The sequence below is a fragment of the Protopterus annectens genome, chromosome 1.part0 (assembly GCF_019279795.1).
Source record: "Protopterus annectens isolate FY-2018-M chromosome 1.part0, PAN1.0, whole genome shotgun sequence".
Taxonomy (NCBI): domain Eukaryota; kingdom Metazoa; phylum Chordata; order Ceratodontiformes; family Protopteridae; genus Protopterus; species Protopterus annectens.
Window position 1 is genome coordinate 344,477,819 of NC_056725.1, and position 72,089 is coordinate 344,549,907.

Genomic DNA, 72,089 nt, shown 5'->3' on the forward strand with positions numbered 1-72,089 from the left:
CGAGCTACATGCTCTAGGGATCTAAACCTTGTCACCACATAATTTGCTTTTGCCTCTTTTTAAAAGTACTCAATTGTATTTATTCTGTAGCTTTTATTACTGCTTGGTAGTAGCATGATTAAATTGTAACAGTTACTCTAAGCCTATTGGTTTAAGCACTTGGGCTTCAGAGCAGTTGTTTTACATTAACAAGGTTTATGGTCTGCACTATTATGGCAGGACAGGTAGCTTACATCCTTCTAAATTGGGAATTGCTGACTGAAGGCTCAGTGTCTGTTAGTCTAAAAGTGTATTAGTTCTGGTTTAAGCACTTAGGCTTCAGGCTAGTTATTTTACATTAAGAAGGTTTGTGGTCTGCACTCTTGTGGGAGGAAAGGCTAGATTCTGCCCTTCTGACCTAGAATGTCTTGTTAAAGGTTTATTGTGCCTGCTTATTTGAACTGTTTCTTTCTGAAATTGTTTGCTGTAGCATAGACTAGATTCAGGTCTGCTGAATCTAGCTTTGTTTGTATAACTTGAGCACTAATCCAGGCCATATTTTTTTGGAGAAGGTTCTCCTGCACCCTAGTGGCAGGAGTATGCAGTTAAAACTTGTCTGATCGAAGACTGCTGGAACAGGACTCAGTTTTGAGCTTTTTATTAGTTAATTTGTTTAAATCAGTTTGCTCATTTGCTACTGTTCTATTAAAAAGATATACATATAAATTATTATGCATCACCGCTTAGCTAGGGTTAAACTATTCCCGGCACCATAAATTCTGCTATTCAAATTTTCCCTTAGAACTAGCCAGTTTTTTTACTTTTAGCACTCAAATCTGTTTCTTTGAGCTCAGCACTTGTTCAGAACTCATTGTAAGCACTAAATAAGCTACAAATTACTACAGCACTCAACTTTCCTCACTTGTCTAGAGGAAAACAGTTTTTAGTACTTAATAAATAAGCACCTATCCAGCTATGTCTAAAGGTCAGCTCCTGGTGTTTTCTCCTGTCTACCTGATGAATCTGGGCATCTTAGGGCAATTCAGCAATTGCCTTGTGTACACAGACAAACTTCTCCTCTTACAACCCAACACTATAACCTGTGAGAGATGCACTTATATAGCCAAACTGGAAGCAAAGCTTTCTTCACCCAAGAATGGACTTGATAGTCAAGAGGAGAAGGTAAACACTTGCACCACACCACACCACCCTCATCACATAGTCCCTCAAAACCTACACCACCAAAGCATTCACATAGAAACACAAAACACACACCTACATTCAAGGAGGCTCTCAATAAAAATCTGCTCAAGCAACAGAGACCTCCAAAGCAGAAATGCAAGCAACCTCCACCCCCAACAATACTCAAATGGCATGGCACATAGCCCACAAACTCAGTGTCCCACTCAACCACAGTCCATAAGGCATAACAATGTACCCAACATCCTAGTCAGAGGTGACTGTATAGTCAGCCACACTGATGTTCCACTCACCCGGCTAAACAAGGAGAAAGTTACTGTCAGCTGCCTGTTAGGTGCCAGGATCCACCACATAATGCACGCACTCAGTTCACTCCACAACAAGTACAAATATGACTCTGTCATTGTCCATGTTGGTGTGAATGATCTGAGAGGTGCCTACCTGGACTACAGGAAAAGAGACATGGAGGAGCTCTCTGATTTGTAGCCCAGGCAGGTATGACCCTAGCCCTGAGTAGCATCCTGCCATCACCCCGAATGATACCACAGTACATGGACAAAATGATTGACTTCAACAAATGGCTAAGCTTCTGGTGTCATTCTAAGAGGATCCAGTATCTGTCTGCCTGGGATGACATGATCGACAAACCATGATGCTTTGCCAGAAATGGCCTGCACCTATCGCCCTTGGGGATTCCGGATACTGACTAAGGCTCTTGCCGCCCCTATAGTGCCTTTATTAGGCAAGGTTCAAATGACAAATTCATCACCATAACAGGTACAAGCAAGCAAAATCTGAGGGTAATGATATTCAATGCTAGAAGTCCAAACCTCAAAATGCACTCACTCAAGGCAGTCCTTAAAATGGAGAGCATTGACATCTGTGCAGTGACAGAGACCTGGTTCAAGGCTCCAGAGAGCACCCCTGCATTACCAGGCTATAATTCATACCACACCTTTCAGCCACCTAACCTAGACCAAAACACTAAAGGTGGAGGTGTGTCCATATTCATTAAGGATATCCACACCTCCAGGCTAGTTGCTCAGTATAATGCATCCAAGATTATCCAAATGCGATTAACTCTAGGCAAGACCGCAATCCAAACTGTAGCTTGCTACAGATCTCCCACCATGCCCCAGGATTCCCAGTCCTCATTTCTTGATACACTGGAAAATATTAGGGTACAACCCAACACCCTAATAATGGGTGATTTCATCTATCCCACCATTAACTGGGAAAACTACTCATGTACCAACTCTTTTGCTCAATATTTTCTATAATTCATAAATTCCAGTGCCTTGGATAATCTTATCTACACCCCCACCAGGGGCAGCAATATCTTAGACCTGGTCATTACCAACATGGACGACCAGTGCTCCACACCAGAGGTCAATACCTCACTGGTCAGATCCGACCACAAGCTAATCACCCTAGTCATCCACATCTCGCCCCTACCCCTCATTAGGGAAACCACCATAAAAAATTTCTCCAAAGCCAACTTCATGCTTCTTAAGACAGAAGTGGCAAATTTCACAACACCCATGCAGATGGACAATAGAGGTACGACTGTTGAATCCTACAAAAATGCCTTTTTATAAGCGCTTACACGAGTGCATGGATCATGCTATCCCTAACAGAATCAAGATTCTATCCTCCAAACAAGGAAGCCAATCTGGTGGTCCCCTGCCATAAACAAACTCTACAAAAGAAGAAAGAAACAGGTGCAAACAAGAGTAAAATCCCATGATTGGAGGAACTCCCTGGTCAGCCTCAGTAAGAAGCTGAGATGCCACATAAAATCCTCCAAAGCTAGTTATGAAAACAAAATTGCCACTGATTCTAAAGACAACCACAAAGCATTATATAGCTATGTCAAGAATCTCAATGGCAACACTCAGATCTGCTCTTAGTTACAGCACAATTGCGCTAAATATACAGAACCAACTGATATTGCCAACATCCTAGCAGATAGGTTCAGTGCTAACTTTACCCCCCTCTCACCCTTAAAGGGCCCATCTCTATACTGCAAGAATGCAAAGTTCCTGTAATCATGGCTGCACAGGTAAAAAACACATTCTCCAAAGCCAAGAACACAGCATCCATGGGACCTGACAACATCCCAGGCTACTTTCTACATGAACTACAGAACGAACTGACACCCCACCTAAGTACCATGTTCAATCATAGCCTCACCTCAGGCTTTGTGCCTACTAAATGGTGCACAGCGATGGTTATCCCACTCCACAAAGTGGGAGCCACCACGGACTCTTGGAACTACCATGCCATTTGCCTGATGAGCCTGGTCTGCAAGGCCATGGAACCTATCATCATGGAACTTATAAACAAAGACATTCGTAATCTCCAAACTCTGGACCCCACCCAGTTCAGGTTAGTAAAAGGCAGATCATGTCTCCTAAACCCAATAGACTTCTTTGAAGCAGTCACCAAAGCCGTAGACGAGGGTAAGGTGGTTCACACAGCCTATCTAGCTCTTGCCAAGGCTTTTGACACCATCCCCCATGCTGGAATTATAGATAAACTCACTAAACTAAGAATAAATCCCTATGTCACAAGATGTGTTGCCAATTGACTCGCTGACAGAACCCACACTGTGAAAGTAGCAGACTCCAAATCCGACTTCAGACCAGTGACAAGTGGAGTACCACAGGGTTCAGTCCTGGGTCCTCTCCTGTTTGGTATCTACTTCTCTTCTCTTCTCTCTTCACAAAAGGTCTTTGGCTAATGAAGTTCACAGATGACTGCAAACTAGGAGCAATAATCAAAACCCCTAACGATGTGGACATTCTACAAAAAGGCCTCATGGAGACAGATGCCTGGTATCAAAGACATGGCCTCAAGCTCAATGCCAAAAAGTGCATTGTCATCCCCTTTGGTAAAAACTCTGTACCCATCAACTACCACATAGGCTGTAGTCTACTTAACACCGAAAGTATGATAAGAGACCTTGGGACACAGGTGGACAGTAGTCTCTCCCTTGATAATCACATCACCACAGTAGTCAGGAAATCCTTCTATGTGGCACACCTCATCACAAAAGGTTATTCATCTAGGAAAAAAGAGGTCATCGTTCCCCTCTACTCGTCCCTCATTAGACCCATTATAGAGTACAATGTCCCTTTTGGTATGTACCTCACAAGACATCTACAACAACTGGAAAGGCTGCAGAAATACCTCATAAAGAGGATTACTGGCCTCAAACAGATGCCCTACACAGACCGTCTCAAAAATCTCCAGCTTTACTCCATTGCATATCACCTACTCAGAGACGATCTCTGCCTAACATACAAAGCTATGTCAAACCTAGAGCTGTTGGACATGCCCAACTTAAAGAAATCCCAATCCCTCCGAGCTACATGCTAGGGATCTAAACCTTGTCACCACAATAAACAGAACATGCTGGAGGGATAGATTCCATTCCCAGAGACTTTCCATACTCCAGAACAAACTACCTATCTATATCAAACAAAGCTCCTCATTAGCACTCTTCAAGAAAAATCTTGATGATTGGATGAGAAATAGGAAATTCACCCCAGGGATCACCTCTGTGGCTCTGCTCTACAGAGACACAGGAAAATAATTTTCTTGGGTGGCGAAAGCCAGAGTACCTTTTTGGCTAGTTATATAGGCTGTAGGGCCAATAGCCTAGTACGTACCTATGAACCTATGAACCTAAGTGTTAAAAAAGCTTACTTTAGCAATATTACATAAAATAACCTCATGCGAGAGGTCAGAACTGCATAGAAAAATAAGCTGGAGAATGTCGACAGAAGCTGTGTCTTGACAGTTTCAGCTAAGAAATAAATAATTCCACCAAAGAAAAGACAAATAACAGTTATCACTATGGTAAGTAATACTGCTATTGCAATGCATGCAAAATAATGCCAGAATGTTACAAAATCATTTTAAGAATGTGCCATATAGAAGACCCAATTTTAGTTCATCAGAAAAAGTAGCTTTATTCAAGCAATGGTAACATCAGGAAATCAGCACCAGAAGTTTTAAGGCAAGCAGAGCCATGCAAAAGTAAGCACATTTTGATAAAAGACGATGTCACAATACTGCTGAATGCTCTAGTATTCAGTATAAGTAAATAAATAGCACTATACAGAGTAAATAATATCTCATTGATTTGAAGCAGAACTAAAAGTATCCATTCGGGCATACATTCTATGAACTATTAAAGAATAAAATTAAGAAAAAATCAGTTTATAAAATATTCTTTGGCATTAGATTCAATTAAGAAAAGCAGTTTACGCAAATTTTCTTCAATTGTGAGTTTATGCCAACTATTCTAAGATATATTTTTGTCTAATTGTGCTTAAAGTTTCTATCACTGAAACAATGCAGAGAAATCAGTTCAGTGATGTGGGTAACTGCTTATTATACTAATTATCACACTCATTAGGAATGGTTAAAAGAGCACATACATGGTGCTGAAAGGTAAATTCATCATGATGATAATTACATCTGCAGCACTATTTCTGAAGTATTTTACTGTTAAAAATTTGGAAATCAACCTGAATTTCTAGAAACAACTTAACTTGATTAATACTGTCTGTTTCTAACAGAACAAGTCATATTACAACTAAACCATTCCATAAGTTATGTAATTTCAAACTGTATGCATAACATAAGCATAACAAATGCAATCTAATAACAGAGACAATTTTCAAATGTATTTTATCTTATTAAATCTGTTAATTTGCTTATTTCATTTATTCTGTATTTCTTCAGCAACTGGTAGCAGAAAATTAGTGATATATATATATATATATATATATATATATATATATATATATATATATATATATATATATATATATATATATATATATATATTTGATAATTATGTCAACACAACACAATGTCTGTGGCAAATACATAAATCAGTAAAGGTTGACAAGGGAAATGCTGATAATTAAATGTGCATGTGTTAGGAAAATTGATGCCACATGCAACCAAAAAAAAAAAAAATAATTTTTTTGCAGAGGGGCAAACACCCCTCCACACCTACCCATACTCCCTGCTAATTATATATACTAACTCTAAGATCACACAATCCCAAGGGAAAGGGAAATTTTCCCCATCCAGGTATTTTATTTGTAGATCTATCACACCTGTTAACAAGCTGCATATGTTGACCACAATCCACGGGAAGGCAAGACAACACAGCAACAAAATAGCGTATACTCGTTTATATATTCGCTTTTTAACTAACACTTCTCAGAGAAAACACATATAGCAAAAACCTCTTCTTAAAATACTATACAAAAGTCATGTGATAATTTAACAAATTAAAAAATCAAAAAAATAAAAAAAATTTTAAAAAATTTCTTTAAAACTTTCTTTTTTAAAGAACAAAACAACACATATTATTTATTTTATATTATTATAATCTATCTAACAAAGTGAGAATAATAAATAAATCCTTTGTTTAGTTTTTAGTTTTTTTAGTTTACTTTAAGAAATTATCATTGGTAGTCCGTTACCGAGGCAGGCTCAGTATCAGATTTTAATTTTAAATGCCTTCTTTGCAGAAGATACTGCATATGTTGACCAAGTGTGATCGATCAATCAGCCGCCACCATCATCGTTGTAGTATGTTGACATAAATCAGCAGCAGATCCACACACACGCACACACGTGTGTGTGTGTGTGTGTGTGTGTGTGTGTGTGTGTGTGTGTGTGTGTGTGTGTGTGTGTGTGTGTATATATATATATATATATATATATATATTATTATATGTCGTATGACATATAGCTATCATAGCATACTGTGGCAGGTCTCATCCTAGAATTTGTCAAAATCGATATTATGTAAATAATTTTGCACTTAATATTGCAGTGAATTAAAATGATGGGTTTTCTTAATATTGCAATACAGGCAGTATTGTGTTCTTTGAGAAAAACAGGCATGTCTTTGATGGTAACAAGCAATTAATTGATTGGTATAAAATATGTAATAGGAAAACAATGGCCTTGGACGTCACAGAAGCTGACCACTCACTGAAGGGGAGTTTTGTGCCAGGAACAGCAGTTCTACAAAGAATATTCAGGAAGAGAAGCGACAACCTGAAGGAGCCTGACTTATTCTGCTGAAGAGTCCACCACTTATCTATTATGTCGCCTTGTGTTTTAACAAAAACTTGTTATTTTATGGACAGAAATGCCTCTGCTGCTTTTCTGACATCACACTTTACACTGAAAAATGTAGGAGGTGCTATTAAAACTGATAATACAAAAAAAAAAAGATATTGAGCTTCAAGCAGCATATCTTTATTAAATGCATGCTAATGCAATATCTGTTATTCTATTAACATTCTAAGCTTGTATGAGCTACATTTAAAAGTGTTCCTATTTGTGGGTCTTTGTTCCATCTCTGTTTGTGGCTTTGGAACAATTTCTTGCTTTAAGCATTTGAGAGGTATGATTAGAGGGGAGGGCAGGGACCGTAGCTTCCAACCATGTGGATTTTCTCAGATTGTCCAGATTTGCCTCAGTTTGGTTGACACATCTAAAGTTGGCTCCTCATAGAATGAATAATTTTCTGAATTCTTGCAGTGACTTCCTGTCTTTCAGTTTGCATGGTAATACAAGGCCTTTTATTCTTGCAGTTTGCTAAGTGATTATCAGAGCTGTTAGGATGAGGTGTTTGTAGTGGCTTCTGGTTTTATTTTGTGACATTTATTTGAATTGTTGGTTTTGTGTTTTTTTACAAGTCAGATTGGTCTTGTATCCTTACTGTTAGGGGTTTGCAGAGGAGAACCTGGTTTACTGAGGGTTTCAGTCGTGGGTGGTAGTATAACCGTGAATAACGGCCAGTCACTATGCATGCATAGTTGAGCTGGATACTGTTAGGGGGATTTGTGGTCATTGGGGGGATGGGGCATGGGTCAATCAAGTACATCAGCAGTTAAACATGGTGTAGGGGCAGAGACAGATTAAGACAACCAGCTAGAATAGGACAGGTTCCAACGAAGGGATCATGGATTTTCATAATGTCTGGATTTGTGCCTCGTGTTTTGGTCTGCTCATTATAAAGTGTGTCATTCTTTGGGGGGGGGGTCACAGGAATGCTCTGGGGAGTGAAGTCACTAGGTGGGGATATACAGTAGAGTTATAGACTTGGGTTTCTTCAGGAGATGCATGTTGATACAAACCATGTTATCCCGACTGAGTATTATGTTTGCAGGAGCAATGTTTGATATGTCCCTAATTTTTTGCCTTTGCCCCCATCCCCTCCCATTTTTCCAAGCTTCTGACCCTAAGAGGTTGAGAAGTATGGAAGAGATGACATCACAGTTTGGCCAGCCATCTCACTGTAATTTGTCTCACTGCTTGTTGTAGGTTTAAGTGGGAGGATGTTGTACCATTGCGTTTAGTCCATCGAGGTTGAGAATGGCATTGCTGCATTTTCTTTTCCCATATATTTTCATGGGAATGTTTTAGTTTATATAACTTTCAAGGTGGGGAATTTATGGGGGAAAATTAGGTAATCCGTTTTTGTCTGTAAAACTGTCTCCTAAATGAAGAACACCACTCATCATACCATGGAATAAATGGGAAAAGTAGGGAAAATTTACTAAAGGCATGATAACAATCATGACATCAGAAGCATAGGATGGTTAAATGTGGTAATTTTCCTTATAGAATAAGCCTTTAAGGTATAGTACAGTTCTGTTCTGTTTACCATTGCCATTTAGATTGCCGACGCTGGGTCACACTCAGTATGGAATTTCGTGGAACATGAACTTTTGGGACCTCTGATGAGGAACATTCCTCGGAATGAGGTACACCTTGGAGATGTGAAAGTTTGGGATGTAGTTTACTTTTTTGTTTTAAGTATCTTCAGTTTTATTGTTTTTACATATTGCACAGTTAGAGTTGCTTGCACAACAAAGCAGCATGGAGGAGAAGCTGCCCAGGCCGCACTGTAAGTATGTAGTATCATGTTACATTATATAAGAGTGAGTTCGTTGGGATGCCCTTGTACTGCTTGCCTGTGTAAATACTCTTCAGCAGGTTCCTATGCTATAAGTTAACCTGACCATGTAGTGCTGTAATTGATTTGGTAGGAAATCACGAGGCACTCAGTTATCCCTCATCTGTTGTATTGATATATTCAAGTGGGTAGCGTACTTTACCTTTAAATTACAGTTATAAAAACACATATAGTTTCAGTTATTGTTTGTGTCATAATGCCAGTTATGCTGCAGTATGTTCCCTCACTGGCTGGGGAAGGGCTGCTGAGCCATGTTGCTGTGGATATGGTATGTGAGGGAGTCTAGTTGTTGCTCATTTGATAAACAAGGCAGGTTCTTGGCAGCACTTAATGTTGTCATTAAGAAGTTTTGGTTTTGTGGCTGAAGATGGTTTAACATTTTCTTTTCTTTTGCAGATTGGGAAGTGCAGAGTTTGGGGATTGTTTATAGGGAGTTTTGGATACTCCACAGGTGGGGTGGATTCACAACAATGTGACATTGGGTCAGATTTTGTGGGCATGATAGTTGAGCTTGAGTTTTCCTGTGGCAAAGCTATGCAGATGGGTGTTTGGTGGTTTGTTACTTTGAGAGTTTAGCACTGTTCTTCACTGGATTTGGTACCAGCAGGTGGGCAATCAGAAAGAGGTACATTATTTGGACACCCTTTTTAAGGCTAGATGAAGGGTTTGATACAGTATCGCAAGATATGCGGGTATGTTGGATATGTGTGAGGAACAGTTTCCATTTTAAGCAGAAATCTGAAGGTCTAAGCAAGCTTTGCATTTCAAGGGTAGCTAGTGGAGGTAGACCATGGCTTGTTTTGATTTATCAGATGTGAAGATTATGTGGTAAATAAAAATAACCATGAAATTTCAGGACAAGGGCAGATTAAGGGTGGATTTAGCTCTGATTAGTATAGTTGCACAGGTGACATGGTTATGTGACTACTAAATCTTGGATGGTGGCTTATATGTTTGAAGGGGTCTATATCATATTATCATACAATGTAAATAGTGAATGCTATTTCATTGTACCGATAATATCGAAACAACAAAATATTGAACAAACAGAACAGCAAATTCTTTCCCAGGGAAAAAATTTGCTGCTCTGTAAAAAAAAAATAAACCTAAACACAAATTTAAGTGGGAGGCTTTGCCCCCCACATCCCCCTACTTAAATATACCAACTCCGAGATCGCACCATAGTGGAGGAAATGGCAAAGGCCCAAAGACAGCCCACCAAATTTTTTCCCTGGGAGAAAAGTCGATGTTCCGTGACTTTGCTATTTTGCCATTTTGACAGTATTGGAGTGACTAAATAGCATTCACTATTTAGTCCATTTGATAGCATCATATAGACCCGTTTGAAGGGTGGGGGTAGGTTTGATAGTGGGAAGGTTGACACTGGCCCTGGAAATTAAGTTTTGTGTTGAAGGGATTGGTATTGGGGAAATAGAGGTTAATTGGGCGACAATCTGGGGGTTATTGGCTTTATGGATATTTGAAGTCATCAAGAGAGTGGTTAGTTAGTTAGCAAATGGTTGGTCATTAGATGTTTTTCCTTATAATAGATAATGGGTATAATTAGATTACTTTTAAAATGATTTATTAGATAAAGAAATCTCATTTTGGTCATTATATCCTTTAGGTGGCAAAAGAATGTTGTGGTTAGGTAGGATGGCATGCAGTTGGGCCAGCTTTGCTTTGTATGTTGTTGGAATTTTGTGTTTGGGTAGTGTGTTTGGCAGGTAATGACCTGAGCATAATTACCAAGCTACTGTTGGCAATAGGATAAGTGAAGATATGTTTGATTTTACAGAGGTTATACAAGGATATGGGTATTACTTTAGCATTGGTGAGGGATCATTGGTTTATTTCAGCTGTTGGCAAATGGTTGTTTGGGTATTTATATGATACAACATTGGGGAGTGATGACAGAAATCCAGTTTCTTGATTCAGAGAGGATGGAGTACACCGAATGATGTTTGGCTTAACCCCTGTTAGGTTGTTGGAAGTTTTGGTAGGAGGGAGGGGGAAGAGCCTAGTCAGGCTGATGGGCAGAGAAGAGGCTTCCCCTCTTCTGTCCCTCCTCTGATGCTGCATGTTCATTTCAATGAGCTGGGAATGGAAAGTGAGCAGTTTGATGTGGTTGATAAGTTTAAGTTAGTGGTGGTAAGGATGCTGCTTATTTGGTTGTATGTTGAATTCAATAAGTGGTACACGAAGTGAGTGATGGGACACTGCTTCATAAGTAAAATAAGTGAGCGGAGGTAAGGACGCTGCTAACTTGTCAGGTTAAGTGAGGTTATGCTGCCCTAGTTAACAGCTATATGAATGTTTATCCCATCTTTAATATCAGCTATACGCTGTTTATTTTATGATTAATAAATAATGTTGGTTAATGAAATTATGTTTATGGAAGTTTAATAAAGGTCATCAAATGTCATTCTGTGTGATGTGTTTATTGAAAGGGACCAGGACAAACACTATGCACACAGTCTGATGTGCTTTCTAATGATAGAAAAAGGGCAAATAAAGTTCACTCCTGATATTTTGTATTTAGGAACCGAGTCAGAAATTATGATTATCATATATCACAAAATACTTCACTAGTTATCTGTTAAGGTTCATAGGTTCATAGGTGTGCACTAGGCTAATGGCCCTGGAGCTTTACAAGCCTAGCCCATAGGATTACCCTGGCATCGTGCCACCGGAACTTAGTTCCCAGTGCCTCTGTTGAGTAGATCCCTGGAGTGAATTTTCTATTTCAAATCCACTCATCAAGATTTCTCTTGACGAAGGCCAGTGAGGTGCTCTGTTTGACATGTATGGGAAGTCTATTCCATAGCATGGGCAGTCTCTGGGTTATGAACCTGTCCTTCCAGCATGTTCTGTTGATTGTGGTAATGAGGTTGAGGTCTCTGGAGCATGTGGTGTGGAGGGATTGGGATTTCTTTAGATGTAGCATTTCTAATAGAGCTGAGTCATACATGGCTTTGTATGTCAAGCACAGATCGCCTCTAAGTAGGTGATATGAGACAGAGAATAGTTGGAGTTTTTTGAGTCTGTCCATATAGGGCAAGTGTTTAAGACCTATGATCCTCTTTTTGAGGTACTTTTAAGGCCTCTCCAGTTGTCACAGGTGTCTAGTGAGGTACGTGCCAAATGGGGCATTGTACTCGATGATTGGCCTAATGAAGGAAGAGTAGAGGGAGACAATGACATCTTTCTTCCTGGATGCAAAACCCTTAGTAATGAGATGTGCCATTTTCTGACCACAGTGACAATGTGGTGGTCAAAAGAGAGGTTGCTATCAACCTGTGTTCCCAGAGCTCCTATAACGCCTTCTGTGTTCAGTGGACTATCATTGATGTGGTAATTCACGAGAACCAAGTTTTTCCCAAAGAGGATGACGACACATTTTTTGGCATTGAGCTTAAGGGCGTGGTTCTGATACCAGTCATTGGTCTCAGTGAGGCCTTTCTGTAGGATGTCAACATCACTTGGGAAGTTAATAATAGCTTCTAACTTCCAATCGTCTGTGAACTTTTTCAGCCAGAGTCTCTTGTGTTGGTCTGGACTTCAGAGAAGTAGATACCAAACAGGAGAGGACCCAGGACCGAACCCTGTGGGACTCCACTCGTGACTGGTCAACAGTCTGACTTGGAGTCAGCTACTTTCACACTGTGGGTTCTATATGTGAGCCAGTTTGCAACCAACCTAGAGATAAAGGGGGTTGATACCTAGCTTAGTGAATTTTTCTATGATTCCTGAGTGGGGAATGGTATCAAAGGCCTTGGCCAGATCAAAGTAGGCTGTATGAATCACTTTGTCTTCATCCACAGCTCTGGTGACTGACTCAAACAAGTCAACCAAGTTGAGCAGGCATGATTTACCTTTCACAAAACAAAACTATGTGGGATCCAGAGTTTGAAGATTCCCTATATCCTTGTTTATTAGGTCCATGATGATGCGTTCCATAGCATTGCATAACAGACTTATCAGGTTAATTGGGTGATAGTTCCCAGGGTCTGTAATCGCTCCTCCTTTGTGGAGAGGGATGACTGTAGCAGTGCCCCATTCAGTAGGGACAAAGCCTGAGGTGAGGCTGTGATTGAACAGGGCACACAGGTGAGGTGCCAGTTCAATCTGTAGTTCATGTAGAACACAGCCAGCATATTTTCAGGTCCCATAGAAGCTGTATTCTTGGCCTTGGAAAGTGCTATTTTAACCTGTGCAGTAGTATTACTGGGCGCCTAGCAAATCTACTGGTAATGTGATTGGTCCTTTGAGGGAGTGAAGGGTAAAGTTGGCACTGAATCTGTTCCCTAGTATACTGACAATATCTGTTGGCTCAATATAGGAGGTAACATTGTGCAGCAGCTCACAAAAAATCTGGGTATTGCCATGGAGATTCTTTACATAACTATAAAAGGTCTTGCGGTTGTCTTTACTATCTGCTGCAATTCTGTTATCATAGCTAGCTTTAGAGGATTTGATGACGGATCTCACCTTTTTGTTGAGGCTGATAAGGGAGTTTTTCCAGTCTTGGTACTTCACCTTATTCTGCATCAATTTCCTCCTTATGTTGTAGAGTTTGTTTATGGCAGGGGACCACCAGATTGGCTTTCTTTTTTTTGGAGGAGTCATCTTGGTTCTGTTGAGTATGGCGAGATCCATGCTTTTGTGTACGTGTACGTACAGTGCATCGGTGTATGATTCTGCGGTCATGCAGCTATTCTTCATTTGCATGGGTGCTGTGAAGTTAGCCATGTCTGTTTTTAGGAGCCCAAAGTTAGCTTTGGATACATTTTTCATGGTGGTTACCTCTGTCGGGGGGTGGGGGTGGGAGGGATGTGGATTTCTAAGGTGATTAGTTTGTGGTTGGATCTAACCAGGAAGAACTGACTATTGGTGTAGAGCAATGGTTGCACATGTTAGTGATGACCAGGTCAAGGATGTTGCTACCTCTAGTGGGGGTAAGAACGAACTGGTCCAGGGCATTGGAATTAATGAATTCCAGGAAACATTGGGCAAGTGTACATATATGAGTAGTTTTCCCAGTTAATGGATGGGTAGTTGAAGTCATCCAGTATGAGCTTGTTAGGTTGGACCCTGATATTAAGGCTCCAGAAACTCTTGAAAAATCACTAATCTAAATAAATAATTGTTTAATTGATTATCTGAGTGATAGATTAGCTGACTTACTGATATGTGCATTTTATTTATTTATTGCAATTGTTTGAACAAAACATTTTTTCTTCTTCTTTCAGTTAGGACAATTTATGACTTTCTTAGGCATATATTGTGTAATTCTGATTCAGAAGAACGGTACATTGGTTTATAGGTACTGTTTACCCCTGGAGGTGTATTTCAGTCAGTTACAAATAAAATACTTGTCTTAATAGTGCAACTGCCTCTATGAAGTAGGTTGATCTGAAGTTAGTAAACTAAGTATTCAAGCCACAAGTCCAGATTCACTAACACCTACAATGAGAGAACAGACAACACAAGCGTAACTCCCACCTTCTTCCTCCTAATTTTAGTTTACCTGCTGATTTTTTTGCAACCTTAAATATCAATGGGGGATTCATGGGGCTTACCAAAATGAGCAGACTATACTTAGTCTTACCTTTCTGAGTGAAAAGACAGCACAAAAACCTGGTAGGGATGTTCTTGAATACAGATCATGTACACTTAGTCTGCACTTAGTGTAGGTGTTCATGAATCTGGCCTGTCTAGAACCAGACATGTATTTAGAACATGAGATCACTAGGAAGTATATAGATATAATGAACTAATGAATGCTTGGTATCTAATTTTTAACAGTAACCTAAGCTCAGCAGTGATGAACCATACAAAAAGCATCACATAAGGAAGGTTTGAAAAATAAGTTGTCTGTAGTAATACTGAATAACTAATACAGTATTACACACTGTGTCTTGGCCCATTTTAAGCTCCCAATGCTCACAAAGAAAAAGGACAGACTAGGGGATGACTAGCAAAACTACAGGTCTTGACTTCATTATAATTTAGCATTGCAGAGGTGATCCGAGAGTAGCATTTGTCCTATTATGAAGGCAATATGGAGAAAAAAAATTCAGTACAGTGAAGCCAAGGTACTTAGAAAATGTTTATTTTCACATGGAGGATGTTGAAGATTTCAATGTGAAAGGCTAACAAATACTGATCCATTGCTAAAGACATGTGGGTACCTGAATGTGTGAAATATTAATTTTTGATAAAATATTAGAAAGAGCAAATGTACCCATTTTAAATCATCACAGTTTGACAATAACATGACAGGACCTGTTGAGTATAAGGTAAGTAGGATGAAAATTGAAAGAAAATAAAGTTGATGATTATGTAGACCATAACAAGATGCAGGCCCAGCTGTAGAAAATGTGCACCTGTCAAGAAATACCTAAGCATGCCTAAAAGTGAAAAACAGAGATTGCTCAATCATACCCAATCCATATTGGTTGATAAATTTGTAGGTATATACTATACTAACAATCACAAGGGCACTTATATGCCTAGCCGTTCAACCCAAATGTCACCCACAAATTTTATTTATATAGGTGGTGATTTACTGATTGTCTCTGCCTATCAAAGGCATAGGTGCCAGACCAGGGTTGAATTTTTCATTACCCATCCACTGGTTCAAATTGTACTTAAATAGGTTTAGGGAGTAACTCTGCCTGACATGGACTGGGAGCCTGTTCCAGAAAATGGAAATTCTCTTTGAAACATATCTGTCTCTCCAATATGTCATATTTATGTCACATGGAAAAATGCTGTTTTTTTTTTTTTTTTTTTTTGTGGATGTGCAAAAGGTTAATCAGAACTGCATCCAGGGCTGCCATGTATGCCAGAATTAGACCACCTCTCAGAAGTCTGTATTATACTGAGTAAAGAGGCAGGGCCTTGAGGCAATCATCATAAGACATTGTGTTTACTCCATGTATTCATTTTGTAAGGAATCTTTGTGGATGTTCCAATTACTGCATGTGCATATTCAAGGGGCATTATACTCTATGATAGGCCTAATGAGGCCACAGTACAGTACTGCAGTGACCTTTCTTGGCCTAGATGCCATACCTTACCTATGAACTGAGCAACATATCATACTGCCTTGGAAACATCTTGGCTGAGTTTTCAGACCACTGACTAGTGAATCAATTTTTAGGGGTGTTTTATTGATGATGTAGTTACCCAGAGTGGCTGACTTCCCAAAAGGTACAATAATATAATGCATTTATTGGCAATGAGTTTTAAACCATAGCTTTGGCACTAAACATTTGTCTTAGACCTTCCTGTCAGGTGTTTGCATCTTGGGGGATTCAGTGATTGCTCCCATTTTGTAATCACCTGTGAACTTGGTCAGCCAGAGACTTTTGACATTGCCTTGGACTTGTGAGAAGTAGATGCCAAAGAGGAGTGGGCCCAGCACTGAGCCCTGAGGGACTCCACTGGTGTCCGGCCTCTTTGTGGAGGTGGGCTCACTGATCCTAACCTCTTGGGTCCTATTCATGATTCAACTAGCTATCCATATGTTATAAATGGGGTTTATGCATAGTTCCATACGTTTGTTAACAATGCCCAAGTGGGGTATTGTATCAAATGCTTTAGCTAGATCAAGGTAGGTAGTATGCACCACTTTCCCATCATCCATTGCCTTAGTGACCTCTTCAAAGAAGTCCACCAGGTTCAGTAAGCATGTCCTTGCTTTGATAAAGCCAAATTGGGATGGATCCAGTGTCTGGAGGTCTCCTATGCCCTTGTTAATAATTTCCATGATAATTTTTTCCATGGCTTTGAAAATAAATCTAGTCAAACTAATGGGTCTGTATTTTCCAAGATCTACTGAAGATCCTGCCTTTTGAAAGGAGATGACTGTCACAGTCCTCCATTCTTGTGATTCTAAGCCCGTTTTAAGATTATAGTTAAATAGTGACTCCAGGGATCCTGATAATTCATATTTTAGACTGTTTAGGAAACATCCCAAGATCTTATTGGAGACCATTGAGGCAGATTTTTTGGCTTTAGTGAGCACAGCCAGGACATGCTGCCTAGCTATAACTGGAGGGGCTATGTTGGAGGGGCTATGTTTCAAGCTATTTCTTGGGGGATGGTTGGAGGTAAGGGGGATAACGTTTGAGCTAAATGTGTCCACTAACAAATTCATTATAATGCCAAGCTCAGTGAATGTGGCACCATTAGCCACCAATTCAGCACATTGCTATGTGCTATCCTCAAGGTGTCTGACACAGATTAACAAGGCATATAGTTATCTTTCACCTGGGAGGATATTTTACTCTCAAATGTGGTTTTGCTTGAACTAATTGGCCCTATCAGTCACCTATTTAGTTTGTTTAGACACTTGTTATCTTTAGAGGAATTACCCTTCCTGAGTTTTGCCATAAGTTCTTTCCTTTTAGTGTATACCCTGTTTAATTTGGGATGCCACCAGGGTGGCTTTTTTCTGTGGCAAGTTCTGTGATAACTTCTGGTACCTCTATGCAGCCATTGACATGGTTGTGCATAGGCTGCTGTGTTCTTGGGGTTTGGAGAGGCACTGAATTTTGACAAACCATCAATTACTAAAAAGAGGTTTGTCATGGAATAGTTCCTAACTTACTGGTTTTACTGGAATTATGGAGTTTATTTTGCTTCCCAAGTTGACAGCTTTATGGTTGGACTTTACCAGAGAAAATGGGACATGGGGAGGGGATTTGCAGCATTATCCCCTATATGTTACTACAGTGGCCAATATATTGGAGCCTCTAGTGGTCATACTTAATATATTGGAGCCTCTAGTGGCCATACTTAATGTTTGGTCAAGGGTGCTTGCATTTGCAAAATTCAGGAATCTCTGTATCTGTAGATTTGAGGCTGTGTAGGATTCTTAATCTATATAGGGCCAGTTAAAGTCTCCCATGAGTAGGGTGATGCGATGGATAGTCAGTGTTTCCAGTAGGTCCAAGTATGAATTGTGAGCTTTTTGGAACATGAGGAGTGGCCCATAGCTGGCTAGGATATAGTACAGGATTTTATCTATGTTGATCTGTGCATGGAGGAAATTCATTGTTTCATATCATTTGAACAATCTATAGGTATGCTTGTTATTAATGTATATTGAGACATCTTCACCTTTAGCATTTATCTGTACTGCTATTGGTCTGGAAGTGTGGAAAGTAATGAAATCTTGAACTGTTTGGGTATTCTCGGAAACTTTAAACAATGCCTTGGTAACTGCACAGTTACCTATATTCTTGAGTGTGAGGAGGGCTTGGAGGGATGTAGTTTTTTTATTTAGGTTACTGGGATTAAGCAGTGACACCTTGAGGTTCGTTCAAGTTGATTTAGCTATTTTGGTAGGTTTGTTAATTTGGCACTGCCTTAAAAAGGCACTATGGGGGTGAATAAAGTTTTAGTCAGTATTCTAAATATCATAAACCAAACCAAAACACCAAAATCTAAAGAAATAATAAATAAACCATGCTGTTCTGCCACCACTGCAGTTTATTATGGATCTGGTACCTCAGCTATTCACCTGCTCGGGTCTATAGTAGAACACCGAACTTTCAAAATTTCGAGTGTTCTAATATTGAACCCTATTAATTGAAAATTTAAAACATTGAACATACAGAACAGTGAATTTTTCCCTAGGGAAAAAAATTGCTGTTCCAAAACACATGCACAAAACACAAGCACACCAAACAAACAGCAATCCACACACATACACCTAAACTCTTGCACCTAACCCTACACTAAACTATACATACACCACTAACTATCCACTTACCTTAACCTAAACCCTAACCCTAAGGTCTGTCACTATTGCACAGTCACCTTACCCACTCCCTAACCCTAACTCACTTACCCTGCCCTAACCCTCACGTCCACACAATCGCACACTTACCTGAACCCGACCCGTAACTTTCCACCACAGCGCTGAAAATACCGAAGCAACAGAAATGGACAACCGAATTCTTTCCCTAGGAAAAAAATTGGTTTTCTGTTTCTTCGATATTTTCAGCAGGTCGATATTAGAACACTCAAAATTTTGAAAGTTCTGTGTTTTAATATAGACCCACCTTCTCAGTATAATTAACCAAAGCTATGAAGTTCCTTTTATAGATGTAGGACACAGTTAATACACAATAAATTATATAATTATTCCAATTGGATAACTATAATAATTAGTTATTTAACCAATCCATAAATATGAAACACTATAATGATTAAATACAAAATAATATAATAATGAAATACATTATTACTCACATTCTATATAAAATAAAATAATTTTTTATTATCGAATGATAAGACGCATAATAACATATCAAATACTTTAGCAATGTAAACACTTTCATTGACTACCTAATTTAAAAACCCAAATTAATTTCCACATTTAAACCTTTTGGAAATAATGTCTTATAATTTAATATCATTTTACTTTCTAATTCATTTAACTTATTAGCAAAAATTCCCCCTCTTGGAAGATAAGGCTGAGTTAACACACTAAAAAAAGAAACCAGTATCTGAACTTTGATGTACCCTGCCACAGGACTTTTCAAGTTACAATTTCTAATGTCCACCAAATGTTCCAAAATACGAATTTTTACTTTACGCTTACTCTAACCATATACCACCAATTATATACACTATCCCATAAGATTCACAATCAAATCTATCCTTAGAAATTAAGTTTCTCTCATTGTCTGGTCCCTGTAAGATTTTTTTTTTTTTTTTTTTTTTTGTTATTTTGGGACAAACCTTACAACATCCACAAGCAATTGAATCACTTCTATCAAAAGATACAATAGATTGTCTCTGACCAAAACTTAACAATTCTTTCAAGTTGTTATCTCTGCTATAAGAAAAAGTAATGTGTGTGGGGCATCCACCACCTCATCCTGACAAACCAAATGCCAAAGATCCTTAACAATATTCTCCAAAATTAAGGAGAAAGTTTGTGACAAAAAATATTTTTTCATTACAACTGTCCTTTTTCCTTATGCTCTCACCAACAAAAATGTTTACACACTCTTTCCTCAATCTTTTCATTCCCCTACCTTCCAAAAGTTTTTTAGCATTGCAGATTAATCCAACAAAGGTAGGAACCACTCCAGTTCACAGATGTTGTAGAAAGAAACAATCATTTATTGATATAACCACTGCAATTCAAGGTTAAGTGCTTTAGTTTATACATAGACTTCTTCAAGACCATGAAAACTCCTCTAAACACAGAATTTAACAGCTGAGAGAAGTAAAACCACACACCTAAGAACCGTCAATCAACCGGCAGGCTGAAAAAAGCCAAGGAAAGTTCTTAAGGGTGTACACACACCAAAAAATAAAACACTTCCACATTTAACCAAGTAAAAATGGCTAAAAATAAATCTAGAATGTCAAAATACTACACAAACCCATAACAGTGGTAAATATGGGCCTTTTCTTTTAAGTTCACTAGAAATGGCAATATAGTCATTCAATCCAGGTAGATTTGCTGTGTCTAAAACCAGCTGCCAATGCATCTCACGATGTAGAAGTCTGTTTTCCCAATCACCACCAAAGGTACCTGCTTCCACCAGTTCAAGCCCCAAAAAAGTGAACTTCATGAAATTGGAGCATGTACAAGCATGCCTAGTCAAAGCACTCTTCATGCCCCTTTTGGATTTACTATAATAGTGTTGACATATCCTTTTGTTGAGTGCATGTTTAGTCTTACCAGTATAAAAAGCATGGCATACATTTCATCAAGTAGACTAACCTCTCTGATCAGCAATTGAAATTACCACATATGTTCATACCCCTATTTTTTTCTATTATGTCACCTTTATAGCTCGTTTCAATATAAGTGGACTAATGGCAATATCCACATTTTGTTGTACTCCATGAGTGACTTTGTCTGGAAACAATTGGTTTCTCCAATAACCATTTTATGCTAGTCATGTTCTTAAAGGAGAATGAAGTCCTTTTGAGTCCAAGCAGTAATATAAAACCATATTGATGTGGCCAAAGGTATCCTTACTTTCATATGTCTTGTCTGTTGACTTAATATTATCAAGGCTATACCTAATAATAGGTGCGTATCTATTGTCTCTATCTTCCCACATATCTTTCTGAAGATTATCAAGAAGAGTTTCAGGATATCTTCTTTCCAAAAACATAGATGTGAGGATGTAAAACTGTGTTAAACAGTTGTTACTGTCAGATGTCAGATGAGAAATCTTGATAAGTCGGAATTTCACAATCCCCTTCTTTTGATGGAAAGGGTGACAGCTGGAGTACAACAAAGAAGAATTACAGAAAGTTGGCTTCCTGTAAATCTGTGTGTCCATACCATCATACTGGTCTTTCTTCATTTTGATGTCCAAGTAGTGGATCTGAGCTAGGTCAACAGGGTTCCTATCAGTTTGTTGAAACGTCAGCAGTTCGAACACCATATGTTCAAACTGTGAAGTTTGAAAACTGATTATTGCGAAGCCACAGAAAACTGAATTCTTTCCCAGGGAAAGAACTTGGTGGGCCATTTCTGTGGCTTTGCGATTTTCAGCACTGTAGTGGAAAGTTACAGGTCGGGTTCAAGTAAGTGTTCGATTGTGTGGATGTTAGGGCACAGGTTAGGTGAGTTAGGGTTAGGGCGTGGGTGAGGTGGGTGTGCGATAGTGACAGACTTTAGGGTTAGGGCGAGATAGGTGAGTTATGGTTAGGGCACAGATTAGGTGAGTGTGCAATAGTGACAGACCTTAGGGTTAGGGTTTGGGTTAAGGTAAGTGAATAGATAGTAGTGCATGTACAATTTAGTGTAGGGTTAGATGTAGGATTTTAAGTGTATGTGTGTGGATTGCTGTTTTTTTGATGTGCTTGTGTTGTGCATGTGTTTCTTGGAACAGCGATTTTTTTCCCTGGGAAAAAAATTGGTGTTCTAAGCCTTCGATGGTTTTGTACTTCGAGGTTAGAAGTTCGAACATATGGTGTTCGAACTTCTGCCATTTTGACGAAGTAATATAGACCCGGGTCAACATGGTGGGTAAATATTAAAAAAGTGGTACTACACTACAATGTATCCATAAAAGTACCCAATTGTGCCTCTGTACCTGACCACAGGCTCAGTAAATCATCCAAATAGCAAACAATACCCCACACATTTTTTTGAATAAAGGGAGCTTGAACAAAGTCATAAGTTCCTAGCTCAGCAAAATGATGTTTGCAAAGATGAGGGCATATGTGGACACCATAGCTACTCCTTTCAGCTGTTCGTAACATTCCCATCAAAGGTCAAAAAATTGTTTTTTAATACATCTTCTATAAAATCACAAATCCATGTGGTGTCTGATAGTGTAAGAGAACTGTATTGTGTCGCCATTTCACAGAACCATAATGGACCTTCCTCATGGGGCATCACAGTGCATAAACTCTGGATGTCACAAGTCACAAGAAGACATTCACTCCATGGTCCAATTTTCTGAACTTTAAATAAAAGTTCCCAGGAATCACAGACAATGTGTGTAAAACCTTGAACAAGGTGTTTCAACTTGTAGTCTATGAACTTAGCCATTGGCTCCATAACTGAACCACCAGCAGCAACAGTATTATGTAAGGGTGGATCAATACATTTCAGTGAATTTTTGCAATGCTGAAAATCATCAGATTTTTGGGGTTTTGCACTTAAAGATAATTGTACAGGCTTTGAGAAATGGTATTAACTAACAATAGTTCATCCAAGACCACCTTGATTGCCCTGTAAGCAATACTGATCTCATGGATAGAGACCATACAATACACCTGCTCATCATTCAATAATCTATAAATTCGACTTGTGTAGTCCATCCAGTTCATAATAACTAATCCCTTCAGGTTTCATGCACCTGATGTTCTTGTCATTAATGATACTGTTTAGAATATCCCTGTCAGCCTTGGAAAGATTATAACATTTCTTCCTGTTCTTTCTATTGAATAGTGCTCTAATTTATTTCTCACAAGACTTTTCAAAAATTTGTATGACAGGGTACAGTGGGGGCTTAGCCAAACTGCCCCTCCTAAACTCATTCACAGAGAAATCAGATTCACAAAACAGTACATAAATGTTGATTTTACGTGTAAAAAGTTTTAAATCAAGTATGGTATGGTATGGTGTCAACCACATTGGCCCAGGATGCTGGTATAAAATTAAATCCCTTAAGGAAAATCTTGTGGTGTTCAGGGCCTATGTTTAAGTCAGAAAAATCCATTGAGAGTACCTGGTTGTTATAATCCACCCTTACACAACATACTTCACACATTTGAAAAAATGTGTGAAATAGATGTAAGACAATTACATCAGAAAAAGCAAAGATACTCCTACAATTTATCCAAAGATGAGAGAGACAATCTCAATTTACTAACCTCAGCTGATGTTAGAATCATGAATCCAGATAAAGGAGGAGGGTTAGTTATAATGGATATGGTGGATTACAATAATAAATTAACTGTCCATCTTACATCAGACGTCTATGAGGAATCATCAATTAATGAATATAACAAAGCCAATCAATTTATCAAAAGCTTGTTGAATGAATTGTTTATAGAAGCGAGAATTGATATACATCTCTTTAACTACTTAATGATAGAAGCCCCAAAAGTACCAACAATATTCGGAGTGCCAAAAATCCACAAAAGCATCCAGAATCCACCATTTAGACCAATAGTGGATGGTAGAAATTCCTCCACATATGCTTGTGCCAAGTATGTGGATTTGATCCTTAAGAAATTTGTCACTAAGGATGAATGGATTATTAAGGATTCATGGAACTTTTGGAGAAGATTAACAATCTAGTTTATCAGCAAGAGAATAATTTCATCTCAACAGACGTGAAGGAACTTTATACCAGTATTCCTCACCAACAAGGTATTGAATGGGTATTAGAAAATATACGTAATAAAAATGCACAACCAGATGAAATAGCTCTTGTAGGAGAATTGCTGGACATAATTTTGTCGTATAACTTCATCTTATTTGATAAGCAATTCTATAAACAAACGAAAGGAGTTGCGATGGGATCCCCATGCAGATCAAGTTTTGCAAATCTAGTCATGTCCTATTGGGAGAAGAATTATATTTTAATAATATGTCTTTCAAGGACAAAATAATATTCTATGCTAGAGTCATAGATGACATTCTAATAATATTTCAAGGAGATGAAAATCAAGCAATAGACATGATAAATTTATTTAACATTAGTACCAATTTTTTGCGATTTACTCATACATTCAATGAAGAATCCATAGCTTATTTGGATGTGAAGTTGAGCAAGAACACATTAAATGAATGCTATGAAGCGAATATCTTTAGGAAACCAACTTACTCCAATAAATTCTTACATTTCTCCAGTGAACATCCTATACACCAGAAAAAATCGGTAGTAAAAGGACAACTCGTCAGGGCAGCACGTATGATTACAATGGATATAGAATTTGATAAAGAATGTTTGTTGTTAAAACAGATGTTTATTAATAGACAATATCCTTCTAGCTTTTTGGATCCCATATTAGAAGAAGTTAAAACAAAAAGACAAATGGGCCACTTTATTCCTATATTAAAGCGGAAATGTGTCATTACTCCAAATGAAGGAGTTCAAAATACCTTTGAAGGGCAAATAATGTTAAGAGGACGACCAAACAATGAAAATTACAGTGCAGCATGCATTCTAAGATTTTCTATGGACTTCAGTAGTATTAAGGAGATAATACTCAAAAACTGGAATATTCTTAATGACGATCATGCATTAATGTGTAAGTTAGGCCCGATGCCCAAAATTATATGTAGGAAGGGCCCTAATCTTAAAAACATTTTGCAGAAATATCAAAACAACAAACCAGCAGTAATGAATAGAGGGATGGGACAATGTGGAAATTGCCCTTACTGTTTGTATATGTCTTTAGGTATATCATCAGTCATTAACGGCTATAAAGTTTATATAAAGGGGAAATTTAATTGTAACTCTAAAGGAATAGTGTATTTAGCCTCTTGTCAATGTTGTCCCTGTTTCTACATTGGAAAGACGGAGCGGAGGCTAAGAGATAGGGTGTTTGAGCATTTAAGAAGTATTAATTTACAAAAAGAGGACAATGCTCTATCAAGACATGTTATGGAATACCCCAATCACAAATTTTGCTTTGAAGTTATTTATCAACTTAAGCAAGATATGAGAGGGGGTCCATTCAATTTACTTTTAGAGAAAAGTGAATTGTTATGGCAAATTAAATTGAATGCGTTCACCTACCCAGGTCTGAATGAAAAATGCTCAATTATGAGCTTGTTAAAATTAAGAAGATTAGAAAGATAATTAATTATATATAATAGTTTATTAATATCAATAAAAAACAGGATATAACATTTTTTATATATTTTTTATATATTTGTTTATATTTTTTATATTTGTTTATAATATTATATATAATATTAATACTTGAAGTGTTGCATAAAGTGAACAATTTTGTGATAGAATACTTATTTCATCCCATGCCAATTAAATTTAGATAGTTATTGACATGTAAGATATTCTAAATTATTAATATTCATCTACTTGGCAAGCAGGATTGATTTCTGGTTATAAGTATAATTATACATATGGAAAATTGCTAATTGAATACCAGGTAATATTCAATCCTAATGATTATTTCATGAGTTAGTTGATGAGTTTATGTATAAAGTATAAAAATGTATATATATAAAAAACACAAAAGAAATTTTCATTTTGAATTTATAATATGAATTGTTTATGATAGTTTTTTATTAGTGATTGCTTTGCCCAACTCGCTGCACATATCTAAGGTTTTATTAATATTATTACTTTTTAAAATGAATTATTTTTAAAATGAATTATTTCAAAATGAATTGTCAGGTTGTCATTTTATTCAGTAAGAACATGCTTGTAAAATGAATGACACTCATTTTTATTGCTATTTGTTTTTCATTTTACAATTAACGTTATAAACGTATATAGTAAAATAAATTAATACTTAACCCAGGAAATTTTAATTTAGAATACAATTAAAAATTAAAATAGACAATATAATTTATTTAAATAGGTTTTATGTTTAATGTAAAAGTTATGTCTGAAAGTAAGAACTGTGACTTTAAGGATTTTTTTACTGGTTTGAATTTTGGCAGGCACTGATTAACTGTTTCCTATATAAGCAAATGCATCAAAGTATGCTAATGTTTGCCAATTTCTGAAGAAGTTTAAACATTGGTTTAAACAAAAAACATTTGTAATATTTTAGCGTTTAAATTTAATAAAGCGCCGAGTTGCTTTTTGCCTAAGTGGAACATTTTTGTATTTTCAATAAGTCAGAAAAATCGTAAATATTGAAACCAAAGAAAGAAGTAATATTCACTGTACCTGTACATGGGTGTGAAGGAAAAAAGCTGCCATTTATGTTTATCATTTCTTGGCTGGGTGACCCCGGTTACTCTTGTTCCAATGACCCCTTGATCTTGTCAGGTAGGAATTCCCTTGTCCTTCATTAGTTGTGGTCTTTGACTTCCTGGTCAGTTATTTAATTCTGCCATGGAATAACCATTTTCTTTGAGTCTGCACTCCACCTCCAGCAAATCACCATCCTTAAAGTTTCTTCTCATGTATTAGCAACAATTCCCTTAAATTCTGCATAAGGTAGAGAGTCGGTCAAATAGGGAGGGTGCATGCAAAAAACTAGTTACTACTGTCTCTTTTCTTTAAGGTTTTAACTGTATGTTTAATTTCCCTTCAGCATAAAAAGTGACATCAAAGTAATTTATAGAATTCCTATTTAATTCATATGTAAATTTAAGACCATGGGAATTCCCATTTAATTCATTAAGGAACTCAAAAAATACACTATCATTACCTTTACAAATGAAGAACAAATCATCTGTGTACCTTTTCCATAGAACCACATGTACTGAAAAACATTTTGTCAGGTATAAAATTTTTTTTTTTCAAAATCTCCCATATATAAAACTGCATCGGTGTGGGCAAAAGAAGCCCCCCATTACTGTACCTTTGACCTGCAGAAAAACATCATTTTCAAAATAAAAATAATTGTGTGTCAAACAAAACTCAAGTAAAGAAATCAGAAAAAGGTACAGGGTCCCTCCCACAATAAAATTAAGAACTGCTTCCAAGCCCCACCTGTGTTGTGTATTAGCATACAAATAACTAACATCCACTTTACCCAATACCAATCCTCACACCAGAAAACTCCCTTTAAACTATCAAAAAGCTCTTGCATGTTATTAATATGTGCAGGCACCATTTGTAAAAACCTTTTTAGTTGAAAAATCAAAAAAAATACATTTTGCAAGTAAGAACCCACATGTGATGTAATAGTTCTACCGGGGGGGGGGGTGTCTAACAAATTCTTATGCACCTTGGGAATTGCATAAAAATTGGGTCAACTGGTTTAATACAATGTAGTTTTTTTATATCACTAGATACAAAAAAACAATCTTTCTCATCTTTCTAAAATTTGCAATAAAGCCATATTAAAAGAGGTTATATGGTTATTTACCCATCCCCCATATTCTATCTCATTATATAACACATCTTTTACCATTATATAGTATTTAGACCTGCTCATAATAACCCAATTGCCTCCCTTGTCTGCTTATTATTTGTCCCTTCACTGAGCTGTTGTAAGGCCAGCCATTCATCCTTATTAAGATTATAACACGTCTGAGCCCATAAAGAATTCCAAAATTCAAGTTCTACTTTCTTACTTACTATTTTTTCAAAAAGACAAATGGCAAGAAAAATTTTAGGTGGCATGGAATTATTAACACGAGAGAGAACTTGTATGTTTAATTTCCCATACCCTGTACAAAAAGCATTAAGACTGTCATCATTCCCATTTTTTATTTCATTTCATGCATCAGAAAAATCGGTTTACTATTAAAATGTTGAACGGCACTACGTCGACTCTACTATAGTCGAACACGGAAGTTCAAAAATAGTAATGTCGACGTCAAAAAAATAATCTAGGAATGATTTTAACATGGGTCGAGGTAGGTGTTCAGTATTATTCTGAACTACAAACATCTCCCCTACCTCGACCCATGTTAAAACACAGTCCTAGATTGTTTTTTTGATGTCGACATTACTATTTTCGAACGTCCGTGTTCGACTATAGTAGAGTCGACGTAGTGCCGTTCGACATTTTAATAATAAACCTAAAAATCTGTTTCATATACTGATCAGTTCAAAAGTGAATTGTCACCCACTTAAGTATCATAGTCATCAGTAACCCCATGTCTTCTTAACTTGTCACAAAAAACACTTTTAAATGCAGCTTTCTACAAAATTGTGCCAGTATTCTGAAGCCTAGAGGTGACAGGTATGGACCATCATTGGCAATGCATGTTAACCATGTCTTCCCAAAATGACAATCATTGGAGCCCTTAAAGTGACACCAGAAAGAGAGCCAGTTGTTAAAATCAATCATATTTTGCTCATATGATGGCATCATCTTTAGTGATGGTGACATGCTGCTCAATGCAAGGCTCATTCCAGCCTGAGAAACATAGTCTGAGAGCTCTATAATGTTTCGCTCCATATAGTCCACTGGGTATTGAAACACTATATAAATAAATACAAACAACTAAAAACATCAAAACACATCATGCAAAATAAGCTTTAAGTCTTAACAAATGGGAGATGGAAATTGTACCATTAATGCCTGGAGTACAACCTGCATTTTCCTCCAGTATTTAATCTCAGGGACCCTCCTGTCACTTTCAATATGCTGTTCAACTACAACAAATTTAAAAACATGGTCGGGGTAACTATTAATATGTTTAGCCAGAGCATTATTTTCATTATGGTTTTTTATATCATTCAGATGTACATAAACTCTGTCTTTTAACAACCTTTCTGTTTTTCCTACATAGAACCATGGACAGGTCTGTCATAATACATTATAAACAACCCCTTTTTAGGCAGTTGAATCTACCCGGGATATGAACCCTTCTCGCATTAATAATAAAGCTTTTACCAACAGCAATATGTTTGCAAATTTTACAATTATACCATTTAAATATGCTCTTTATTTGTATGGAGGCAGGCATTTTAACACTTTACTCTAAAAATGACTTTAACGAGGAACCTTTTCTAAAAACTGCACTCAGTCGTTCTTCCAATGCTTTGTTACCACCAGCATATTTATTCAGTACAGTCCAGTTCTTGTTAAGTATAGCTCGCTGTATGAAAATGTCATTATATTACAATGGGAAAAACAATTTGCACTTAATAGTAAATATAAGGATTACTGGCATTTATACACAAGGTACCTTAATGATCTGTGTTTAGTCTGGAAGAAAAAGCAGGCTGTTATAACAGAATTTATTCAATATTTGAATAACACAATGGATTTTTTTTTTTTTTTTGCATTTTTCATTTGAAATAGGGCCAGATTCTATTCACTATCTTGATATTTTGTTAGTTAAAGACTATGAAAAATGTAGTATAGCTCTAGCATTTACAGAAAGGCTACTTACACAAAGAATGTTCTTCATTACTCTACACCACATCCTCCACCAAAAGAAAGCAGTGGTGAAGGGGCAATTTAAATGGACGGCAAGAATGGTTACACTTTTTGAAGACTCTTTGGCTAAATGTGACAACATCAAGGATATGTTCTTGAGAAGACATTAATTGGGGGGCTTTGCTGATAATGTATTACAAGAAGTGATATAGAAAAGAAGAACCTTGGTTTTTGATCCCATTCTTTATGGGGGTAACCAGGAGGAGAATGTGGTCCGTGATTTCAGTATGAACACGGTTACACCTGTGAAGTCAACACATGCCACCAGTTTGATTGCTTCTTGTTCTAATGACAGTAGTACTATAAGAGCTATACTTAACAAGAACTGGGCTGTACTGAATGAATATGCTGGGGGTAACAAAAAGTTGGGAGGACTGAGTATAGTTTTTTTGAAAAGGTACCTCGTTAAAGGCTTTTTAGAGCAAAGTGTTAAAATGTCTGCTTCCATACAAATAAAGGGCATGTTTAAATGTCATAGTTGTAAAATTTGCAGACATATAGCTGTTGGTGAAAGCTTTATTATTAACAGGAGAAGAGTTCATATCTCAGGTAGATTCAATTGCCTAACAAAATGGGTTGTTGTATATTGCATTTTGCCAGAGCTGTCCATTTTTATATGTAGGATAAACAGACTAGATGCTAAAAGACAGAGTTTTTGATCATATGAATGATATAAAAAAGCATAATGAAAAAGGTGCTCTGGCTAAACATATAAATATTTACCCCCAACCACGTTTTTAAATTTGTTATAGTTGAATAGCATCTTGACTTCTCCACATTGGAGGAATTAATTACATAATGCGCGGAGTGTAGGGACCACCAGGCACCTAGAAGTCATGTAGGTTCTAGGTGGTCTGAAGTACATTTTACAGATGTTTTTAAGAACCTTTTCATCCAATAAAAGCCTAAATCAAAGTCAAAAATAAGGATAGAAGTTTAATCTTACTCTTCAGCTTTGATTTTTCATGCATCTTTTCAATATATATTGGCCAACCTAGTCTGCACTTCCACAACTTGAAAAAATATTTAAATTAAACCTATGGAGAGGATCTTTGAGTTATAGATGCTCTCAGTTGCATTTCCAAGGTTTTTTCCCAACCTTTTGATCAAATGATGGCCTGAACAAAAACTAGCAATTAAGGAAAAAATTCAATCTTATATACTCATACATATATATATATATATATATTATATACTCATTCATATACACACTATTTATTCATTCATTTATTTTGTTTCAAAGCAGAAGTAAGTTATATCTAAGGCTTAATATTTAAAGCTCTCAAAATAGCTGTTCACACTAAACTGGTTAGATAAATCATAAATGTGGATAGTACCTGCCTCCCTACCACCTCAAAAAAGTCACTTTGTGTATATCCCCTTGATGTTAGACTGGGATGAATCTGAATTCACAATTATCCACAGACATATATTTCAAGCTGGTGTCATAGATGTATACAGAGTGCATCCTTATTCCTATTCACAAAAGATAGCCATCATGTGTGTACCCCCTGATGTCAGAATGGGATGAATCTGAAGAAAATAAAACAAAAAACCCCCACAAAATATCATATTTCAATCTGTTGCAGTATGTCCTCACACACACACACACACACACACACACACACACACACACACACACACACACACACACACAATATACACTGAAGATCTGGCTTGGCAAGTTGAAAAGGGCAATCATTTTCACACATAGGGTGACACCACAATATGTATAATATTTATAGATATATATTTAGAAATCATTCCTTGCTATTCTCTTTCTTTAGCCATATCCAGTGTCTTCCTGTTTGCAAAACAACATTCAAATTTCATTGCTTATTTCACAACTATCCCTTATATCACTGATTTCAAAGAAAGATATAGAAGTCATAAGAACCTTATCGACACTGTGAATATTTTTCAACATTTTTGTAATCCCTACTCACATATCCAATGTTACATTTTAAAATATTCTTTTTATACATACTTTCTGCTTTTCCCTAAAGCCTTTGTTGTTTACATTCCACAAATATATGTGCTGTTGTTTTCTCTGAATTATAATTTTCTGTGTTATATTTCCTTTCCTCTATTTCCTCTATACACATATTCAATATCTGCATTGTCTGCCATTCCTTAGACTTTGATTTCAGCTTCCCAACTCCAATTTTTCTACTGATAAATTTTCTAATAATTAATTTGAGCTTCACTTTTTTCAAACATTCTTTTTGCATTTCCTTTCTAATAGCCTACTAAAAATTATCAAAATTCTTTTTCAAAGTTTTCCCTAATAGACGTTCCTTTTCTGCAATTGTAATTTTAAGATGCAATGCACTGTTAAAGATACCAAAAGATAATAGATCCACTATTTCTAGTCATTCATTACTATTTTCATTAAATACCACACCGTCTTGACTTGACTCACTCTGGATCACAACATCCATGTAAATATATTTGCACTATATACTTTTCTTGTAAATCTGATACATTACACATCCTTCCAAAATAAGTCAACATACCGACAAGAATTCCATTTGTAATATGCACTCTTAGCAAAAGATGCCTTAAAGGTACACCATTATTTTACTATATATTTGATTTATCTAATAATTCTTGCCATTCCATTTTATTGCTTCTTCTTTACCACATTCTATACTTAGTACCTTTACACTATACTTGTGAAATACATACCTTCAGTTTTGACCTGTTCAATAAAGCCTTTAGATTTTACCATATGCTGACCATCTAAAAAAACTCCAGCTATACTCCAGCTATACTCTGTGGCATATCTTCTACTCAGAGGTGATCTCTGCTTAACATACAAGGTCATGTCAAACTGTGAGCTGTTGGACATGCTTCACTTAAAGAAATCCCAATTCCTCAGAGCCACATGCTCCAGGGATCTAAACCTTGTTATCACAATGAACAAAACATGCTGGAGGGGTAGGTTTCTGACCCAAAGACTCACCATACTCTGGAATAGACTGCCCATACATGTCAAGCAGATTGCCTCCTTGGCCCTCTTCAAAAGGAACCTTGATGATTGGATGGGAGATAGGAAATTCACCCCAGGGATCATGTCAGTTGCCCTGCTAGACAGGGGTCCAGAGAAGTAAATATTGTGGGAAGAAATATCCAGGGAATTGTTATGGCTAGGCTTGTATAGGCTGTAGGGCCGATAGCCTAGTACCAACCTATGAACCTATGAACCTATGAACAAGATTAAACTGCAATCTAATTTTTCTTAAATTATTCAGTACTTCTATTATCTGTTGTATCTATCTTTTATTATTCTTTGTCAAAACAATGCTACCTACATAACCCCATTGATATACACAAAATAACATCCTTTCCTATTTCCCATCTTCCCTTCAGCATCTTTACATATTCCAACTACTGGATTTGTCATTAATTCAAAAATTAAAGTCCTCATAGGACAGCCGTACCCTAAATCCTTTTTCCTTTTTACTTTGTGCCCCAACCATCCATTAACCACTATTTGGTCACTTGAAAATTAATAAGCATTTTCAGCACATTAACAACCACATTTTCTATTCTACTAAATGTTTATACTTTTCAAGCTTGTTCATCCATAACATTTGCATAATCATTTGAGATGTAGCAACGTACTACTTGGCTTTCTTTTTTTTATTTTTCTATACTTATGTACAATCCTTTTAATAATTAATAGCACTTCATTAATTTATTTCATTTTCATACTAAAAAATATTGCCACTCACCATGTTGCGTATAACTTACCAAACCTTTCCTGAATAACCTTTGCAAATAATTTATATGTGCTGCACTAAGCATTTTTTTCCAGTCGGTAATGTTTTACTTCTTCTATTGTTCCTGTACAAATTTTGTTAAACTTTTACAAATCTCTTCATCTTAATGCCTTTCTGTAAGCATTTATCCATACCTTTAATAAGTATCTTATTATATCTTTTAGCCATTAAAAAAAAAAAAAAAAAAAAAATATATATATATATATATATATATATATATATATATATATATATATTGTATGTATAAAAAATGTAACATAGGATCATAAAATCAAAGTAAGTTACTAGGTTATTGGCCCTGAGGCCCTTACAAGCCTAGCGAAGAATTTAGCCCATGTTCCAACAAGTCAGCACCCCATGACTCTGTCCAGCAGGGACATAGGTGGAATCCCTGGGGTGTATTTTCTGTTCCCTATCCAGTTATCCAGGTTGGCCTTAAAAAGGTTTAATGAGGTACTCAGCTTTATGTAGAGAGTGAGTCTATTCCACAAAAGGGGGAGTCTCTGGGACACAAACCTGTCCCGTGAACAAATTCTATTTATGTCATAGACCAGGATGAGGTCTCACGTGTGGGTTACTATGTCTACCTTTCTGTCCTGGTACAGAATTAACATTCGCCAACTTTAACATATAATATCATTCTATAACATTTTGATTAGTCTTTCCTCAGTTTTTAATTGCAAAAATTGAATTCACTAGTTTTTGTCCACACATGCATTTCTTTAACATATTATTCTGCTGCCTTCATAATACTGCCTTGACCTCTCACCTGCTTTCCAAATTATTTGTTATAGATGCAATAATAATTTATTTTATTTCTTTTCTAAAAAAATATTTATTTCTTCTTTTCTTCCTCTCAGATCATTATTTATTTGCATTTTTAATATATTTCTTTTTTCTATTCTTCTCAAATATTATTTTTGTTAAGACATCATTCTTACCCAAAATTATACAATGACCCCCCCATCAATATTCCAAAATGTGCACACTGATTGGTCAGCGTGCCCGTTGTAAATCAGACTTATATAATGGAAAAAGGTTCGCTCGCCCAGATTTTCTCCATTAGTATGTCTCTTTTTTTTGTTTTAGACAGCAATGGAGAATGGAAGAGCTCCGTTGCTGTACTCTCACTATGTTAAACGGATTTAACATAGTGAGACAGCTTTAAAAAAAGCAACGGAGAAAGGAAGATCTCCATTGCTCTTTTTAAGGCTATCTCACTATGTTAAACTCTTTTAACATAGCGAGACACTTTTAAAAAGCAACGGAGATCTTCCTTTCTCTGTTGCTTCCACACACAGCTCTGATGTACTGTGTAAGCATACGCATGTGCAGTACATCAGAACTGCTGCAGAAGGGCAGTACGGAGGCATTATACAATGCTATTATTTAAGAAAAGTAAGTATTTTTTTCTTAAATAATGGCATTGTTTAATAGCAATAACCCAATTCTGAGTGTGGGTAATGCTGGATTTACCCACAGTTGTCTTTGTTTCGCCACTCGGGCTTCGCCCTCGTGACCAAACCACACCAACTGTGGGCAAATCCAGCATTACCCACACCCAGGCATGGGCTATTGCTTAAATATATCATATTAATTTTTTAACTAATTATATTATTTTATTTTTATTTAGACTTTCTTTCTTCCATATTTTAATATTCTTTTTTTTGCATTTTATTTGAATGTCAGCAGCTACTGTGTCCATGAGTGATGTAACATTTTCATGCTTCCTCCATCAGATCAAAGAACAGCAGGAATCAATCTGTTTTGTAAGCCAAAAATAAATGAATAAATAAAACAGAATGCACAGCAAAGTAGGGATTCACATGACCACGAAGAATTATGATGCAATGGCTGAAAAACGCAGAAAATGGAGTATTCAAATGACCATATAAACATATGTAAATGAAGAAGTGACATCAAATGAGTGCATAATGACATGTAAATTAGGATGGTAAAACAAGTCATGATTCATAGTTTTAATCATGAAACAGTAAACATAGTTACATCTGAGTATAGGCACGGAACAAGGCTAAACATTGTGGTGTTGCAAGCAATTACAATGGCAACAGCAGCAGCAGTAACACATTTTGTGAATCAGCATTTACTAAGCTGAAATGGTGGTCTCACAGATAATTAGTGACTGCTTAAACAATACAAAATGGGAGCAGCATAGGATTGCTTCCCACCAGCTGACAGAAAACAGGACATGGATCAGCTGTATGCAGTGAGAAAGATTATACATGCATTGATTCACATTTACAGTCCGGACTCTTATAACAGGAATGTGTGGACTTCCTCTACCCATGGAAAGCAAACAATATGTAACACCTAGTTTACCTGCTACAGGGAACTTTTGCATTAAAACATAAAGGACCATGAGCATATCACAGGTAAAACATATAGAAGAGCACATCTGGTTTTATAATATATCAAAGGAGAGAGTGAGCCATCAAAATGGGTATGTTCTACTACATTTTCTGGTTAGACTGACTGAATCACTTTCATCAAGGTTTCATCTTCTTCACCCCCTACACACACAAACACACACACACACACACACACACACACACACACACACACACACACACACACACACACACACACACACACACTATTTTTGCTGTTTTTTCTGTAAGTTGGTAAGCAACATAGATCTAACCTTTGGCCTTTAAATAATTAATTTCTTTATTTAACATTTGTTTACCAGAAAAGTACAACTTGGAACAAGTCAATTTTCAGTGGAGGCCCAGGGAGAAACACTCCAGATGCATGTCTTTGTAATGTGGGAGGAAACTGGAGTACCCAGAGGAAACCCACACAAATGGAGATAGAACATGCAGACTCCGCACAGAAGGCACCCCAGCTGAGAATTGAAGCAGAGAACCTCTTGCTGTGAAGTGGCAACTAAGAAAAAAGTTAAACATCCTATATTGGGGACTATAGTTGGAATCCCTAAGGTACACAAAAATATAAAGGATCCCCCCTTTCGGCCTATAATATCTGGGAATAAATCTAACACTTTCCCCTTCGGTAAAGTTATAGACGCATGGCTAAAACCCATATATAAAAGGGTATCCCATATAGTCATTGATTCTTGGGACTTTCTAGGGAGACTTACTCCAGATTTATGGAGGAAAAATGCAACATTTGTAACCATAGATGGTTGATTTATTTTCTTGTATCCCCAAGGAAGATGGAATGAAACATTTCACTCAGAGTATAGAAAAATATATGGCTGCACCCTGGGAGAAGGTGTCATTGATCATGGAATTTATGGATGTAGTATTAAATTACAACTATATTCTCTTTGAAGGAGAGTATTATAGACAATGTAAGAGGGTAGCAATGGGGGAAGCATGTGTCCCCATTTTTGCAAATTTAGTATTACTTGATTGAGAAATGGAGTACATTTCTAACAGTAGGTGGTACCCATATGTAGGGTGTTACGTAAGATTCCTGGACGATATATTTCTTTTATGGACCGGAACACTGAAAAATTGAATACATTTTTAGAGTATTTAAACTCTAGTAGCGAGTATTTGAAATTCATTTATCAGTTTAATAAAAAAGGAATTTCATATTTAGACACGTATATATCTGTAGAAAATGGTAGGTTCAAGTCCAGAATATTTAAGAAGGACACTTTCAGTAATTCATATTTAGAATATTCTAGCTGCCATTTGTATAGTCAGAAATGGAGTATAATTAAGGGACAGTACATTAGAGCAGCCAGAATGACTTCTGAATATGATGATATGGTACAGGAATTAGACAACATTAGTAATATGTTCAGGAAAAGAAAATACCCCATTGGCATGATAGAAGGGATTAAAAGAAAATATGAAAGAAGGATGGGGGAAAAATATAAACCTTTGTTAGGTATAGGGTTGGATAGAATAGGTGAAAATGAAAGTATTGGAATGGAAAAAGAAATAGGAAACAAAGGTAATGCAAACACCTATCAGAGAGCTTGTATTTTTAAATATGGGGAACATGCTACTAATATGCAAAAAATAATTGAAAGGAATTGGAACATAATGAAAGCTGATGAGGCAATATATAAAGTCATAGGGGAACATCCAGTGTTTGTATACAAAACTGGAAAAAACTTGAAAAGTAAATTTGAAAATAAAAGTATTAATAGAATTAGTAGAGAAAAGGATGGGGTACCCGGAAGTGTGGACAGTGCAATCAATGTAGCTATAATGGAAAGTACTACCCTCACATTGGAAGACATAAATAAAACAGTTTTAAGATTCAGGAATGGTAATTGCAGGACCCAAGATGTGATTTGCCTAGCTAAGTGTACAAAATGCCCATGTTATTACGTGGGCAAAACAGAAAGATGTTTAAGAAATAGGATATACGATCATTTTTATTGCATAAAAAAGAAAGAAATGAAAAATGCATTATATAGACACTTAGCTGCAAGTGAAATGTGTGACACCTTCAAATTTGCAATACTGGAGCAAATAAAAGTTAATCCCAGGGGTGAATATTAGTAATAAAATAGGGGAAAAATAAATTAAATGGCAGATTTTGCTTAATGCTTCAGTACACCCAGGACTAAATGACAACATTTCCATTAAGCCTGTTTTAGAAAGTAAAACTGACTACTATTGGGGATAATAGAATAAAATGTTTTTATTAATGGACATATTTTTAAAATAAATTATTTTAAAATGCTTTTTAGGTGTGTAATAAATACAAATGGAATGGTTACATAAAGGAATGTGGATTGTGTTGATACTGTGCACTTTAAATTAGGGAGTATAACTAATTGGAAAATTAATCAAAGGAATTCATTGGTCAGAAATGAGTTTAAAACCCAGCTTGTCCGTTATGGGGATGTTCTGATGAAGTCTATTGAATTAGATGAAAGCGCTTAACATTTTGTTATTTTTAAAATATTGTGGTTAATAAAATTCATTTTTGGATTATTTAGTTGCCTCAGTGGATTCTAGCACACAGTACAGCGGACACTTTTTGTGGATTATTACCGTGTGAAGTGGCAATGTTAACTGCTGCACCACTGCACCGTCTGTTAATGTTATCAAAAATCCAAGTATGCGAATAAGTGCTGAAGTATCAGTAGAAATTCCTTCTGGTCAAACTCATGAAGGGAAATCCAAATGTGCACCTATTTGCTGTACCTACCGCAGAGATTTATGTCACTCTCCTGAAGAGTTATAATACAGCCTTTTTGCAAAGGTATCTAAGGTCATACACACCTTTCATTTGGGGAGATGCTTTTTCTATGTACTTTCACTGTCTGAAGTTGTCCACGCCTTCTGCTGTTAAGCCAAGTCTATCAGCATACACTGCAGCAACCTGTCAATATTTAGACTTCCATACTCTCCAGTAATGATCCAGTTTCTCTTTCTACAGTTGTTGGCTTTCTCAATCTGCTGATGCATTTGATGGGGTAAAACTTATAGGAATTTGTAAATGTTTCTCTCTTCCACCAGTGTATTTCCTTGATTTATTTAATTGCTATATCAGCATGACTAGTTACCAGATTACCATAAGTGAGTCATTTTAACTGTAAACTCTTCAGTCATTGCAATGAGATAGGTCAGGGTCAGTCTCTGTTGAGCCACGTTTGGCAGTTTGGAACAAAAGATTAAGACTATAAACTGCTAATGAGCTTCTCCTCTAGTCCAGCACATTACTACTTCAATCATCTTTTGCATGCTATGTGACTCTAAGCAGTCCACTTAACCAATCGACACTTTTTGTCAGACCTTGAAAAGAAGAATCTACACCAAGAGGCTTTATAAACTTAGCAACTAAATAAATAAAAATTGAAAAAAAATATATTCTGTTATTTCTTTTTAAAACATAACCTCTACGTGGCACATGTAGAAAATTGTATCTGCTGCTGATTTGCATGTCACCAAGTCATAACACTTCAAGTTGTATATTTACATACATAATTGCTATTACGAAGGATATAATGCAACCATTGAGGAACATCTCTTTAATTTTCCAGAAAGGAAAGCTCAGACATGTATTATAAACTGCATTTTACAACTGACTGAATCAGCTTTGTAGTTTTAGTTTAGATAGCAAGTCTCCTAAATAAAGTTGGAATGTGAAAGTGCTGTGAGACTTCATGAATCTAATCTATTCAATGCAAAGTGGACTATATATTTTTTAATATCTTTATAAAATTATTACTTGTGAATAGGCAAATTTACTAACAGCACAACTCCATGTTTTATTTAATGCAAATATACTCTAGTACCTACAGTTCTCAAATCAAACTTCTAAGGTATTATTTAAAGATGAAAATAATTTCCCATTTAACTGTCCAGTATCTGTTTGTGTGGATTTGTTTGCCAGCTTGAACATGTATCCACATCTGGTTATTTCCTTGTTCATATCTGGTTGATATCTGATTACTACTTATTGTAGCAGTGGGCTTGCTTCCTAAAAATTGTGTCTATTATTCTTTTTTCATACCTGACCAACTCAGACAAGGAGTGAGGCCTGGTTTTATTATTTTGCCAGGGCAAAAATAATAACACACAGGGTGTGGTCAGGCAAAGCCTATCACATGTGAACTGCAGGGGTTTGCTCCCAGTTCAAAAGCACATTTTATTTAGTTTTTTTTTTTTCAAAAGTGCATTCCTTTTTAGTTCTTGTGTTTAGTGTTTATGTATATCAGAGGGAATACTTTTGAGGAATTTGGACCAGTGAGTTGTGTTTCAAAGACCAGCAATCTGAAGTAACAATAGTGGAAAGGTAAAAACATTATTTGAAATAGAAGCAGATAAAAGAAACAGCAGATATGTTGAAACACTGGACTGAAATGGTGCAACAGCATTATATAAAATTACTATTATATAAAAGTATTACTAAAAGCGCGCAAATTAACAAAAACATGCAGTTAGTGGTGAGTGTGATTCCTCAAAACTGCATTGCCTTGTGAGTTTTAGTGTTTAGTTTTATGCATATTTGTGGGAATACTTTTGAGGCACTAGGACCAAGGAATTGTGTTTCAAAGACTTGGCCATCTGTTGTGAAAGCAGTGGAAATGTAAAAATGCTTTTCAAATAAAAGCAGATAAAAAACCCAGCAGGTATATTGAAATACTAGACTGAAATGCTCCAACAGTATTATACAAAGTCACTACTAAAAATGTGCAAATTAACAAAAACATGCATTTGTCAGTAAAGAATGTAAACCTACAAAGCATTACAGTTGTATCAGGTCCAACAGAGTAATGAGTTGGTAGACTGATGGCAAGGTAATGGCTTAAGAAAACATACAGCATCATGGTCAACAATATTTGATAATTGCTTTTCTATGATAACCAATTTGTGAGACAGTTTTACTTCTACTGCATTTACTTCACTAATGTACTAGTAAAATAGAGATCATTGACAGAACTGGAATGTCCACAGAGGTTATTCACTAAAATAATACAGGACATAACTAGCATGTCCTATGAAAACTACCTTGAAGCCTTATCCGTGTATTCTGTCCCTACAGGCTGTTGAGGGGAGATTTATACCTGGCATACAAGACATTGTTGGACCCAACCCTGATGGACTGCCTATATAGCCACAAAGCAAATTACACCAGAATTAACCATTCTAAAGACTTAAACCTTGCCTGTGATATAAATATGACCTGATTGAAATACAGGTATGTATCCCAGACACTGCCCCTTCTCTGGAAGAGGCTTTGTACCCATGTGAAGCAGAGTTCCTCCTTAACCCAATTCAAGTGTAAGTTCAACTATTGGATGGGGACAGGTAATTCATCCCTGATTTGGCACCTATAACTCTAATAGACACAGGTAGCCTTTAAATGGTTCAGCTTCCAGGTCCCTGATTTTAAAAGTTTCATCTCCCAAGTCCCTGCTTACACTTAGCAAGGGTACCAGAACTTTTTAGAGGTTTGGGATGCATGGCTAAGGTTAAAAATGCCTGAGTGGTCATTAGTTTAATACACAACTATTGAACCTAAATGGCATTCAACAACATTTTCTCAATTGTTTAATAACGTTCTGTGATACCTAATAATGAGAAATAATATCCAAATATAAGCAAGAGTAATAGTAAAACCTTTATTAAATGTTTGCAACTATCTGGTGGTGGTGTCTTTACTGGGGAAGCTAACTATAACAACATTGTTTGATTCATTGAAAAGCCCTGTTTTCTCATACCCACATTACCAACTGTGCATGGAACATTTCACTTTTTTTACACATTTTTAGAGATCAGTTGTTGCACAATTTAGAAGCAAGCTGAAACAGCAGGGTCATGGTTCATTGATAGTTGTATCATACGTGATAGTGACAAGTTATAATCAAATAGAAGCAAAAGCCATATTAACCTCTATGTTGCATGCTTGTAAATATGCTTAGAAGACCATACAGCAATATGTCCTTGATTGTTTGGTAAATGCTATTCTGAGATACTCTGAGATACTCATGTGGGGGCCAGCATAGCACAGCATGTTAAAACTGTACTAATGTAAGTCTACTAATGAAAAAGAGAAAAAAGATGATGATCACAATGAAGCTCTAGCAACAAGATATTAACTGTTTGACAATGGAGACAGTTAAACAGCACAGTGAGACTGTATTAATTATAGAAACTGTAGAGCTAGTAAAAAAAACTGGGAAGCAACTATCAGCTTTATTTACCAGGCATTATTTTGTGATACCAAATATTGAGAAGTATTAGTCAGATATAAGCAAGAGGAATAGATCACTATATTTAAATCTTTCCAGGTATCATCTGATGTACTATTCAGTGGAGTAATAACATTAAACAACATTGTCTTGATTCTCCGATGAGGGCTATTCTGTGATAGCTAGTAATGACAACTTATTTATTTATTTATTTATTTTGCAGTTGATTACCGGGTAAGTGACCAGCTGGGCTGGAAGCCCATTATCAGTGGAGACCCAGGGAGAAAATCTCCAAGAAACAGCAAACAGTTTTACATTTATACAGAATAATTAAAAAAAAAACTTAAAAGCAAATAGCAAAAATTAGACAGAAGTCACACAAACAACTAGTTGGTAATTAGAATTACAAAAGTGCAGTAAATATACAGAAATTGGATGGAGTTAGACACAAGTTATTTTACAGCAGAATTAGGTTAGAGTATACATAAATCTGATAGATTGAACTAGTAGGCATTATAGAAATGGTGGACCCAGAATCTGAGACAAGAAAAATAATATAGAACGCTAGTTGGGGTTAGAGCAAGGACAGAGCCAGTGATTGGACAGATGTTCTCTGAGGCTTTGTTTACAGATAATAAAGCAAACTAAAAATTTAATTTTATTATGGACATTTGCAGATATCATTTTCTACAGCACTTAAAGAAGAATCACCACAGAGCAGCAGGGTCTCTTTTCTTTAAAAAGCACTATACTGCAATATCTGCTACTGAAAAGTTCTAAGTTGGTAAGGTGGCCTAATGGTTAAGATGTTTGCCTTACAAGCACAAGGTGCAGGGTTTGAGTCTCACAAGGGATAATTGGCTAGGCTTAAAATGGCTCACAAGGGCAGTTAGCGTAGCACTAATCTATGAAGTGTCTGAAATTCAAATAAGTATAAGCAAAATGAATGCATGACTTTATTTTAATAGTTTACAGCTATAAGATTGTACACTGTTTAGAAGGAGCATCTAGCAGCATAATTGTAATTATTTGATAAGCACAAATCTGATACTTAGAGTGACAGCTGCAGCCAAATGCAAGCAAGATAAATATTTTACTTTATTTTAAAGGCTTGCAAATATAATTTTATAAACTGTTTATAAGTAACATGCAGCTGCATGGTCATGATTTTTTGACCGATACTATCCTATAATAGCTATTAAGAAATTCAATACTGTTTATAGTTGTTGTATTAACTGATGCACACTAATGGTCTTATCTGAGAAAAAAAGACATACAACAGCAGTGGCTGGAAGTCAATAAGAAATCCATCATGAGCAAACTGCTGCAGCAAAAAGGCTGAGTTTTTATGACTGAAAAAAATGCAATTCAAAGACAGATTAGCCTCATTGAGGGAAAACCTCATTAACACCTAATTGATATGATTCTGAATCATTCAGTGTTACTACTAGCACTCATAATCACTTTGTAGCAATCACTGCTGATGGCCTGTGCATCTTGATGCCATAGGCAACCCACATGCACTATCACACACAGATGCACACATTCAGACATTCAGACTCTCATACACACACTCACACACACACACACACACACACACACACATGCACTCACCTACTCTACTTATGACCCAAACTGTCTCCCCCTACTGTGACCACCCAAGCAGAAGCACTGATACAGAGACACACAAACACACACACACACACACACACACACACACACACACACACACACACACACACACACACACTTACCTAAGACACACACCCCTGTTAACACACACACACACACACACATGTCGCCACACACATGCCCACACTCATATGCTCCCTGTCAATATCTCTCCACTGAATTCCATGATGATGACCTGCTACACAGTCTTTTACATTAAAAGTAATGGTTGATTGTGGCATTTTGGCAATGTTAGCCACTATGGTTATTTTACCTTATGCATTAATGGGGTTGGGGATTCGTGGCTGATTTTCCAATGCTGATCCTATGGAATGTTTCATTAGCACTGTGGAAGGCTGTGAAACAGACCATCACAATGATTTTATAGGTCACGTAGAATTCACAGCTTGTTTAAGAACTGGAAAGGGCTACTTCCACCAGAAAATGGCTGTGTTTGGACTTACCATTGGTAGTAGCCCTTTCTGAATCCCATGAATAATCTTCAATGCTTGACAAACTGTTCTGTGATAACCAAGTAAGGCAGTGAAGCACAATACATACAGGATGCAGTAACCAGACTTCAAGAATGTGTTTGCGAAAAGATTGTTAGGAAGAAATATTTATGAATGTAGTTCTCATTATTGAAAAAAAGATATTACATAATTGATGGTTGTTGGAAGTAATAATAAAATAACAGCCAGTGAAATATTTCATCTTGTTTTGCTAGTCTAAGGATACCATTTGGTGTAGAGTTTAGTGCCAAAATGGTCTTCATTTTATGACATACGGTATTCTGTAATTCTGAGTGCTGACAATTTATAGCCAGATTCAAGCAAGAAGAATATTTTACTTTATGTCATACTTTTGCAGATTCATTTGGTATACTGTTCAAAAGCAAAGAGCAACATCACTTTGATTCTCTGACAAACATTGTTTGCAGTACTTGACTCTGACAAATTATATTCAAGTATAGGTCAAATCACTTTTTTAATTTATTTTCCATGCTTGCAACCATTTTAAAGCAACATGCATTAGTAGCAGTATGGTCTTGATTCTTTGACAAATATTGTCTTATGCTGTCAGGTCTTCATTAAAAAAGCTGTTTGAATGTGCTGTAAAGGAAAGGTGGTCATGGAAAACAGGCAGAAACATGGCCTTGATTGTTAGACAAGTGCTACTTTGTGGCACCCAATCTCAAGCTGTAGTGAAATACAAGCAAAATGGATCTTCCATTTTATTTTGTATGTTTGCATTTATCATTTTGTAACTGTTAAATGGGAATGCAAAATGCAGTAACTGGGCTGTGCTGTAAAATCAGGCCAAATGGTGATCTGTATCGATGGAATTTATACTGCCTTAAGTTGCTTCATTAATTCAATCACAAGAGATTTACTTTAACATAGTAAGACTGTGTTAATTCTAATACTCTAAGTAAACAAAATATAGAGAAATGATCTTCATTGTTTGCTAAGTGCTATTCAGACTGTCTGTGCAGTTAAAGGAATATAGTATTTAGATGCTGTGTTACTTCTGTCATACACTTATGTTTACTTTCTGATGGCTGGATTCACTTCCCTGCACTAATTATGCTATTTTTTCCTGGTAGGTTGTATTGTTGAGCTGCATGATGTGATGTGTGGAATAGAATTAATACAGTCAACAGATGAAAGTTGCTATTTGGTAGAAGTAATGTAAAAAGGGTATGGGAAACTGGCTTTTACCAAAAAATAGCTTGAACATTATGTTTTTTCACATTATGATCAGAGGAAGTAATGTTCACTATTTTAAAAAGAATACAATATTGCAACATACTGCATTGCATTATGAAACAGAAAGCTGTGCTGTGTGTATTTGAACACATGGGGATTAGAAAGTGATTTTATCCATATAAGCAAAAGGAATGATTCATTTTATTTCAAATGTTTGCATATAACCAGGTTACTATGTGATGGGGAAGCAACCTATATTAACATGGTGCTGACTGCTTGAGAGGGGCTGTTCCTTTTGCGTAAGACTGAATTAATAAAGCTTTTGGATGCCAGATTAATTGAATCATGAGGAGATCCTCACCCCTGTCTGACCTTTATTAATTGTAATCCACTAATAAAATTAGTCAGTGCATGGATGACTGTATTGTTGAGAATGCTAAGTTACACTGCCTACAGATGCTGTTCTCTGTAGAATTAATACAGATGGGGTTTGAGGAATGGATTTTACTGAGTGGAGATGTAATACTTTGCTTTGAACTTTATGTTGAAGCATTATGCAGCATTTTAAAGTGATCAAAGAAAAGTATCATTCAACATTGTAGTGTTGAATATAGGAAAAGATGAAATAGAGACTATTAGCTGGGAAGAAAATGGTGATGCATTTGGTTCAGCTTAACACAGTAAGACAGCTTATCATCAATATTATTTAATAATATTTTCTTGTCAGTGGCACATTATTTTGAAGAAAACTTGACTTACAAGCTAGCTTGTTTTGATCTTCAGTATTTTCAATATGGTTTTATGCTGATATGGCTGGACAGAAATAATTATCATTGTGGTTTGTACAAAGTACTTTATTTGCCTGTGTTTGAAAGGCATCACAAGTTCTGTACATTATATCTGCACTATATGTAGCTAAAATATGGCAAAAGAGTCTGACAACATGTATAAGATTAGCATGCAATGAGTTTAAATACATAGAATAGCATGGCTTAGCTAATCTGAGACATTCATTTGTCTCAGTTTCATGAATACATAAATGTGATGTAGAATACAGCCATGAAGATAAAGGAAAACATGATACCTTCATTACTCAACAGTGATGATGGGTTGGTAATTAAGGATTCACAGTATATGTGCTAACATGTCATGCAGTACAATTCTCTGTTGAATATCAGAACCTGGTATTCATAAGAAATTTGAAATATTTCTGTGCATTCTTGTTTAAAAACAAACCTATTGCTGTATGTAATACTAGTGGGTTATTCATTAGTTTTTTTTTTCTTCTGAGACATTGCTCTTCCCAGGAATGCCTAAGATGATTCTTTAAGGAAGCTGCAGCAATATACATATTGAAGCACAGGCAAAGACTGACAGAGTGGACAAATGGTGATAGGGAGACTTGGACTGCAAACAGGTAATGGAAAGTGGCACAAAATGGGGGGGCATAGTGATTAGGGGATATGGAGGAATAAGGAAGGCCTGCCAAACCAGCCCAGAGCCCATGAAGATGTTGGTAACCTCCATTGCTGACATTATGGGCAGGTTTGATGTCTGATGGCACAATGGTTGGGCCAGTCAGATATGTGACTCTGACATATGCATGGTCTTGTATTTTGCAAGCTGTATTTTGCAGACTAGTGCTCTTCATGTTTCCCACTATAGTGCAACCCCAGCTTTGGTATACGCACATTGGTATGGAGTGGGTGGAAAGTCTCCCACATGGTGGTATGAGTGGGTGAGTAGCTTGCATCTCGGCAAAAAAAAAAAACAAAAACAAAAAAACTTGTGAGTTTTTACAGAGGCAATGTTTACCAACACAACACAGGTTCATAGACAATTAATTAATTAATTTGACATTTGTTTATTGGAAAAGTCCAACTTGGGCAGAAAGTGCCCATTTTCAGTGGAAGCCCAGGGAGAAAAGCTCCACAATCACAATATTCCAAAAATGAATTACAGCTATTTGAAATCACAAAGTATCATGTTATACTACAAAATATCAAGTCTTCATCATCATCATCAGCCCCCATTTTCCTATTTTTTTTCTACATGGGGTTGGGGTATTGTGTTAACTGTTGCTAACTCTCTTGATTCAGTGCCACAGTCCTACCTTCTTCAACACTCATACCTGGCTGTTGAAGATCTTCTTTCATACAATCCATCTACCTCTTTGCTGGATGTCCTCACTTCCTGTTATCTTCTTTCTGTTTGCCCCAAATCTTCCTCACCATATTGTCCTCTGCTTTTCTGCACGTGTGTCCAAGCCACAGTAATCTGCTCTTTTTTATCTTTTCTGCAATTGCAGCTACTTTGGTCTCTGCTCTTATGTCATTTCTTTGTCTGCCCCCAGTGTGCATCCTACCATGCTTCTCAGGCACTTCATTTCCATCACCTATAGCTTCTTCCACTGTTCTGCCTTTACTGCCCAGGTTTCCGTACCATACAGTAGTACTGGTCACACCACTGTCTTGTATGCCTTACCTTTCAGCTTCTTTGGCATTCTTCTGTCATAGACTACACCTGATATTCTATGCCAGTTAGCTGCAGCCCCTCTGATTCTGGCGTTGGCATCTTCATTCAGACTTCCCTTCTCAACCATCCCTCCCAGATACTTGAAGCTGTTTACCTGTTCCGCTATCTTCCCTTTTATCTCTATTCTCAGTTTCTTCTGATTTCCCCAATTTGCTGCCATTACAGTCTTATCTGTACATAGTTTCATCCCATCTGCCTTCAGTTTTGCATTCCGTTCTCCTATCCTTTTCTGAAGTTCTAGCTCAGAGTCAGCCTGTAATGCCCATCATCTGCATGCAGCAACTTTGTTGATCTGTCCCCTCTGGCCTATTTGCTAATGTAGTCCTTCACCAGTATAAACAGCAGTGAGGTCAGAGCTGAACACTGGTGTACACCCACTCCCACTGGGGACCCTTCTGTGAGGCCGAATACTGTTGTACTTGAGTTATTGGGTCCTCGTACATAGCCTGCATGAATTCTACCAATGTTTCTGGGACTTCAAACCACTGCAGTACTTCCCAGCTCATCTTGCTTGGGACCTTGTCAAGTACAAATATTTTAAATCACAAAATATATTACACTACAAAACATAAGAGTGAAAAAATGTTGCAATGAGAAAAATATAGAAGATATGTTTCATAATAAAGTGCAACGAAAAACAATAACACGAGTCAGAGATAATATGTGAGGAAAAACTCAATAGTCATATAATTTGTTACATATATTAATATGTGGTAAGTGAGACCTGAGACAATTCTAATAATTAAAGAGATATTAGAGATTATACGATTAGAGACAGTGAGGTGAAACTGAGTGCTATCTTAGTATTAGAGAGGTGTTTATATTATTGTTATAGAAGCAAGAAGGAAGATGGATGGAGAGAAGGAGATTATAAGAAGACTGCAAGGTGGATTGTCTTCAGGTAGCTCAGGTGAGTAGGGAGGAAAGAGAATGAGGTAGACAAAAGGACTGCAGAGATGAAGTAAATAAGGTAAGGTAGTGAGAAAAACAAAAAGGAGTGGAGTAGGAGGCTGGAGAGAGTTGTGAAGTGTGATCTGATTTGAAGTGGGTGAGTGAGGTACAGTGAGCTTGTTCAGCTGATCAAGCTAAATCCTTTCATAAGCATAATAACCATGCTATGATTCCTCAGTTTGGCATGAAAAAAACTGCAGTCATCATTTTGCAGAGTACTGCATTATAGTGTGCAATGCAGGGAATCAAAATGGAGTGAAGATCAGAATGCACTGCCATATAGGAAAACAGACAGCTGTTAAGATTACTGGTAATGTAGCTCTGGACTATAGTCACCATCTAATGGAGCATGGCAGAAACCAATATTCTCACACAACAGTGGAGAGTATGTGGCAGCATTGCACAGGCAATGACAGGTGACTAACAGGGGGCTCACCCTGACAGTGCACAAAGTGAATGAAGGCCAAGTTAAAGTTCTGCATGGGGTGCAAACTGATAGGACACACAGGGAACAGTCAGGACAAGTTACATTTCTGCAGGGGCTCTACCTGATGGGGAGCAGACATGGCAAAACAGATTGCACTCTTGCTGGAGGTTCCAGTTGAAATGGCATAGAAAGATGGTGGGGTACATTGTTGTCCGATGAAGAATTTACCCTGTCAGGGAACAGAGAATGCAGGCAAGGTCAGTATAAGTCCTGAAATATAGGTGCCTACACATTGCCAGACAGAATGACATACTACAGGGAATGTTAGGCTTCTAGTTCACCAGACATAGAATATATTATTGGCCTACAGTTGCAAGAGATGGTATGGGACATCTGTTGGCTGGTCTGAATGTGCACACACACACGCACACACACACACACACACACACACACACACACACACACACACACACACACACACACACACACACACACACGCACACATACACACACACACGCACACACGTGCACACACGCACACACGCGCACATGCATACATGCACACACACACCCACACAAACACACACACACTGATTCTGTGAGTAACCCACGTGTACATATCCTGGCTTGGATCTATAGGAATTTCAACCGATGGTAAAGTTTATCTCAGAACAGACAAACATGCTTCTGTGCCTACATGGTATGCATAACCTTGAAATGGGTGAAACAGACAAGGCCTACCATGACCAAGTGTGACAGAGACTGGTACAGGATATCAGTGCAGTGCAGGGGGCGGCTATAATGGGACAGTGCGATGGGTGTATCACAGGATCATCAATATGTTAATGAATGCTAGGACCAGGCCACAGGAAATTGCAAGATCTAGGTTGACCACCACCAACACAGAAGCATCTCACAGAGACTGAGGAGTTCTTTGCATCCCTCAGTGAGGAAAGCAAGAGAACCCTCATATCTGGCAGCATTTTGGATATAGGAAATGAACTGGTGGCAAATGCTTTAATTATTTAGGAGATACCTCAGGTGAGTAGTAGTACATGCAGTTCTGGTAGCAGATTGAGTTGCACCTGTTTATTGTTTATTAAGCGACACACATATTAATTTGTGTCATCCAGAGATATCAGGGCAGAGGCAACCTCTACAACAAAATACATATGTGTCCATAGTCTGTGTATACTCTTGGTATCAAGCAGTCTGTGCTATATTGTGGTGGAGTCACAAATACTCATCAGCATTGCCATAGTTATGTTATCTGTATGCATATACTGGTTCTACTGGAAGAGTCAGTGCTCCATCATAGCATGTTGGCACATGCCTTGAATCAGTTGATCTTTGGAAATGGGAAATGGAAGATGATGGCACCATGCTCATCGCATAGTTTGGTGACAGAGTGCAAGTGTCAGCACTGTCAACAGTGGGGGGTGCACTTACATCTCATGCAACTGAGTTGACTGTAGAGGTCCAGGATGAATCACCAGCATCAACTCTGAAGGTTGTCCTATCCATGTCATTCTCACCCCTGCTACACAGATGATACCACCAGACAGACCATTAGAAATCCACACTTTTCAGAAGTGTGCACACATAACACTGTGGACAGTCATATAGGGGCTATTTCTGCTATGACTTCAGAACATTTTCTGACCTGTGCTTTACCCTTGGCATCAAACAACAAATGTGCAGATTAGTGATCCAGGCACTGACAACTGCTAATCACACCATGTCAGAGATGATGAATGTGCTGTATACCCTGCATAGAGACCTTCAGTTCCTACAGGGACAACATGACATTCTGTAATGTATGCAGAATGACATTAAGCATAGAGACCTGGAGCAGACATGTCTAGGTGAATGCAGTGGTGGTCCAGTTGCAAGCCATTAGTGTATTTGTGTTGATGTGGGGAACTAGCCATCATCGTCATGCTAGGGATAGACATACATTATAGTGTTGGTGCACACCATTACATACATTTTTGCACTTTCCATTCTGTCTATGGCTACCTCAGACCCTTGTGTAATCATTCCCAGGGACATGGATGATTCTGTTCTGGCTCTACCCTGGGCATATCCTACCAATTAGCCATTCCTGTTCACAAGGTTGTTGATGCCAGAATTCCACTTGGATCACCATAGAGGGCCATGAACAACTTCCAACACATGCACACAACATGCTGCTCCAGCCTTTGGACAAGATGTCTCCTGTCATGATACTGATGTGTTGGTGGTTCACTGAAGTGCTCAACCTGTATCTTGCACCCAACTAGTATTCTGACCTTATAAGCTCCACCCCATCACTGGATGAAGTGACCCAGACTCATTTAACCTCCTAGACTTGTGCATAGCTACTGCATACACCAGTAAAGACCTCGTCATGTATGCTAGCATTGCTGTCCTCTGCTGCTCTGCCCCATACACCTGTACAAATAAAGATGACTATACCCTGCCCATCTCTCTGGCTGATGTGCGTATGGCAATGTCTGATGCTCAATGTGACCAGTCAGTGCACTGTAATGCATAACAAGGATGTGCTTATGATGTATCAGTTTTATTTTGTGTTTGCCTTGCCTTTTCATGGCTCATTGCCTTGGACCAAACATTTCTTCTTTGTTAGTGCAATTATGTATTGCAATCTCCTCTGCCAGACACCCAAGAGTTGGTTCCTCTATTGCTTCCTCACTTGGTTACTCCTTCACTGCTGCATTATTATATCAGGCAGTGCTATGGTCTCCCTTTTTTATTAAATTTTTCATAATATCATATTAAGAAGCATGGCACAGTCCACCAATGTCTTGCTGCAGGTCTCCTTTAACATTCTGCAGATATATCCAGGTAGCAAAAAGACATCTTAAGCACTCTGAGCCCACATTTGATGATGTAACATATTTATAATAGTGTGATGTTATACTCTATCTCTGCCATGGTCTGGGACTGCAGAAAGGGATCATCAACCAAGGTTCCAAAGTGCATCTGGCATCACATGCAGTGCACATAGTGGTGCACAGCATTATGAGTGGTTCCCTCCCTGTGTTCATAGGACTGGTTAAACTAGAGTCTGTGGCTCACATTATGCACACTATTCAAGTAGTTGGCCCTGTGGAAAGTCACTTCACATAGAACACTGATATAGGTTGCATGTGTGCCTATGGGGCACTCAGACATGCTATGTATTATACCCTGTGGACTGCACACCACTTGTCATCTGGATGATAAGTGAAGTAGGTGTGGCCTTGATGGAAATGTGGGTTCAGTAAATGGTGCCAGAACCTCAAGAAAACAGGCTATGTTGTAGAATACTTCAGTAGTGGTGGTGCTTTCCCCTAGTGGCTATGGAAGCCAAATTTGCTTATCCACATGCTGTAGCATCCCATTAAGGTACTTGCCAGACACTGGAAGGCCTTCCTGTAGCAAAAATAATTAATGCTACACAAGCCTTCATGTGTAACAGGAAAGCCATTCTATTCATGTATTTTGATTCTATATCAGGAGGGCACATATCTCCTAGCACTTGTATCATAGCTCTGATCACACAGTATCATTCAACTAAGTCACAGCCATAGAGGTAATAGTATTTTAGCCACATTTGCCCTGCTGACATCAGCTTTATGTTGTACTGTTATTCAGTTGTGGTGGACCCCCCCCCCCCACTAGTGGAACAAATAAAAGCAGGAACACATGTAACAGCATTGTCTCCCTATACATATGTATTCATGCATCCTTTGTCATGCACAATACTGCACATTAAAATATAGGCATAGCATACTGACATGACTACTATGTCATATAGGTTGCTACAGTTTCAGACCAGAAATGTATGGAAATACAAGCATGTAGATGGACCTTATTCATTCTTTTGCTTCACATGCACTGACATATGTTATATTGCCCTGTACTTGACATCACTAACCTGGTGCATCCCTAATTGACACACATATGTGTGGTGTAATGTTAGCTCCACATCTAAGCCACCTTGGGTGTGAGACACCACTCCTCCTAGCCAGCAGGTGTCATCCAAAGTTCCTTTGTCTCATTGAAATGCTTCTGTGTGGGTGACCAATCAACTGTGATGGACCTGTCTGTCACAATGACTTATGCCTTTTACTTTGCATAGAGTATCATATCACTAACTCTTTGAAAATCTTTTCAGTAGGAACTTTTGTAGCTGTGCACAGCATTCCAATCTTGCACTAGTCCCTGCCACATCTGGTCATGGTGTTTCTTGTCTGTGGCAGCTTTACCCAAGAGGCACATGCCATGTGTGCTGAGGTAATGCAGTAACACTTCCTTTTCCTGGTTAGTGAACTCTTCAAAGTATTACTTCCTTGGGTTGTCATGCATGTAGATGATCCACCAAGCGAAGAAAACAGGTCCGATTAAAATAACCAAGGTCTTTATTCCTCCACACACTGGACACACGCTAATGTAGATGTATACCTGTGAACAGAACATGTCAGTTAGTGCGTTTATGGTATGCCATGAAATGGCCATATTTATGGCTCCCCCTCATTTATTTATTGACATTTGATTGCCAGGAAAGTCCAACTGGGTAGAAGATCATTTTCAGCAAAGGTCTGGGGAGAAAAGCTCCAAATTATTACAACACATTTTAAGAGCAATAATTTTACAATCTTCAAAAATAAAACAAAAACATCTGCAGTTTAAATAATTATAACAAATTATACATAATATAAAAACATTGGTTAAGAATTGTGTGATGGCTCCTCTTTACCTGGGACAGTAATAAAGGACATCAGCAGTCTCTAAAAACAGGGATGGGTTTACACAGTATTTCAAATGCAGCTCTCTGCATCAAGCACAATTTCCATCAAGAGCACACCGGGCACACACTCCACTGGGACTGGACTCTGCCTCTCCAGATCCTAAACAAGACTTATCTTGGAGCACTGTGTTCCAGTTCCAAGTATCTGACACACACACTTGACCAGCTGATTTTTTTTTCACATGCGCGCACATACACACACACACACACACACACACACACACACACACACACACACACACACACACACACACACACACACACACACACACACACGCACACACACTCACCTGAGAAAGACTGATACAGATTCACCAGCTCTGTCCTCTCTCTCCAGACTATAAGTTAGATTGCTGCTACCAGCTAAATACTTTAAGGCTCCTACCAAGGGTAACTAATTATACTATTTCAAATTAATACTGATATAAATGGTAGAGTTGGACTAAAGCCGTAAGCCTTTCCGGAGTGGCCACAATATTACTAAAATAAACACAAGTACTCTCAAGATGTTAAAAGTAGTCTCTAAAAGACCAACCACAATGAAAAGGTATAAAATATTTAATAATGGATAATGAATTAGAGAACAGGAGAATACTTAATATTTAGTTACAATAAACAACAGTGTTTTCAGTCACAGGAAATATAAAAATAACACAGATGCAGAAAAATGAATAATACTAAACTAATCTGACTGCACTTTTCCTAACTGAACTAAAGGGAAACTGTCCCTAGTTAACTCATTTAGTATCACAAGGCAAAACATACTGCTGAGATGCTCGCTTCCACAAGGCAAGATGAGATACTACACACTGATTGAACTGTAAAACTAACAACTGAACAAATGAACTGTAGTAATTGACATAAAACTTTTATATCACATTCCAAAGTAAAACAAAGACAAACAATGAATCACTGCTGCCAGAGTGTCATCCTTCAGCTGGTTATAGAACAACATCACATCTAGTCTCCTGACTCTGGTGCAATTCACCTTCAGAACTCTTGTTAAGATTCTGTTGCAGCATTTTTAACATAAGCAACTTTTATACATACATTTTTAATACAAGAATCTATACACATCAATGTGACAGTCAAATGACATAAGATTATTTACAAAAGTTCAGCCAGCCATGCTGACATATGCCACACATGCACTATCTTATTTCTCCTGGTACAGCTGGCATATACCTCCCAACATTACATCTTGATAAAATTATATGACAATCATTTAAAATTTAGAAAAATTTTGGACAGTGTATAGAGAAATTAAAGGTAAGTTATTCTAATATAAGCAGGAATTGCAATATCAAGTGAGGGAAACATAGGTTTATTGTATGTATAGAGAGAAAGTCAGACAAGAGAATTTGATAGCAGTGAGGAAGAAAGTGAAGAAGGGAGACTAAGGAGGTATAAGGAATGAAAAGGTACTTGTTCACATTTAGGGGTATAGTTTATCCTAGTTTTGAGAAAGAACAGAGCCATATTTTAGCTAGCAAATATTTCAGAGTGGTTTTGAATGATGGGAGAGAGAGTATTGACCTGATGGATACAGGTAAGGAGTTACAGGCCTTAGCAACCTTGTACGAGTACAGGCAATACCCAGCAGATTTTATAAGTTTGGGTTCTGAATGGGGTATTTGCTGCAAATTTAGCAACTTTGTTACAGCATTGTTCAAGCTTTAATTTTTGTGAAGCCTAGAAGTTAGAAAGGATGGGACCATCATTAAGAAATGTGGGACAAGATAATTAGTGGTAACTGTAGTTTTAATTACATTGGTGAGAACGTTTTTAGCTCTGTAAAGCATTCCTAGTTTTTGATGAGTTTTTCTTATGCAATTTTGTATATGAAGGTTGAATATAAGATTATCATCCACTAACACCCCTAATAATTTGTTATGAAAAGTAACTTTAATGGTTGTATTATCAAGTGGGAGGATATTACATTTAGTTTTTTCCTGAGAGAAGAATTTGGGGAAAAAGTAGTAGTCTGGTCTTTTGTAGGTTGAGCATGAGTTGTCTGCTATGAAGTCATGTTTTAGTGTCTGTTAAAGCTTCCTGAGTAATTTTTTGGAGATGTACCATGTTGTCAGATCTACAAATGAGAGTGGAATCATCTGTATATTGTATTAAGGTGGCCTGTTGTGTGAATGTATAGAAGGTGAAAATGTTAAACAGGGGACCAAGGATAGAGCCTTATGGTACACTGATGGTGACTGGGAGGTAGGGAGTGCCATTTTTCTGACTGATACCTATTGGAAAGGTAGCTTTTGAACCACAGAAGGGTGGGCTGGGAAAGATCTAGTGAAGATATTTGAAGTAGAGGTTTGTGGTGACAAACTGTGTCAAAGGCTTTCAACAAATCTTGAAATAAGGAAAAGACTTGTTTACCCTAGTTTTATTGACAGTATCTATATAGGCAGAAGAGCAGTGCTAGTACTTTGGGAAGAGCAGAAGCCATGTTGGTTAGGGGATAGGAGTTCTTCCTGCAGGATATAGCCTGGCAATTGTTTTTGAATACATTTTTCAAGTATTTTGGTGAGGGTAGATAAGATTAATATAGGTCTAAAGTTATTAATGTCTGTTGAATTTCCTGCTTTGTTTAGATGGATAATGTGTGACTTTTTCTCAAGGGAGTGGGAAGGTGCAATTCCTGAACTGACCTATTTATAAGGATTGAAACAGGACAGGCAATGCTATTGGCTGCTGATTTTAAGTACTCACTTGGAAGGTCATCAGTTGAAGAAGAGCATGGTTTAAGTTTAAGAGTAATTTTATATAGGATATGGGCACAGGCTTGAAAGTGAAAGTGGATGCGTTGATATGTGGTTGTTGGGCGGGGTTGGGATTAGATGTTGAGGAATCCATGATTAGAGATGCTATACTATCTATAAAATAAGAACTGAACTGTATTGCAGTTTTGAGTGGGGAGTTATTGGGGGAGGGGTTTGGGTTGAATTTTTGGGATGTAAGATTTCTTTAATGGATGACCATTTTTTTGGGGGTTGTGTTTAGTATTATTCTGAAAGTTGCTATAGTATAGTTCTTTGTCTTCATTTGTTTGATTTTTAGTATGCTTGCAAAGCATTCTGAATTTTTCAAGATATTGAAATATTTTATATTTTTGCCATTCTTTCCATGCTTTTTCTGTATCATGCATTAGCAGTCTACTCTTTTTGGATATACAAATTGCATTATTTCTTTTTAGTCTCTTCCTTCTTAGAGGTACAAGTATATTTTGAAAAGTTGTATGGAATTCATTTACAGCATCGTCTAAGGGGAAGATTGTTAGACGTTCAAGTTAATAGATGATACTGTTTTATTAATGTGCCATTTACTTGGATGTCTGAGATGTCTGGTCATATAGATTGGGAAATGATCACTGAGAGAGTCTAACATTGCTCCTGGTGGTGTATTTGCTAGGATCTGATACTAGGATCCAGTCTAATAGGGAATTTGATGCCTTGCTATAATTTGTGGGATTATTAATTAGTTGTGTGAACCAATATAAATTCATGCTAGATGTAGGGAAGTTAGCATTTATGTCCAATCAAAAGACATTTACACTATCTAGTAGTATTTTTTCTTGTGGAAATGTTATGGATATCTAATGTAGGACATCTTCAAGTATAGTTGTATTGTTGCCAGGAAGGATGTAGAGGACAGTAATACATATTTGTTTCTAATTTTTTTTATTTTGAGAAAAGCAATAGGAAGCGCAGCTGAACTGAATTTTTATATAGGGTTGTTGTAAGGAGTAATGTGGTTGGTGCTGGGAAATATTAAAGCAATATCACCACCATTCCTCTTTATACGGCCATTACAAATGATAATACAGCCAGGACGTATAACTTCAGAGTTGTTTATGTTGGGTTTAACCAAGTTACAGTTACAGTGAGAATGTCAGGATTATGTTGGGTAATTCAGGCATGTAGTTCAGCAGTTTTATTTCTTATGCTTCTAAGATTTATTTCATCAAAAAATAGATCACCGGGGTTGGGTATTGGCTGTTGTTGGGTTAGAGAAGTATGATTTTTGGAGAGAATTCTTGCATTTAATTTTTTTTATTTCAGCTGAAGTGCAGTTAATCAGTCCATATTTGTAATAAAGGTGAGGGCCAATATTAAATAGGTTTGGTGCAATGCGTGGAGAGTGTAAAGAGGAAGTATGGATATGTGGTTGGGACAGAGTTGGAGAGATGTTCAGAGATATTATTGAATCATGGTAGGATGAAAGATGGCACAGTAGGAGGTGAAGAGTACCATATTTAAGTACAGGAATCTATATTTTATAGATGTCAGGTAGTGGGGAAGTAGCAATGAAGAAAGAAACAATAAGTTGCAGGGCAATAGGATATACAGTAATGGTGGCCTCTGAAAGCTGGCAGAGGCTAGGTAAGGAGAGATGTATCTTCTATAAGAGGGCTAGTTTGCCTGGTATCTTCTCTGGAATATAAGGAATAGAGGAGTATGAAATGCTAGAGTATAATGTAGTCAAATAAGAAGAAATAAGGATTTGTTTAGGAAAAGTATAAGATACAATGTGGAATAGATAGGTATTGTAAGGGAGGGTTGTGATTATAAATGGATATAGTGCAAAGCAGTATGGAAGGGAATAAGATAGTTAGGAATGAGACTAAACATTAAATTGAGATAGGGAAGTGAGAAACAAGAAACAGAAGTGTATGTATGGAAGTAATAAGGCCATTTAGGGAGGTTTGGGATTTAAGAGTCACAAGTGGTATGTGTATTTAGGAAGTATACTTTTTAGGGTGGGTGATAATTGGAGGTAGGGTAGGGGAGCTAAAGCATGGCTGAGTGTAGTGAGCTTCCCACCCTAAAGTAAAATAATAAATTAGATAGTACGAAGCAATTAACACAGAGATACAAAGTGAAGCATGTTTTCTGTCATTTTCAAATAACTGGCATATGCAGTATAGTCTACTTGTCTAGAAAGAGGGGACACTGGCCAACTTATTAAGAGGTCCAGAAAGTGCACAAACTATTTCACAGAGACATGCAATCACAGAGCAGACATGAATTTGCCTGATTAAAGTTAATACATGGCAAGGTTCTTCATGTTAAATGTGCTTACATTATACAGTGATGAAATTTTCAGTCAGCTTGTAAGAGTAGGGCTTTGTGGCAGAGCTCCCACAGTATCGAGGTCAGATATAGTAGCTACAGGCTATTATATAATGATAAAACTTTTAGTAAACTTGTAGGAATAGGGCCTTGTGGCAGGGGTCCTTCAGTATTGAGGTCAGATGTAATGACCACAGGTTCTGCTCTATTAAGGAAGATATGCAGCTGTTTATGTGTTGTAATTGATTCTTGGGATAGACTGTACAACACCAATAATTTCTGCACTGTACGCATGGCCCCAGACTTCCACATTCCTTTATGTGCCTGTTTATTAGCTGGTGTTAGTGTTATGCATAGGCTTCTCCCCTTGTAGACATTTGCTTTGGTGTGGCTGACATCCATCACATGGGTAGTCATTCTTGCAGGTTGGACTCCTTCCTAAATTCTCTATCGCCATCTTTAACTCTGTAAAGGAGCAAACCTACAGGCTATATCTTGAAACTCTTGTACTCCACAGTTGAAGTGCTATGAGTAGGGTTGTATAATTTATCAGCATTTATATCAAACATATAAAGGTCACTTACTATAGCAGTAGAGCTAATGATGCTATTTAGCATTAGTATTTCAGAATCACTACTATAGAGCCTGGTGCTGTCCAGACATGCTGGCATTAGCCATACCTGGCATGCACAGTGACCATGAGGCTTGTGATGAGTATGCTTATGTATACAGCAGGTATATGCCAATTGAGCCACACTTTTGCATTGTGAAGATATATTAGCACCATGGTGCAGCACTACATTATGAAGCATGTGATGGAAAATGTGCATCCTTGTTTATCGGTCTACCATGTTGCCCCTCAGGTTGACCTGACTGAGTTGCCATGTCTACTTCAGGTGCTATGGAATGCAGAGCTTCAACACAGTGTTCCAAGCAGGGCAAGATTTTTGTTATTCTTGCCCAGAGACTTTCAGGAATGCCTGAATGCCTTTTAGGGCAGTATGACAAGCCTTGTAGGAAGTGGATGCCTGACACTGTCTTGCCAGGATGATGAGCAATGCCGCTGACATCATCTATTCTGAAGATCAATGCTAGCATTTCTATGGAAAGCTGAGGCAAAGCCACCTTTCATCTTTAACATGCTTTGAGAGTGGGAGGCATAGCATAGGGAGAGACATCCAGAGAGCCAGAGATGTAAGCATTTTTCTTTTTTAATTTTTTTCTAGTAGCCCTGATATCTTGTCTGTTTTAATATATACTTATGAGTGATATTTGTTTTGCTGTGACAGATGAGTGGGAATTGAGCATGACTGGATGTCATACAATGAAGGAGTAATTCTCTTGGTAATGGGGTGTATATACCATTTGCAGGAGCCCACTGTACAACCACAATTATGTTGCTACAATGACTGTGCAATATTTTTTTTCATTGAGCCATTCTTCTCCAAGTGCGGTTGTAGAAAGAAGAAGGTAAGGCCGCACTAATCTCAGTATGCATCTGGTTCTGAATCACCAGTGATCACCAAGTCTACCTTTTTGCAGACCAGGCGACCTGGATGGATCAGTGGCCACTTCTTGGGAGGGGTGACAAAAGTTCCTCTTCTTAGAGTAGTCCAGAGATGTCACACCTGGTCTCCCAGCTGCACTTACTAAGACTGGTGGTAGCTGGGGCTCTGCAGCAATGATATGCCTGCTTCAGTAATGTAGAACACCTGCTAGTGTGTCTTATGGTGTTGTGGCCCCATCCATCGATCATACCTCTCAACCTGAAGAAACTGAAAATAAGTACGAAGGCTCTTAAAAAATAGGTAGCCAGAAATCTGGAGGCCTAACTAGTATAAAATTAGACTACCAAATCACAAAAACATCTTCCCACATCCTGTAAGACTGAGGGTGCTACTCAGAAACACAAGTTTAAAAACTATGAGTGAAAAAACAATGCAGAAATATATAATCAAAGGTAGAGTGTAAAAACCTGTAGACATTACTGAATGATATTAGAAATAACTATCTCTCAAAGTTATTTATTTTGCTTATAAAAAGGGAGAAGTAACATTCTTTCTTTAAGCTATTGGTGACACCAATATGTTGGTCATTTAATCTGGCTTTCTATGAAAAAACAGCTTCAAAATCTGTGTAAAAGGTTATAGATTCAGAAAACCACATGAAGGGGTAAAGAAAGCCTGAAAATAAGGACATCCTCCAAAAATAGCTACATCATGTTAAGGGGGTAAAAGAAGCCTGAAAAATATGGCTGTACCTCCAAAATTGATACAGTTGAGAGGTTGGCCACTTTTGGAACAAATAAACTCCTATCATCAGCCACCCAGGTAAGTGACACCTGGGTTGGCTTCCTCCTAGGCCAGTCTGCCATCTAACCCTTCTAGAACCATACCCTGTCTCCATTTTCCAACTGTTGTCTATTTCCCATTCTTTGCTCATGTCTAACCATTATCATCTCTTCTGTATGTCTGTGTTCATCCATTGTCTTCCTCATCTTTTTTTGTTTAAGCCAAGTGTCTTTGAGTTTATGTTTTATGTTTGCCTGTGAGCCCTTGTCATCTGCCTTTCTACCTACTCTCCCAACTAACCTTCTTTTCTATATATGAAAAAGGAGATCTTTCCCAAGAAAATGGTTCCTTTCCCTCTTCCACCTTCATACTCTATGATTACTACTGTGTGTGTTGCCCTCTGTTTGCTGTTCTCCATTTTATTACTTTCCTATCTACCTCGTTTATATAATGGGCAGGGTAGGCCTTTGATGTACATTCCCATTGTACTCTAGCTGGTGGCTTCTGTGCTGCCCTTCTTCTGTTGAGCTAGCACCAGAAAAAGCTACACACCACTATAATGCACATGTAAGCACACAATCATTTTTATGCCTACACTATTTTTCTTGTTTTCCATTAACTCTACTGTCTGGCATTAACAGATTGTTAAACTATCATTAAATTTGCATTTTAACCCTATTGCTTATACAACATAATCATTCAACATTTTAATGAAGAGAATTATTTTAGGAAAATTAATTTTATGATTAACTAAATTGCTGCTTTTCTTCTAACCTATTTCATAACCCTAAATTATTTATTTTATTTAACATTTGTTTGTTGGGAAAGAGCCCATTTTCAGTGGAGGCCCAAGGAGAAATGTTCCAGACACATGTCTTTGGAATGTGCGAAGAAATTGGAGCACCCAGACAAAACCCACAAGAACACAGGGAGGACATGCAGCCTCCATACAAAAGGCACTCCATCCAAGAATTGAACCAGAAAACCTCTTGCTGTAAGGCAACAATGCAAATTGCTGCACCACTGTACCACCTGAACCCCAGTTAAAAAGTCATATAGTAAAAGCACACCAGAGTTACAGCTTTATGCTGTTCAAAGAAAAAATATTTCAGGAACGCTAACAGAAATGAGTAAAAGACCAGTAACACTGCTTGTATACATACAGGGAAAATACCAGCAGTATTAGTAAACAACTTATTTTAAAATAAATTCAGACTTTTTAAATGTAAGCAGTTTATCCTACACCTAGAGCAGAAAACATAAAATATAGAAAATAACACACTTTAAGTTAGAAACAATAATTTCAAAGGTTTTTAAGACTATTAGAGTTTACAATACAATTAAATATAGTCACAATAATGCAATAAAATATCAGGCTGAAGATCAACACCCTTTCAGCAAGTTAAAACCTATAAAAAGCTTCCCCATTTAACTTATCAATGGTATCCTTAAAAGAATGCTAAGTTATTATTATTTTTTACATCCGGTGGCATATTATTTTAATCTGCTACCTTTCATTCTGAAAACCAGCTGATCACCCTTATTGTTTTATTTTTAAAACGTTCTTTACAATTGTACTTGTTTGGAATTATTCCTATTTTTAAACCCAAGTACTCCCATATAAAGGAGTCCTATATGGCCTTTTGCACCTGTATCAAATTTTCAGTTTAATGCATGTATGTTACTGAGAAAAAACTTACTTTGAAGAGCCTTTTCTCACATGACATCCCTTGAATCAGTGACCACTATTGTGAAACCTCCTTTGAATTACTCCTAATCCCTTGCTTTTGTTTCTTGATATGGGGAATCTATATGATGCTGACATCCTCCATTTTTGATCTGTCTTTAATAGTATAAATGTTTCTATTTACTTTGGGATATCTGGACTTGATAAACTTCCTGAGAAAGCTAGTTATCTTGTTGCAACAAAGTGGTCTATTTGGTGGCTGTTTGCTGTCCACTAACATGCCTAAGTCCTTAAATAGAGAGACCAAGTCTATCTCATTTCTCCCATTTCATAAATGTTTTCTAGATGAAATAGACCAAAAATTGTCTGATCTGCCTTTTCTGTTTTGATTTTCATGTTGTTTTACTGTGCCCAAGCATGTAAATTGTCTAAGCAGTGCTAACATTTTATCTGGTCTTTTTTTGCGGATTCCATTTTTTTCATAGGTTCATAGGTGTGTACTAGGCTAATGGCATTGGAGCCTTTGTAAGCCTAGCCCCCCCAAAATATTGCCCAGGCACATGCCACCCGATGTTAGTTCACAGTGCCCATATCCAGTAGGGCAACTGGAATGATTCATGGAGGGAACTTTCTGCTACCCATCCACTCGTCAAGATTTGTCTTGAAGAGTGCCAGCGAGGTGCTCTGCTTGACATGAATGGGAAGCTTATTCTATAGTATGGGCAGTCTTTGGGAGATGAACCTGTCCCTCCAGCACATTCTGTTAACTGTGGTAATGAGGTTGTGATCTCTGGAGCGTATGATGCGGGAGGATTGGGATTTCTTTAGATGCAGCATTTCAAGAAGAGCTGGGTTGGACATGGCTTTGTAAGTCAAGCAGAGATCACCTCTAAGTAGATGATAAGAGACTGAGAACAGCTGAAATTTCTTGGGTCTGTCCATGTAGGACATGTGTTTAAAGCCTAGGATCCTTTTTATGAGGTACTTTTGTGGCCTTTCCAGCTGTTGTAGGTGTTGGGTCAGGTACATGCCAAAGGACATTATATTCGATGATTGGTCTAATGAGGGAATGAGTAGAGAGGGATGATGACCTCTTTCTTCCTGGATGTGAAACCTTTGGTTATAAGATGTGTCACGTAGAAGGACTTTCTGACCACAGTTGCAATGTGGCGGTCGAAGGTAAGGTGGCTGTCGACCTGGGTGCCCAGATCTCTTATGGCCCTTTCAGTATTCAGTGGGCTCTCATCAACATGGTAATTCATGGGAACTGAGTTTTTTCCAAAGGGGATGATAATGCATTTTTTGGCATTAGTCTTCAGGCCATAGTTCTGACACCAATCGTTGGTCTCAGAGAGCCCTTTTGTAGGATGCCTGCATCACCTGGGGAGTTGATGATGACTTCTAGCTTGCAGTCATCAGCAAACTTGGTCAGCCAGAGTCCTTTCTGTGCTGGCCTGGACTTCTGGGAAGTAGATGCCAAACAGGAGAGGGACCAGGACCGAGCCCTGTGGGACTCCACTAATGACTGATCAACAGTCTGACTTGGAATCCGCAACTTTCACTCTGTGGGTCCTGTCTGTGAGCCAATTTGCAACCCACCTAGTGATGTAAGGATTGATAGGGTTTGATGCCTAGTTTGGTGAGTCTATCAATGATAGCTGAGTGGGGAATGGTATCAAATGTCTTGCCCAGGTTGAGGTAGGCTGTATGCACTGCCTTACCCTCAACTACAGCCTTGGTGACTGCCTCGAAGAAGTCAACCAGGTTCAGCAGGCAGGATCTTTCCTGGACAGAGCCAAACTGTGTGGTGTCAAGAGTTTGGAGATTGCCTATATCTTGTTTCTGTTGCTTTTCTTTTATTTGGAGGAGGAGGATAGTTTGCATACTTACAGCAGAAGACACAATGAAATATAAATATCTGGAATATACAGACTAAGGGGATATGATACTAGAATCAATCCCTGTATCATCTTGATCCAATAAGCCGTGATGTAACCATAAGCGGAACTATATTTTGTTTGCCATTTTTGATTCTGTAGTCATCCAGTTACAAAATAGTGCAAAACATTGGTGGAGTGATAACATTGCCACCTCACAGAAAGAGGTTCTCTGGTTCAATTCTTGGCTGGAGTGCCTTCTGTATGGAGTCTGCATGCCCTCCCTGTGTTTGTGTGGGTGTCCTTCATGTGCTCCGGCTTCCTCCCACATTCCAATGACATGTAGTAGGTGGACTGGACACTCTATATTGGCCATAGGTGTGAATGTGCATGTGAGTGCGGTGTGGAAGATGTAGCACAGCAGGGCTAGCCACCTGGCTGTTTGAATCTTGGTTCTAGATTATTGTCACTGTTGAAGTGACACCCTGACCCAATATGCAAAAATGGGGAAAATGGATTGCTGTAGATAGGTGGATGAACCAACCAGCTTTCCAGTGGTTCAGATATACCCAGTCTAATCAGTTTACCAATCATTAATTCATGAGTGACTCTGCCAAAAATAGCTGAGAAGCTGATAAAGACTGCTTCCCTCAGGATATTCAAGTTATTCCCATGATTACTTTGTTGTAAAAGTTGGTAATAAGTGGCTTTGATCTGTCCTTAGTGTATGTATAATGATGAATGTTTAAGAAACCAATTTCTTCCAACTAATCATGTAAACTGTTTAAAATAAATACCTCTGTGACCTTCCTGTTGTTGGATAATAAGCTGAATAATTTGTTAACACCTTGTAAAAACGTATGGACCTTTCCCTTTGCAAATAAGTTTTACAGTGTCAGTCTTCCATGCATACTGTATCTCTTCATTGTCATTCAGGCCCTATAAATATATTTTAAAGATTTTGACAGAATGTTTTTTACTGATTTTAAATGTTGTTGTGTCTTTCGGCTTTTCCCGGTTAGGGGTCGCCACAGTGGAACTCCGGTCTGCTAATGATTGGCAGTAGATTTTTTACATGCCGAGTTGCCGGCCTTGACGCACAACCTTCAACAAAGGTACGCCCATTCACGCATGTCTCCACAAAGAAGATGCTCTAGCTGAGAATCGAACAGGACAATGTCTTACTGTGAGGTGACAATGCTACCGCAGCACCACCACCGCAGTTTTTTTTTTTTACTGATTTTAAATATTGGTTTGAAATTCTATCTATGCTAGAGTCTTTAACATTGTCTAACAGTAGTTTATCTACCACAGGTATATTTCTCTTTTCTATTATTTTTTGAATGTGAACATTTTGATTGTGTTTTCCTAGATCTACTTTGTTACTTACCTGGCTGTCTTGTTTGGTTTTCTATTTGTGTTTCCTAGATTGTCCCTATTACCTTCACCTTCTTTCTGTATGAACACATGATCATTAGTTTCCTCACTCATTACCTTTCTGCTTTTAATCTTTTTTTTTCCTTACAGTTCCATTTATTTTTTTATTTATTAATGAATACATTTCTATCACTGGATATCCCTTCTTTTGATATATGTACTGCCACTGGCTGTAACCTTATTCAGAGTTCAGAGAGTAACAGCATTGCACCAGGGTTTTGTACCCACCATGCCTTTAGAGGCAAGAGAAACTGCAATGGAGTATCCATTTTTGTTAAAGACCACATTAAAACAAATTCCAGAAACCCATGAACCAACCTTATTGAGATTCAGCTTAGCCTAAATAAAACCAGCATCATAGCATGTTGCAGGATTCCTTTGATGACCCTCAAAAACCAAGTCCACTTTGGATGGACTATATACACAGAAAAACTCTAGCGTTCTGGGAGATGTGCATCTTAAATGTAGGCAATGCCTAAAAATGCCTGCATTTTATAAATAAGAATCCTCAGGATCAACAAGCTGATGCAAATATCACAATATTCAAACACTTCAAATGGTCTAACTTCAAACAACTGTATGATAAACTGTCTAAGCCCAAATAACTGCACTCTCTCAAATGTATACACACGGCTAGTAGTTATGCAAGTAAATTCTACAGTCACCTAGAAAACTATATAAACCTGTCAGTGCCTACCAACACTCAACATAAAGTGAAAGGAAAGAGGAAATAAGCCTAATGACATTAGCATGAATAGACAATGCAATAAGATAAGAAAGCTCATTAGAATGTACAGCAAAATTTAAAAAAATCAAGGTTAACATTGATAGTTTATTCAAGATACTGAAAAAAAACATCAGAAAAACTAAAACATCCCATGAACTTAGGTCAGCATTGAAATTAAGGATAATTACAATTCTTTCTTTACCTATGTCAGTAAGATATGAAATAACACCCAACAATGCTCAAAACTCATCCAAAATGGTGCTAACTTCTCTGATCCAGTGGATACCACAAATATAGCGGCAAACAAATTCAGTGCTAAATTCACTCCAGAAACTTCTGTATCAAACCCACATATGCCAGAGGACCTAAAACCCACATCATCACAAAAAAAATTTGTTAAAAGTACTTTTCATAACCAAAAATACAACCTATATTGGAGCTTATAACATACCAGTCTGCCTGTTGAAGACCACTAAACATGCACTGGTGGACCCACTCCCCACAACTAATAAGCCTGAGCTTATCCACTGGCATTGGTCCAAAGTTTGATGCACAGATGTTATGATGCTTCTTCACAAAGGTGGCCCTAGCATAGACACCAAAAATTACTGAACCATTAGCCTGATGAGCCTCATCGGCAAAACTATGGATCATGTCATAATAGACCTGATAGACTATAATATAAGAAATCTTATAAGGCTTGACCCTCAATAGTTTGGTTTTGTTATGGGTAGATCCTTTTTAATGCAGCAAGTAAATTTTGAGAGGTAAACACAAGCCATGGACAGTGGATATGCTGCCTATACAGTATACCTCGACCTCGCCAAAGCATATGATACTGAACCACATGCTAAACACACTCTTAATCATTCTCTGTGTAGTTAGATGGATGGTTAATTGACTGAGGGATTGAATCCACACTGTAAATTTGGAAAGTGCAGGTTCAGAGAGCATGAAAGTAAACAGTGGAGTACCACAGGATTCTGTGCTAAAACCTTTGCTATTTGGCATATACTTCTCTGATCTCCACATTAAAAATAAGGCACTCTCTGGTTAACCAGGTTTGCTGATGACTGTAAAATGAATGTTATACTAGAATCTCATTTTGATATGCAGAGCTTACAAAGTGAAAGTGCATATGTTAATAGCTGGTGCGCTGACAACAGGCTAAAACAAAATACCTAAAAAGAGTAATATTGTTGCCTTTGGCAAACAAACTGTCCATTCACCTTATAGTATAGAAAATGCTTCACTCCAAAATGAAGATGTTGGGAGGCCTTGGATCATGGGTAGATATCTTCTAGCCTTTGACCATCTTGTTGCAGCAATGGTCAGGAAATCCTTTTATCTGACACAGATGATCACAAAGGGCATTTCTTCAAGGTCCAAAGAAGTCCTGACACCTCTATATTTTGTGTGGATCAGGCTAATTCTAACAAACAAATGTCATGGACTAAAGGACTTGAGCTATCAGGATAGGCCAGATATGTCCCGCTATTCAGTGTCCTGCAGACTCTGTAGGGGCAATCTTTGTCAAGACTTTCAGTCCCTTAAGGATCCATTAGTATAGGACCTCTTATTTTTCCTCAAATAAAACTCTCCTGTAAACACAAGAACCAAAAATCTGAAGCTGCTTCAGCAAATAAGCAAATCATTCTAGATAGACAGATTCATTAAAAAGTGAGTACCCATTATCTGGATCCAACTTCCTCTCCTGATCAAGCAATGAGACATACTAGACAATTGCTCCATAGAAAAAGTGGTAAGGTCTAAGGGTGGTTACTGGCAAGGTGTAAATGGCTGCATGGGTAATTGCCTTGTATATTCTCTGGAAATGTGTTACACTGCTAGGTAAGTATCTATTAGTTTTTCTTTTTCCCTTCCTAAGCATGTTATTCACTCTTTCTCATGTTAAGGAAAGGTGAACAACATGTTTTGTAGTATAGCAATGGTATGTTTTATGTTATTTCATGTTATGCTGTTATGTTATATTATATGTTATGTTATGTTGTTATGTTATGTTATATGTTATATGTTATGTTATGTTATATGTTATGTTATATGTTATGTTATGTCCCTTTCTATATATCAAGCATGTTTGTATTTTCTGCTTGTGTTCATTCTTTTTTTTTTTAACTCTTCTAGCATCTGTTGGATAAGAGCATCGACAATCCCTAAAATTCTGTTCTGATTTTTCATTGAATTGACAGTATATTGATTGCCTTACTAAGCTCACAGTTATGAGAATTCTTGGTGGCCCTCTTAACAGGCACATATGTCTTCCTTTCATTTTATTAGTTTTATTTCTTTGCACACTTTTCCCCTTCCCATGTTTTTTTCTTATACCCCTGCTCATAAGACCTGTGTTCTCATTTTGAGTCATGTCTAAAATTTCTATTTGGGATACCTCTGCAGCTATCCCAACCCTTATTTCTATACTGCCTTTCTTGTGTATAATAGAAGAATGACCAAATCAAATGTGAAACACTCCAAACCCATAATACTCAGAAATTACAGTAGTTCCATAAATGTGCTTTTACTGCTTTCTTTTTTTGTCTCATATCATGTTTTCTTAAGCAATTCCTGTGTTTTTATTTCATATACTGGTTTTGAATGAAATGAGGTAATATCTATAGCTCCGATTCCAATACTCTGAACAATATTTTCACTATCACCATGTTAGATCGGTGGACATGTTAGTTCAGTGGATATGTTAGATCAGTGGACATGTTAGTTTAGTGGACGTTTGCATATTCAGCAGAGTTTTTTAGCTCCTCTGCAGGTGGTTGAGGTGAAATGCATTGAGTGTCAGTAGCCCAAAGAAACAAATCAGATGAGCACAAAGTAGATTGCTGTTTTCTATATGAAATCATTGCCTGTGCGATTTGTAAGTGTATCAGGCAATGATTCACTTATTTTGGGAGTTTTCTCTTTTTCAAGTTGGTGCAACTCTGGAGTTGGTATATACAAGTCTGGGGGAGGTTGCTGTCCACATTGGGTGGTACAAGGAGGGTTGCCCCACTGCATAGGTTCATAGGTAGGTACTAGGCTATTGGCCCTAGGGCCTATATAAGCCTAGCCAAAAGGTACCCTGGCTTTCGCCACCCAAGAAAATTATGTTCCTGTGCCACTGTCGAGCAGAGCCACAGAAGTGATCCCCGGGGTGAATTTCCTATCTCCCATCCAATCATCAAGATTTTTCTTGAAGAGTGCTAATGAGGACCTTTGTTTGATATAGATAGGTAGTTTGTTCCAGATTATGGGAAGTCTCTGGGACAGGAATCTATTCCTCCAGCATGTTCTGTTTATTGTGGTGACAAGGTTTAGGTCCCTAGAGTATGTAGCTCGGAGGGATTGGGATTTCTTTAAGTGGAGCATGTCCAAAAGCTCTGGGTTTGACATAGCTTTGTGTGTTAGGCAGAGATCGCCTCTGAGTAGGCGATATGCGACGGAGCTGCAGTTTTTTGAGATGGTCTGCGTAGGGCATCTGTTTGAGGCCGGTAATCCTCTTTGTGACGTATTTCTGCGGCCTTTCCAGTTGTTGTAGATGTCTTGTGAGGTACATACCAAAAGGGGCGTTGTACTCTATAATGGGTCTAATGAGTGATGAGTAGAGGGGAACAATGACCTCTTTTTTCCTGGATGAGAAACCTTTTGTGATGATGCCAAAAATATTAAAGTTAAATTTTTCACCCTTCTGTATTTTGGGTATTATTTTTCAGCATTTCATTTCCATGGAGTAGTGATAGTTGGCATTTCATAGTAGAACTGAGTTCCACACTGTTGCTCACCTAACAGTGACTACAGATTGAATTCCTCCATCACAGGGAAGTGCCTTTTCATAGATAATATTGAGATGTGTCCTGCCTGCCAGTATTTTCTAAAGTTTAAAACTGTTTAGTATTTTTTCTATTATGAGACAAAGGGACTTTGCAGTGTCTTAAGACATTATTTGCTGGATGTGAGCTTGCACTATGAGTTTCTATTTGCTATAGATCACCTGTGCACTGTTATCATTTCTGCTGCATTGTGTGACACTGCCTTTGTTTGAGTGGAGTTGCAGTACAGTAAGCAATGAATGGCACCACAGTAGCCTGTGCTGTAGAGTAACCAACTGGTGCATTTCTGCACTTCCATTCCACCTGAACTAACCAATTTGCTGTGTTATCCCAGTCGTACCTGCTGCAGTGTAGTTTTCCTCCTTACAGCACTGTTCAAATAATAATTTCCTTCCTTGCAGTTCTGTTCATATAACTGCCTTACCATTCTCACATCACTATCTGCTACTCTTTATTTTTACATCTCTTCAACAATGTTCAAATAACTGGTTCTTCTACAACTGTGCAAGAAACTGTATTTCCTAAGCCCACATTGCTGTAACATGTCAGTATTTAAAAACTGAAATTTTATTTCTGTAATTTTTATTTTGCCCAACTGATTTTTAACTCCTGCACTTTTTAAAAAGTTAGGGTAGCCATGCCTCCACTGCATCCATGCTCCCTCTTGTCAGCTGCTGCATGTTAATTTAGCTGTGATAACTGTGCTTACACTGGTCAGCTGTATAAAAATACACCCTCAGATTCAGCAATCTCTGCACGGAGTGCCAGAATAGTGCAAGAGCTGCTGCACGCAATATGGCTGCTGAGCGATCCGGGAACGAGCCCCCAAGAAGTGCACGAGCACGCCTACACTATTCCCACATGGACACCACTAC